General features: G+C 38.2%; 8 protein-coding genes and 1 non-coding gene across 13 annotated transcripts in view; 4 read left to right on the top strand and 5 right to left on the bottom strand.

Annotated features, from left to right (window-relative positions):
* Positions 1-371, top strand: part of LOC109190729 (probable plastid-lipid-associated protein 10, chloroplastic) — a 4,892-nt gene extending 4,521 nt beyond the window's left edge. The window contains exon 7 of the mRNA XM_019341302.1: positions 1-371. This exon is cut by the window's left edge and continues 34 nt beyond it. Within this exon, the coding sequence (XP_019196847.1) occupies positions 1-84 (84 nt within the window). The 3' untranslated portion in view covers positions 85-371.
* A 3,712-nt stretch (positions 372-4,083) lies between these two features.
* On the bottom strand, positions 4,084-7,864 carry LOC109190728 (cyclin-A1-1-like). Of its 2 annotated transcripts, XM_019341301.1 has the most exons (12): positions 7,451-7,864; positions 6,470-6,848; positions 6,335-6,358; positions 6,222-6,286; positions 5,996-6,088; positions 5,730-5,863; positions 5,485-5,560; positions 5,326-5,402; positions 5,194-5,227; positions 4,876-5,025; positions 4,632-4,766; positions 4,084-4,550 (listed from the first exon to the last, which is right to left on the bottom strand). In XM_019341301.1, the coding sequence occupies exons 1-12, from the start codon at positions 7,664-7,666 to the stop codon at positions 4,479-4,481; spliced, it is 1,455 nt and encodes a 484-aa protein (XP_019196846.1). In that variant the 5' UTR covers positions 7,667-7,864; the 3' UTR covers positions 4,084-4,478. The 2 variants fall into 2 exon arrangements, with proteins under 2 accessions (XP_019196846.1, XP_019196844.1); XM_019341299.1 differs by having other exon boundaries at positions 6,222-6,358.
* A 2,226-nt stretch (positions 7,865-10,090) lies between these two features.
* Positions 10,091-11,132, bottom strand: LOC109190730 (beta-D-glucosyl crocetin beta-1,6-glucosyltransferase-like). Its single transcript, XM_019341303.1, has one exon. The coding sequence runs from the start codon at positions 11,081-11,083 to the stop codon at positions 10,643-10,645; it is 441 nt and encodes a 146-aa protein (XP_019196848.1). The 5' UTR covers positions 11,084-11,132; the 3' UTR covers positions 10,091-10,642.
* Positions 11,133-15,097: 3,965 nt separating this feature from the next.
* TRNAG-UCC lies at positions 15,098-15,169 on the top strand. Its single transcript has one exon. It is a non-coding gene; the product is annotated as a tRNA-Gly (tRNA).
* A 2,480-nt stretch (positions 15,170-17,649) lies between these two features.
* Positions 17,650-27,048, bottom strand: LOC109190727 (beta-galactosidase 16-like). Its single transcript, XM_019341298.1, has 19 exons — positions 26,842-27,048; positions 24,861-24,956; positions 24,646-24,758; positions 24,442-24,508; positions 24,188-24,280; positions 23,926-24,069; positions 23,622-23,716; positions 23,300-23,408; positions 22,636-22,720; positions 22,431-22,549; positions 22,118-22,282; positions 21,626-21,807; positions 21,355-21,446; positions 20,695-20,804; positions 20,434-20,538; positions 19,695-19,799; positions 19,366-19,511; positions 18,565-18,889; positions 17,650-17,859 (listed from the first exon to the last, which is right to left on the bottom strand). The coding sequence occupies exons 1-19, from the start codon at positions 26,992-26,994 to the stop codon at positions 17,749-17,751; spliced, it is 2,415 nt and encodes an 804-aa protein (XP_019196843.1). The 5' UTR covers positions 26,995-27,048; the 3' UTR covers positions 17,650-17,748.
* Positions 27,049-35,135: 8,087 nt separating this feature from the next.
* Positions 35,136-36,594, bottom strand: LOC109190588 (40S ribosomal protein S2-3-like). Its single transcript, XM_019341103.1, has 2 exons — positions 35,835-36,594; positions 35,136-35,558 (listed from the first exon to the last, which is right to left on the bottom strand). The coding sequence occupies exons 1-2, from the start codon at positions 36,483-36,485 to the stop codon at positions 35,391-35,393; spliced, it is 819 nt and encodes a 272-aa protein (XP_019196648.1). The 5' UTR covers positions 36,486-36,594; the 3' UTR covers positions 35,136-35,390.
* Positions 36,595-38,358: 1,764 nt separating this feature from the next.
* On the top strand, positions 38,359-42,502 carry LOC109190586 (putative RNA polymerase II subunit B1 CTD phosphatase RPAP2 homolog). Of its 3 annotated transcripts, XM_019341101.1 has the most exons (7): positions 38,360-38,629; positions 38,905-39,520; positions 39,704-40,375; positions 40,506-40,699; positions 40,833-41,096; positions 41,304-41,462; positions 42,118-42,502. In XM_019341101.1, the coding sequence occupies exons 2-7, from the start codon at positions 38,932-38,934 to the stop codon at positions 42,220-42,222; spliced, it is 1,983 nt and encodes a 660-aa protein (XP_019196646.1). In that variant the 5' UTR covers positions 38,360-38,629; positions 38,905-38,931; the 3' UTR covers positions 42,223-42,502. The 3 variants fall into 3 exon arrangements, with proteins under 3 accessions (XP_019196645.1, XP_019196644.1, XP_019196646.1); XM_019341100.1 differs by lacking the exon at positions 42,118-42,502 and having other exon boundaries at positions 38,359-38,629; positions 38,905-39,500; positions 39,702-40,375; positions 41,304-41,654; XM_019341099.1 differs by lacking the exon at positions 42,118-42,502 and having other exon boundaries at positions 38,359-38,629; positions 41,304-41,654.
* A 2,069-nt stretch (positions 42,503-44,571) lies between these two features.
* On the top strand, positions 44,572-49,808 carry LOC109190587 (guanine nucleotide-binding protein-like NSN1). The gene is made up of 10 exons (XM_019341102.1): positions 44,572-44,784; positions 45,444-45,601; positions 45,714-45,964; positions 46,519-46,651; positions 46,763-46,936; positions 47,383-47,597; positions 47,881-48,145; positions 48,237-48,416; positions 48,892-49,103; positions 49,287-49,808. Exons 2-10 carry the CDS (start codon positions 45,583-45,585, stop codon positions 49,671-49,673), a joined length of 1,836 nt encoding a protein of 611 aa, XP_019196647.1. The 5' UTR covers positions 44,572-44,784; positions 45,444-45,582; the 3' UTR covers positions 49,674-49,808.
* Positions 49,809-50,027: 219 nt separating this feature from the next.
* Positions 50,028-52,546, bottom strand: LOC109190589. 2 transcript variants are annotated; one of them, XM_019341104.1, is made up of 3 exons: positions 52,344-52,516; positions 52,129-52,260; positions 50,028-50,337 (listed from the first exon to the last, which is right to left on the bottom strand). In XM_019341104.1, exons 1-3 carry the CDS (start codon positions 52,380-52,382, stop codon positions 50,158-50,160), a joined length of 351 nt encoding a protein of 116 aa, XP_019196649.1. In that variant the 5' UTR covers positions 52,383-52,516; the 3' UTR covers positions 50,028-50,157. The 2 variants fall into 2 exon arrangements, with proteins under 2 accessions (XP_019196649.1, XP_019196650.1); XM_019341105.1 differs by lacking the exon at positions 50,028-50,337 and adding an exon at positions 50,344-50,497 and having other exon boundaries at positions 52,344-52,546.
* Between the last annotated feature and the right edge of the window lie 17,118 nt (positions 52,547-69,664).

Below are 69,664 nucleotides of genomic sequence, written 5' to 3'. Positions count from 1 at the left end.
CTGGATAACAACATGCTTCTAGGCCGTGCTGTTGGAGGGGGCGGTGTGTTCATATTCACCAGAACTCAACCTATCCTCCTCTGAAGAATGGTCTGAACACAAAACCCTTGAGAATGTGTAGATACCCATTGAATGGAAGGATATGAAGATCAATATAATCTCGGATTCGGCACCGGGTTGAGGCAGAATCCATACAAGATGGTAAATATAGTAGTATTACTTGTTGAAAATTTTGTTACCCTTTTTTCATCTTTTAGTTGATGTTACTCCTTGATGTCATACTTACTTTAATCCCAGCAAGATAGTAAGATGGTTTTTACTCTCTCATGTCGACTCATTGTCAAAGAGTTACAGAACATATCATTAATTTTGCTATTAAAAAAAAAAAAAAAAAAAAAATTCATATTTAGTCATTTTACTCGAAACCAAACATCAAAGCATTAAAATGTCCATGAAAACGTATGAACTTTAGCAATAACACCAAAGCAATAAATCGCAAATAACTTAAGGGTCAACCAGAATTTTTTTCCCTTTAATGAAAGTTGAAAAAACATGGCTTGGCTATCAAATTTCTTAGGACAATTTGAGTTTCATTTTCAGAATTCAAGAAGATCAATATATACAAGTATACAACTAATATATATATATATATATATATATATATATATATATATATATATATATATATATATATATATATATATATATATAGAGGGAAGGGTTCAGGTGCGGGTATAACTTCTAGTGCAGTTGACGCTAGGGATGGCAACGGGGCGGGGGCGGGGAGTATACTCCCCATCCCCGGCGGGGAATTGAAAATATTCCCCATTCCCGTTCCCGTGGGGAATTAGGCGGGGACGGGGATTCCCCATTCCCCGTTAATTTTTTGTTAAAATGTTAAATAATTTTAAATTTTAATAATAAAAATTTTAAATGTACTGTTAGCATTGCACTTATACTAACAGTGTACTAATCCTAAAAAAAAGCAGTGTACTATATTTATATATGTAATTATTTCTCTCTCTCTCTCTCTCTCTCTCTATATATATATATATATATATATATATATATATATAATTATTCGGGGACGGGGCGGGGAGGGTTGTCCCCGTCCCCGAAAATTTTCCCCATCCCCATCGCTTTCGGGGTGGGGATCGGGGATCCCCATCGGGGACGGGGCACATTGCCATCCCTAGTTGACGCACCTTAAACATTAAAATGGCACACTTTAAGTACACAAACCACGCACCTTAAGTACACAAATTACGCACCTTAAACACACAGACAAAGCACCTTAAGAACACAAACTGCGCGCACCTAAAGCTTTAGGCCAACGAACCTTAATACGCAAACCACGCACCTAAGGTTTTAAAATGGCGCACCTTAAGTTTCAACAACTCACGTACCTTAAGCATACAAATCACACATCTTAAGAACGAAAACCACACACCTTAAGCTTCAGGTTGACGCACCTTAAGTTTCAACAACTACTCACCTTAATCACGCAAACCACGCACCTTAAACACAAAAATCATGCACTTTAAATTTGACCTAGATGTAAAAATTACCAAATTGTATGCTTTTTTTCTTTTTTAAAAAAATTTTGTTAATCTTGAACGTTGATTTAAGCAATATCAATGGCTCAGATTTAACCGCACGGGAACTGAATTTTATATATATATATATATATATATATATATATATATATCCAAAGTTGGGTTACAACAAATATTATATAAAATGCGAGTACAAAATCTCTTCCCTAGATGTCACTCAAGTGACTTATCCTCAAAGAAGTGCTTGTAAGCTTGTTCTTCATTGGAGAGCCTCTAGACTCAAACGGATTGAACTTAACACATATGAAAAGATACTGGAAATCGGCTGAAAACACACTTGGCTACTTTGAAAAGATTTTTATAAGCAGCATGATATACGATGTTATGTATGCGTCGTTGTTTACATACGATCATAATACTACTAGCACCATTCAAGCTTTCTACATGGCGTGGTGTCCATTGACTAACACCCTAACTACTCATCTAGCCAGAATCGGTATTCCCGTGCGAACGTACAAACTACTTTGTACAGCTCGTAATGTTTAATTGTGCAATTACAATGGTACCTGATTTTGAAATTTGTAATGACTGATTGTACACCTGAAAAATTACTATCAAAATACACTGTAAAATATTTAAAAAAAAAAAAAAAAAAAAACTGTGATATTTTTTAAATTAATTTAAAACTGTGATTATCTAAATTGTAATGCGTGATTGTGCATGGAAGGAAAGCATTATATTTACATACAAAACGAAGTGAGAGTGGCAATGCATTATGGCATTATTATAAAAGCAGATACTGTACAGCGCTCTTTAGTTTATGGCATTATTATAAAAGCAGCAGTGGTGCCGTATTGATGACGCCTAGTAGAGTCTACTACAACACTTCAAATTTCAAAATAACTTTCCATGTGAAGTCTATTGGAATATGGACACATTTCTCACTTTTGTCCATTTTAACTGTTGTGGTCTCCAATAAGGACACACATATTTGAAAATTGGGTACAAAAACCTGACCAAAGTCTATTTCTCCAATTTTGAACTTCAAAATACTACTACACTCACTAATAAGAGATTGATAAAGTCACAGATTCAAATGACAGTTCAAAACACACAGGACACTTGGAATTTGGACACTACTTCCCATTCCCCCTCTCATATTTCTTTGAGGGTTTAACTAAAAAAAAAAAATTAATATTATCCTGGGTAATATGATTACTTTCAAAAAAAAAAAAAAAAATTAAAAAAGTAATGTGAAAGTACGGGGTATAAAAAATTAGCTTGTGTTTAGTTAGAGTATCTCCATGAGTGGAGTTTGCTTAGTTTTTGAGGAGATCTGAGCTTATGTGGAGAAGGAAGAGTAAAGAGAGAAGGAAATGAGTCTTTGCAGAAGTGTGGTTTTTGCTCTTTTGGACTGAATATGTGGGGCCTGCATGGAGAAATGGTTGCACCTTGTTCCCGCATTCAGCGCAACTTGTGCGCCCGTGTCCCTGGGCGCGTAAAAGAGTTTTTTTTTTTTTTCCTCCGATGGTTGGTTTTTTTTTTTCTTTTATTATTATTATTATTTTATTTTTTTTTACTTTTGTTATTTCTCTCTTCTCTTCCCTTCATATTCTCTTTTATAGTCACACCTGCAAAAACTCCTCAAAAACTACAATTATTGGAGATGTTCTTAGAATTTTATTGTAGGTTATATTGTTTAATTTATTTCTTTAAAATGACCACAAGCACTATGCCAACGGCACCCACTTCAAATCTTTCCCCACATGATGTACTCTCAATATAATGATCTTTGTCTTAACAGGATAACCTCTTTCTTAAATAGTGCTGATAGAGAATATACTCCGATCTATTCTCTTTCTTGTTTTCAGGACTTGGTTGGGTACGAATCACCCCGAGATCCGGATCATCTCCCGACCTGAATCAACCAAAGTGCAACGCCTGGCCAACCCGATCTGAAGGATAATTGACTCGTTGGCTTGATGAGTCGACACCCTAACCTTTTTGTGCTTGGTCCCCGACCTAAGTGATTGTCCAGGACCCCAAGCACGTACACTTTGTGTCCGAACTGTTACCAATAAGTAATTAGCTATTTAGATATATCATTACACGTGTACGTCTCTCCTGAATTGACCCGATTACCGAGTGCATGGAAGGTACGTGTCACTTTTACCGGCCTATCAGCATGTGCCCCCTCAAATCCCCTATAAATATCAACAACACTTATAGTGAGAACTTGAGAACCTCAGGTCTCACGCCTCCTACCAAGCTTAGTATCTTAAACCTATAAGCATGAGCAGACCACATAAGGGCCGAATCCCAGTCCAGTCTAACACTTCATACATATTTGTAGTAAGCCCCGTACTTACTACATCAAGTACTATAAAAGCGGGACGACATGACAATACAAGCCTAAAAGAATGCTATTATTTCTGCAAGTTCTCTTTCAAGATTTATTCACTCAACACATCAATGTATCTTCATATAGCTGCATCAAACGTTAGAAGATGATGAGAGTAGAAGATGATGAGAGCTGCAAATGAAGCATTATGTCTGGAAAATGAAGTTGTTGCTCATTTCAGGGTTGCCACTGGCTATACATATACCCCCATCTCTAGTACAGAAAGAAAACACTAAACTAGTTTCTCAAATCAGGTTGTTCAGCCCATACAAGCTTTAGAGCTCATCTGTACACAAGTTGCAAGTACAGACAATCTGAACTAGCGAAAAACAGTAACGTTATACAATTGCAAAGTGCAAGTCAGCGAAGCACAACAGACAGCTCCCATGGGTTCAGCCATCCAGTAATTTTAGCGCATTTTACAAATAGAAAAATTGATTAACTTTGCTCTTCCAATGATGTGGGCACCTGCCGGGGTGTGCTTAAGGAGAGTGCACTTCCAGTACGGCGTTCAACAGTCATCAGCTACTTACGTCTTGGAAGAACTCAGAAGGTATTGATGTTGGGCAAATCTTCTTCGCGACAAATTTATACTGTTCACAGACACAAATTTAGTACATGTGATAACAGATGCCAATAAGATATATGCAAATGTTATCAGAAGTTATTCATACCTTATGCTGGCTGTATTTTTCTCTGATTGCCGGTAAACTAGAATGGTGGCTGTTGCAGCAAAGATTGTGGAGTGCCATAACACAGTCACGCAAATCAGATGGCTGGTAGAGAGTGTAATGCCGCAACGTAGAGTTCTGAATTTTAAATTTTAAAATAAGTCCCAGCTATATACCAAATTGCAGTAAAAAAAAAAACGATTTTTTTATAAAAAATCAAAATATGATTCATACTTAATACACATACCCAAGGTTTCTTAGAAGGAGTAAGTGTGTATCTCGCCAGAAAAATTGCTGAAGCAGCAACAAGTGAAGGAGAATAACAAAGCATGTCATATGCTAGAAGAGATAGCTCTGCAAGGTAGCTGGCCAAATGCTCCAATTGCAGTGATGAAGCCTGAAGAAGAAATAGAGGGTTACTCACTCATTCTCACACTGCAATAGCATTCTTAAAATATACGTGTAATGATGGGATTCATCAACTCTATTTTCGTGACTGAAGTACTTTTAATCCTGTTGAAAATTTCAAAAATCAAGTATCATAGGTAAGAATTTGGAGAATTACCTCATTGAATCCTTGAGTAGCACGGACAAACCTCCTGTAATTTGTTGTAGTTGAATTATAAAAAGGTTAGTACCCAGTTCAATCTCAGTTAGAAGTTTATCTTCAGAAATGGAGAAATATTAGACATTTTACCTCAAAAAGCATTTAGCTGTCGGGGCTGTCATTTCAAACTTCAAGTAATTTAAAACAGCAGACTCCATTTGCAATACCTATAGAGAATGAAGTTCTTAGTACCATTGCAAGAAACAGTCCCAAGTTTAGGAGAATGACAAATTGACAATGAATACAAACCTCCTCCTTGAAATATGTGTTGTCAGTGATGTAGCAGAACTCCTCTACCTGAGGTGCACAAATCTCTTCATATTTGCTGGCAAAATCAATTTTGCATATCATTAAATTTATTCAAAGAAAGTTGTGACAGTGTGCTGCATTAAGCAACACAGGTAACATATGAAGATAAATAAAGCAAAACTATAGTTGATTATTGATTATGATGACAAAAGCTAGACAAGTTAGAGAATAGTGCAAAATCTTACGATGCAATCATCATGCAAGCCACGCCCAACAGTTGTAACCGTTGCCTATCCATTAAATTGCCAGAAAGATAGCGATCAATGTAATTAACAGTCAGATATAAAGTATCTGGGACAAGTCGGTACTCCTCAGCAACCTGTAGTTAAAAAGTTTATGGTTTAATTTCTCTGATGAAACTGGGAGAAATTGTTGACAAGTTGCAATGCCTATAATAAGAACTTGATGGAGGAAATATTTTGGACAATGGAATTCAATTTGGGCAGTTTACCTCAACCAGCCAATCAATCAGAATTGCACGCATGCTGGCATTTATGTCTTTCTGAACCTTTTCCATGAAATCAGTGGATGGCCTTTTCTTCACCTGATTAAATGAACAAAGAAAATAGAATGAGCACTTGTATGGCCAAAACTTGATAAATCAAGGAAGCAATCACATAATACCAAGTGACAAATATATGTTAGAACGTTTATCTTAAAGAGGGTTGGTTTTAAACCTCAGATGCTCGCAAGTGCTTGTAGATATCACAGGCCATGGTTGCACAGAATTGAGGGTCCTCAAGATTATCATCAATGTTAGGAATGCGATCCCTTGACTCTATGTCCACAATTATGTCTCTCTTGCATATATTTCCTGTAGGAATCCATCAAATTTTAAGAGATCCATATTTCACACTCCAAAAGAAAAATGTAATGAATATCAAATACAAAGCAAGCATAGACAGCAAGGTCAGAGGTACAACACCTGTTGTTTCTTGGTGTTCCGAAATATAGAGCGCACTAGATGCCTTCTTCTCAATGGAATGAACTCCAGCAGTTTCATTGTTGTCAATATATTCAACTTCTGGACTTCTTAGTGAATCACAAGGAGACATGGATTCATCCATAGAAGCCGTCATCCCATCCGACTTAGCTGGAGAATTATCCATGCTGCATGTGACAGGAGGGAGGGTGGCCTTCTGGAGAATAGCATCACTTCCAATAGCAGATGGTCCCTTACTGGGTACTGTGATAGGTTTCACAAGGGTGGATGTTGGCACGATCGAAGTCCCTAAGAATCCAGCATTACCCGTAGAACTAGAAGAACTCTTCTTGATACCAACATTCTTCGATGTGCAGGGCGCCTTTGAATTTCAAAAATGAAATGAAGTTAATAACTTTTAGAGAAAAAGAAACAGCCATTCTTTGTTCTTTTGTACTAGTGTTTAGTGCCTGCAGCATTTAGCAAACAGAATATCTCCAAGATTCCAAGTTCACCCAAGAAGAAATCATGAAGCTAAAATTCCAAAGTAAAAAAAGAAAGATAAAGAGAGAGAGACAACTGTTTGTTCATAATACTTTATGGGTATTTTCTGATTTTCTTCACCGCCTAAGAAAAAACACCTTAATTTTGTGTTCTTCTTAGAATTGTAAATTCCTAACCCCATAATTATCAGTACAATTTCAAGAACTCCATTTTCTTTAAAATCGGTTTGACATACATTTCACAGTGAGTACGGAATTCGTCAAGATAATCACCCAAGAACAGCATTACAACAAACACATCAAATACACAAAGAAGAAAGAAGAAAGTAAAAAAAAAAAAATAATAAATAAATAAAAACACACACACACACTCAAACGCATTCAAAATCAGATTTTACATTCCCCGATGCATCAAAAAGCGAAACCTACAAGGAAACGAAAATGCGATAACTAGAAAGAAAGAGGGAAACGGGGAACATACAATGCTCGAGGATTCGGAGAAGGTGCTTCGCGAGGAAAGCAGAGAGCCGGTCCTCTGGTTGGTGATGTTGGTGAGCGCGGGGCGTTTATGGGCCAGGCGTTGGTCGGCGGCCGCCGCGACCTTTCCGTGGCGATTTTCCGCCGCCGCCGCCGCCTGCCTCTTGGCCGCTGCATTGGAAGCCGAGGAAGAGCGCCGAGTTTGTGCTGTGGTCGCCATTAATCCCGTGTGTCTGAGAAACCTTGAATTCCTCTGAACACAAAGCACTAGGGCTCTGCTCTGAACTGCACTCTATTATTCTGTTGGGTTTAATTGAAAGAGAAGACGAAAAGAATGAGGAACGCGTAGGCGAGAGAAGACATATAAATCTCTACGAATTTATATTTGGAATGCGATATCTCGCATCTTTATATCTATATTTATTCCACTATCATGCATTTCAAATGGGAAGGACCGCAGCATTTAATAAGCATACAAATTATTAATTTAAATTTTAAAATGTGATGATTTTTTATTGTGCGTGTTACCTGTTTTTTTTTTGGTAGGCTTAAACTATGCTTTCACCACATAGTTTTTTGACTATTTGATTGTCATATCATACTTAAAATTAATTAGTGAAAATTAGGTAGACATTAATCATTTTATCACACTCCTTCATGGTAAATCACAGCGTCACGTCTCGAATCGAACAGAGTTGAATTTGACCAACCCGGTTGACGCCCACGTCTCAAATCGAACAGGGTTGAACTCGATTAATCCGACTAACGCCCGCCCACGTCTCAAATCGAGCAGGGTTGAACTCGGTTAATCCGACTGATGCACGCGTCTCAAATCGAGCAACCCAGCTGATACCCGACACCCATCATCTCAAACAATTAATCCCCACACAACCACCACACTGCCTTTGCCAATTGTCGATATGCACAAAGGGATCTGCATACTTTGGACATAATCCTCACACTGCAACTGGCAAGTTTCAAACATTGATCTCTTCTCAAAATATGGTATACTTAACCAGTGAACAAAACCCGTGAATGCCTGTATTTTTTTTTCCTGATGGACGACAATGTAAGATTTTTTTTTCTAATTTTTCAAGTATATAAAAATACTGTGAAATTTTTTATAATTTAGACTTTCTTTACCTACAAAAAGCAAAATTCTTTTGTCAATACCTTCACATCTTAATTTTAGTGACTCAATAATCCGTTAATTTAGTATTGTGTGACATATACGTTATTCATTTAAAGATCAAAATTAACATTTTAATAATAATGTTAATATAAGAAGCAAAGTAAATGTATGGGTGATTGGTGAATTTATGAATTGAATGACTATATCGAAAATTTAAGAAATTGTTATGGAATATTATCCTAATTTTGTGTGAAATGAATATATATAATAATTTAAGTTATATATATATTTGATGAGGCTTTTGAGGCGCGCAAAAGAGGGTGGATTGGGAGATTTGAATGGAGAGACGATCCGGAGCGTCGATGGGCCTGGGTATACGTTAGGAGCGGACGAGGGGTGGGCCCCAACACGTATTTGAATTGAGGAAGATGTGCGGTGACGCAGGAATGGTGAAAGACGAATGAGGAGAGTCACCGCTATGTGACGTTATGATACGATTTTGAATTCGAAATTTGAAGGCCCAGGGATCTGTCTTGACTTTAGTGCAGAAAAAGCACACATTGTCCAACGAACACATTGGAGCCTATAGGGTAGAGGGCAAATGCAATTTAAATTTAAGGCTGCAACACATGTCAACTGAATAAACTTCCCTATATGTCTATAATCATTGGTGCTTCATTACCTTGCACAATATTTTTTTTTTAAAATTCCCTAATATAAAACCAATTTACCATTCTTGTACTTTTGAACTTTAAATATATTACTCTCCTGTCTCATTTTATGTGTCGGTTCAGTTAACGAAACTTTAAAACATCTTCAATAGTTTTAATTTTGAGTTAATTCCGGCAATGGTCCCCCGATTATTGTGATTTTCCAAAATTGATCCTCGACTTTTAATTTGGACGAAAAAGACACTTGACTTTGTAATTTATTCCATCAATGGTCCTTCTGTTATTTATCCATCTCTTAGCTGTTAGTTGGGGGGCAAAATGGTATTTTCATTAGCTTCTTTCTTCAACCTGCATTTTCATCATTTCTTCTAACTTGTGTTTGTTGCCGCTTACCACATTGGTTTCCCAGTGAGCATCTCAACGAAGATGCAGCCCAGCGCGATATCCTTTGCCGCCATGTACGATTTCCAGGTTAAGGACTCTCGCGATGCGTACGACAACGTCGTAAACATTCTCCTCCGGAAAACATGGCGAGCCCGAGGTCGCAGAGCTTGAGGCAGTGCCTTTCGTTGTACTTTTCGAGGAAGACGAGAACGTTGCGGGGCTTCAAGTCGCAGTGGAAGATTCCGACAGTGCGCATGCAATAGATACCATTTTCTTTTTAATCACGAAAGGATTTGTTTATTTGCATACTTGAATTTCAAAAGAGAAGATATACAGGGCATCCATCCCGGTTGGAAAAATAAAATAGAAAAACTAGAGAATCTTAGAATCAAGAAATGTTAGAGATGATTAGAGATCCTGAATGATTTATCTCCAGGGCAAACCAAAAAACAAGTTTTCCAAGTAACTGATGAAATGAAACGGCACACATATAATCCTCTTTTATTTCTAAACCAAGGATGAACTCAAAATGGTTCACCAACAAGTGTAGCTAGACTTCTTGGTGACGATGACTTGACTAGTAACCCCAGTAATCATTTCGAATTTCATCATCAAACTTCTTCTTTAGTTTGGGGTGCTTTGAAATGTATTCCTTTGTTGTCACCGTGCTGAGTTTTTTCTTTAGCTCTTGGACATCTACAATTTCTTTTTCCAATCTTTCAGACTCCTTCAATGATTGCTTCTCAGCTTCTTTCAGCTCAACCAACAAGGCATCAAACTTGGGTTTATATTGGGGTGTGACTTTGTCCACATATTTAGGTTCCTGACTGAACTTGGTTTGGAGCTAGGAGTTGACATCATCGAATGCACGGCGAAGCATAGTGAACTCCTTGCGAGCCTCATCGGACACGAGAAGCTTCGCCATTCCTTCCTAGTCGATTGTCCTGCCAGCCTTGAACGCGATGTCGACAATCTTTTTCCCTGCTCCGCTCATTCTCTCTTTCTGCCTCTACGCCGGAATCTGTATTGAAATGTAAAAGGGCTCGCCAATATTGCAATAGATACCGTTGAGAAGCTGAAAAGTGTAACCTGCCGCCATTAACTCCGACATCCCACCGGAAGCCTCGATCATGTCATGGAGGGTCCCCTGATTCATGATCTCGCGAGTTCTCGTTTGTTCGTATCGCCGGAGACGGAGAGTCGAGAAGAGATACTCGGCGCTGGGATTAGTCAACATGTGCGTTAAAGTACGAGCACATGCGACGCTGGCGGTGAAGAACCAGACAGAAGGGATATCAAGCGACAAGGCAACCTTTTCCGCCCATAATTGCACGACATCATAGATTAGCAAATCCAGGTTCAAGGTTTTCAAGAGATTGGTGAAATTAGGTTCTGTCATTTTCAGGACCTTTTTGAGGGCGTCGTGGAGGTGGAGTGGCCGGGAGGCCATTGGTGATATGGTACTGAGGAGGAAGATCCGGGGATTCTGGAAGATGGAGTTCCAGGAATCGAATGCAGGTTAGAGGAAACGATGAAGATGGAGTTCTAGGAAGATCCAGCGATTCTTCGTCGAGATGTCACCGAGAAACTCATGTGGCAAGGCGGCAACAAACACCAGTTAGAGGAAACGATGAAAATGCAGGTTGAAGAAAGCAAGCCAATGAAAATACTATTTTACCCCCTAAACTAACAGCTAAGGGATGGATAGATAACGGAAGGACCATTGGTGGAACAAATTAGAAAGTCAAGTGTCTTTTTCGTCCAAATTAAAAGTTGAGGACTAATTTCGGAAAATTACAATAGTCGGGGGACCATTGGTTGCACCGCACGCGACCAAATGCAAGCCATATTTACACATTCTGGGACCACTTGATTGAGTAAAAACCAGGTTCTTATGGAAGATTTTTTTTTCTTCTGTCATTTTCCTCTCTCCTCCACATAAGCTTGTCATCGTAAAAACCATAGATGGGGATGCTCTTATTATAGTCATTTTTAATCCAATTTTCATAATATTAAATTAGTATATATTAGTATACAAAATTTATATATTTAGAAACTACACTAAAAAGTACTATTAAACACAAATACAGAACTCTATGTTCATAATTTTTTAACTCCATATTAACAATTATTGAACTCTATATTCGCAATTACAGAACTCTATGTTCATAATTTCTGAAATTCATATTCACAATTACATAACTCTATGTTCATAATTACAGAACTATATGTTCATAATTATAGAACTCTATGTTCATAATTTGTGAACTCTATATTCATAAGTTTTGAACTCTATATTCACAACCGCAGAATTCTATATTCACAGTTACGTAACAGTATATTCACAATTTGGGAAGAATTTTTTTAAAACTAGGGAAAATCAACGATTTGGTCCCTCAGTTGTTGGTGAAATATCAATGTAGCCCCTTAATTCCATATTCATCGATTTAGTCCCCGAAAATAATTGTTTTTAGTCAATTTACCCCCTCCGGCGGTCTTCCGTCAACCAGCCGGTGAAAACTCCGATTAACCATGGACAATTTGGTCATTTTCAATCTTCATCCATCTTCTTGACCGGAGGAATCCAGGGTTTTGTTTCTTGACCGGAAAATCACAACTCCGATGGAGAAAACGATCAGAAAACAAATGGAAAATCACAACATTCTTGTTCTCTCTCACTCCTCATAAAGCAAATGGAAAACAGTTGGGGAGGCTAGCGGTCCAGCAAGGGCGGAGGACCAATAAGCGGGAGCAGGAAGAGCCCGAGACCCGGAAAGAGAAATTGATCTCGCCGAAATCGACACAGAGTAGTTCCGGCGAGACTGATACATAGAATAAGCAGGAGAGAGGAGCAGGGAGGTGGAGCCGGGGTCGTAGTGGTGAAGAGAAATGGAAATATTGTTAATGGAGATGAGAGCAAGGAGAGGAGAGGAGAGGAGCAGTGGATTTGGAAAGAAGGAAAAACGTGAATCCAATTTGGGTTTTGGAAGCAGTATGAGCAGAACAATTTTGAACAAAGTGGAGAGGGAAGAAACAAAATCAATTTTTTTTTTCTAATCGTTTTGGGTTTTGGAATCCAATTTGAGTTCCATTAGCAATGCCAGAAAATATTTCATCTACCATTTTCAATTGCAATTCAATTCAACCAGAACCTCTCCAAATTCTACCACTGCAAATAAAGTATAACTTTTCTCAGTTGAAACACACAAAATGAAAAACTTTGCTTCCATTACCCCCATCAATTCAAGCAAAAATTCCAGTCCCATTGGCAATTACCCTTGTCAATTAAGAAGCAAAATCGTTGCTTCCAATACCCCCATCAATTCGAGGGTGTGGACAGGAAAATTGCACAGAAGCCATGAACAACTACATATATTTCCCAGGACCAAATAAATTAAACTAAAACTCAGAGAAGAAAATTCTTGGCTGGCAAACATTCAAAAGCATTTTCTCGGAATATGCAGAGCCCTATACTGTACGAAGAATGAGAACTTGGTGCTTGACATCTTAGACCGACGAAGACAATGGAGGGGGAAGACAAGGCGAGCGGCGAGAGAAGATTGGATGCAGGCTGGGGTGGTTTTGTTCCAAATAGAAGTGAAAAGACCAAATTGTCCATGGTTAATCGGAGTTTTCACCAGCTGGTTGACGGAAGACGGCCGGAGGGGGTAAATCGACTAAAAACAATTATTTTCGGGGACTAAATCGATGAATATTGAATTGAGGGGCTACATTGATATTTCGCCTACAACTGAGGGACCAAATCGTTGATTTCCCCTTTAAAAGTATGATTGGTGGAGGGAAAACGGTGCCACTAACGGCACCATTACTCCCGAATTGGAGAACAACTTCGTATTGGACCATCCATGGCATAACAATCCGTGGGTATTAATAGTTGGCACCCGCATCAAGGGTGGTGGGTGGAGAGAATATAAGGTGGTCGGGTGATGGATATAGATTTTTCCAATCCACCATCGACTCATTCTCATCCCTAATATTTATAAGAGACTTTTAATATGACGCTAAAAACGATAAATACATAATTTGGTGGATTTCCAATCTAATTAAATTCTCATTAACCAGAACTTTCCTAAGTAAAAGATTGCAACAAATATTTTTTTAGTGAGAAAGCTAAGATTGCAATAAATGTGAGAATACTTTTTTTCACAGGGCGTTTGGTTCACTGTAATTTATCTGTAGTTGAATTGCAATTCAGTGAATGCCTCAATTACATTGTTTGGTTGGAGGGGATTGCAATTCCCTCTTTTTGTTGAATTGCAATTCAATGAATTTAAGAAAGGAAAAACATAGAGAAATGATATTACTACCCCTGGTTGTTATTACTATTATTATTACACAATGGTATTTTAGTCTTTATACCACTTATTTCCTTCTCAATTCCAATAATTCTATTTCTACCTACCAGACAACGTAATTTGAATTCCTACTTTATTCCATCTTATTCTTTTCCCACAAAATTACAATTCATTTCCCGCCTAATTCCTTCCTTCCAACCAAACGCCCCGTCACTTTCTAATTCTAATCTTATGAAATTTTAAACTTTCCACCATATTAAACTCCCTCTCACAAACCATTTGGTTGGAATGAAGGAATTAAGGGAGAAATGAATTGTAATTTTGTGAGAAATGAATAAAGTGAGAATTAGGGAGGAATTCAAATTTTATTGTTTGGTAAATATGAATAAAAGCATTTAGTAAATAACTATATACCCGAATTAAAAGGGAAGAATTGATATAATAGAAGCTACACATACTATAAGACAGCACTTTTTAATCTAATTTTCTTTTCTTTCCGATCTCCATCAAGCTAGAACTGCAACAACAGGAATACCCTACAGGATATGGGGAATGTCCCAAATGAGATGATCAACAACTGATGGAAAATACATTTCCCAGAAATGCAGTCTGCTATTATTATTGGCCAAAATAAAAAGGGAAATACCCATTCTATTCAATTATTTCCCGTTTAGAAGAATTGAAACGACATTTAATTACCTGAAAAAACAGCACATAATAAGAATACAATATAAGTTTAAACCACAGCAGCGTCCCACACCGGAAACCTCTGAAGCTGTATACATGAATATAAGCAGCTAAAGGAGACAAAAAATCATGACCTTACTTGAACAGGATCTGTTCTATAGGTTCGTACTTCTGTATCCTTGAGTTCTAAGGAGACAGGAAATTAAGTCTGGTTGATGAACAGTGGTCAAGGGGCTAGAGCCTTGGCTGTCTGACAGGTTTCCCCCATCATTTTTGCAGTTTTGGCCACACCAGAAAATGGAGATTCTGAAATAAAAAGATCAAATCAGATTCTCATCAACACAACATTGGGGAAGCACCGAACCAGTCAGTATGGGATTGATTCTTGAAACGTGGATGCAGAAGCCAGGAGGCGGCTATGAAAGTTCAACATATAATGTTTGCAATTAAGCTAACAAGAAGCGTTTGTAGTCCAACGGTTAGGATAATTGTTTTCCAAGCAATAGACCCGGGTTCGACTCCCGGCAAATGCACTTATTTTCTGTTCTTTATTGTGCTTGACTCCAGCTCATTTAATATTAAGAGATATTCTACCCTTGATTCAAGTCATATTTATATGTGAATGTTATTCATCGTTTTATTTTGTATATGTATTATCTATATTATATTAAAAAAATTACTATATATAATTTGGGCACTTAATTCAGAATAAAGATTTTTTGAAAGAAAATGTAGAGTTTGCTTACATGATCCCGTAAATTTAATTTAATTTTTTTTTTTTAAAAAATATTGTAATCTCTCTCTATGTTGTAGGAGCTTTTAGGCTCTTCCAAGGTCAAGTGACCTAAATTATAAGCCAAAGCCCCAAGCACAGAGCTTTGATACTCTTTAGTCAATCGTTATACCGTGACTGTAGACCCTGATCAGTCCAATACACAGAATTTGACTTCGTAAGGTCACACACATACACATAAATACGATATAATGAACATGAATTTTGTGTATTATATTAAGTGTTTATGTATCATCAGCTATATAATTCTGTATATTATGAACATGAATTTTGTATTTTATGAAGTCAAATTTTGTATATTGGACCAAAGTCCACAATGCACTGTGAACCAGGTATAAATTGCCATCTTTTGCACTTTCCTATGAGCATATATGTGAGAATTATTATTACTCTAACTCTTTTTCTTAACTTTTTAATTTTGTAGATTTCATTATTTTGCTCCAAAACTTCAATGTATGAACTGTAGAATGATTGTATCTTTCCTTTTGTTTTTCTAAACTTGTTTGCTTTATTTTATTCAATTTATTTGTATGCTTTATTTTTTTTTTCAACTGAATTTCCTATCTTGTTCAGTTGTTCTGGCAAGAAATGTGTTATTATTGAGAGTGGTTGAATAGTCTTATTGTACTCTATCTTCCAGTTGTTAAATCTAATCATTATTTGTTCTTTTGCTTATTTAATTTGGCTAACGAATTCGCTTAGGTTTTTACACTGTGGAAGTGAGTAGGAATTTATGAATTAGTCTTTGGATTCCCTTTGTGTAACCTCTTACAACTTATAAGATTAACTTAATTAAGTATGGGAATAAGATGACTTGCTTAGGTTTTTCATGACTAACTTTGCTTGTAAATTACAAGAGTAACAAATCTTGTGGGTTAGTACATTCGAGTAGATAAGGTGATTGACATTGTGAAAATGTTTCAGTAGTTCTTCGACCATGTATGTGATGAAGAATGCCAAGGTAATCAATGATCTGATGCTGCTGAGCTAAAATTTTGACGATTTATGCTAGCTACCATTTAGGTTAACATTATTCCTGCAAATCTCTCCCACTCTAAAAAAATGGGTCTCACTTTCACATCATCTCATTTACAAGTCATCTACTATTTACACTACATCCCTACAAATCTAATCAACGTAACTTTTCAAAAGTGGACCCAATATATTAAAATAACATTATTGATTATATTAAAATATTAAAAAATAAAAAATACACGGCAACTTTTGTCAGCGGTTTGCAAATTTGCAAACCCATTTCATAATTAAAAAAAAATAATAATAATAATGTGGCATTAGCCACATCATCTTTCAAACTTATCCATTTGCAGGGGTAAGTTCAACCTTATATATACATAAAACCAAACCCATAACTGAGCATATTTGCATGAAGTTGAAGCGTTCTCTAATAAGTGGAAGTAATGATGGCATTCATAGCTAATCTAGGCAACCGTCGAGCTCTCGGAATTCTCTGATGAATGGAATTAATGATTTTATTAAAATGACCATGAAACGTCCTAAAAGAAGTACGATGGTTCTTTTTTAAACTATGGAGGACCATTGGAGGTCATTTAAAATTCGGATAAGCACAACTGGTAAATCACTAATACTCGGAGGATCATTGAGAGTATTAACTCTTTGTAATACTTACGAAACTAACTCATTTTTCTCCATTTTCTTCCTTATTTTTAACCGTTGATCAACAAAGATAAATAAATAATAGTAATCTAAACGTTGTTATCATTTATGATTCTAACTGTATTATTTTTTTTTTGAAAGGAATTATTATTATTATTATTATTATTATTATTATTATTATTATTATTATTCACTAAATGGCTTAGTGTTTGCTTCTCTACTTTTGGTCTCCAAAGAAATACAATGAAACAAAATACTTCACTATCAGGAACCAAAAAAAAAACCACTTCAATGTTAATCTAAAGAACTAAAGAAGCTTAACTTGTCACCACTAATATAGTAATGACAAGAATTAAATTCGTAATTTTCAAGTAAAGGAATTATATTTATCCACTTAACCCTTTGAAGGTGTGAGTTATTTTTTTTTTTTTTGGTTATCACATTTGAGTGTATTTGTATTGATTTTTTTTGCATTCAAAAAAAAAAAAGTATTGATTTTTTCCAATCTCCACAAGTAATAGTTAATAATATATAATATAAAAATGTATGCATATCAAATTAAATATTATGTATGCATTCCTCACAAGATAAAAACGTAAAATTTATTTTCATATAAAAACGTATGTATATCAAATTAAATATTATGAAATTCTGCAATTAATTAAATTATGAAATGTGTGTTTGTTAGGTGCATTGAACATCAACCAACAGAGATTTAATAATCCTTGGACAGGGGTCTCCCCCAAAGGCTCGACTTGAAACTGAGATTGAGCATTTCCTCTTCCCTAAACACCTCTGCAACCAAGAATACAACACTATAAGTTATATATTAATTAAATCATTATTGTCTACCAAGAATACAAATGGAAAATAGTTATACATCTATAAGGTGGGGGGTGAGAGAAATGACACTTTTCTTGAAAATTTTGACAATTTTTATCACTTAATTATGTACTATAATAGGTTTAGTTCCTTTTTGGGTGACAAAGAAAACCTGCAACCATTACTTTAATGTGTGCAATGGGTAAACCCAGCCTTGTGAGGATCACAAAGCAGTCAGGCTAACTCAGTGGTTCAATAGGCAGTATTTGGAGCAAGAAATTAAATTTCTAAACTCGACAGTTGACAATGTAAGGATTATTCCCAAAGTGGGCAGGCACTAGAATTTGAACTACTGAACTACTGAGTTATCATGATATATATCCTTCCAAATACTCTGTCGGGCCGGGGTGTGGGGTGCCCTTGAGGTTGAAGATTCAACCTTTTGGGAACAAACTTAAATTGCCCATAGCTAACAAGCTCAAACCAAAAAGTCAATCAGTCGCTCCCACTAAAAATCCAACTTAAAACATTATAATAGTTACTATAAGTTAACCGTTCGACCAACTTGATTAGAATTGTCCCAAATCCGAACACCTTTTGTTAAGCAATGATGTGAACTCATTTAGAGGACATAAAACACTACTTAAAACAGCCAAACACTTAAAAGAAAAAAAGTACCTTTTCCACGATGGATTGAGAATTGGGGGAGTGACAAGTCCCAAGAGCATAAGCGGCGGCACAGTCGCCGGTGGGGCTTCCGAAGCTTGCGAACAAAACTCTTGAAATGTGTCGTTTCTGGGGACAGTGAAGATGCAGTTTGGCGCCACCCATGCCGCGCCTCATCCATGAACGCACAGGCGCCGGATTCAACTCCCCCACATGCCCACACACTTTGCTGATTGAGACTGAATCTATTGTGATGCCCAAAGGATTTCCCCCTTCTTCCTCAAACAAAACTACACTGTTTTTACTTGCTCTCACAAATGATCTTGGAATGTTGTACCTTCAAAATTAGAAAATGGTGAGTGATAAAAGAGTGATAAGATAGGCAGGGGCGGAGCTTGGAATTCCGTTGAGGGGGGCGAAGAAGTAGGGATTCAGAAATTTTGTCTAGTGAATCGAAATGTTAAAACAAAAGAGATAATTTGAAAAAATATATATATCTAAGAAATATAGATATAAATATTGTTGGATATGAACAAAAAATAAAATTCATCGATCATTATTGTGTGGACCTGGTCCAGACAAGTTGTATGAACCATATTTTGTATACTGTAAAATAATGTGCATTCAATACAAAAATAATGTACATTATATTTAGGGATGTACATTATTTTTTGTACTGAGTATATGTTATATTGTATAATGTACATACAATATAAAAATAATGTACATTTAATATATTAAAAATGTACTTTTTGTTATAATCCACACAATAATTTGCATATCAGGAGGCTTTGGGGTGTATTAATTACTTACCAGGCCTGAGAAGGTGTGCCTGACGGTGTACGGAAAGAGACCCAATAACGACCAATGCTCTGGCCGTTAACCCAAACGTGACCTTTTCCCATGGACCCAAGGTTTAATGCTATAGGTCCATTACCTCTGGGTGCATCAAATGTGGTCTGGCCCGACAATCAAACAAATTAAAATTACATTACATAAAATATAGCTTTCATTTTCTCAAAACAATTAATATTTTTTTTATTATATATTTTTCTTGCATGTATGTGTTTATGTAAGCCATGAGACATCATATTCTGTCATTTTATTTATCATACTTAACGTAATAATGTAAATATGCTTACCTTGTACCATATAAGTGGTTGATTAGAATAGCTAAACTTGCTCCATTGAACCTTATTTGATGCATCTTCTTCAAAAATTTGCAACTTTTCTCCCAACAATCCAACCTTTACAATATACAGTTAAAAATACACACGTTATATTTAAGTATTATATCGTTGTCTCAATAGTTGTACTACTAATACAATAAAACAAACTTATAGCTGATTTTATTTATTTGGTAGTAAACTGAAGTAACAATCATTACTGAAATTGTTAGATTCGTTGACATTTTCCGTCAAATTCTTCAGAATTCAAAGTCATGATTATATTGAAATTTACAATAGCAAAGTGGGTAAAACATGATTATCTACTACAATGTTAGTGTAGATTCTCATATAATGATTGCGGGTTATCCTCGTCATCCAAACAATGGCCCTGTTTGGTAAAAAATTGGCCTATAAGCCAATTTTAGCTTATTTGACTACTATTAATTGTTTGATTTAGTTAAAATATTAATATAAATGTTTGGTTAATTAGCTTTTTGCAACTCCAAAAGGCTAATATTAAAAAAGCTACTCTTAGCAACTTTTTCAATTAACTTTTTGAGAAAAAAATTTATACCAAACAGCTATGAGACCAAACACTTTTTTACAATCAGCTAATATTATCAACTATTTATACCCTCTAATTAACACAATCAGCTAACAGTCATTTTACCAAACAGGGCCAATATAATTTTTTTTTTTACAAAAAGAGTACCTGATAACCCCATTCAGAATGCCGAAGATCTTGCTTTCCTTGACTTGTTTTAATCGTAACTTTACGGAGTCCCAAAGCCTTGCGCTCAAGAAATGGTCCTGAATTCTGTAATTCATAAGTTAAAAGCGTTATTTACCCTATTTGTTACAAATTAAATGTTTGTCCCTTTATTATTACTAATAGTAATACATAAATATGCTACATATAACCAATTTTGTAGAAGTTATGAAACAGGAAATTAAAATAAGAAGAAGAAATTACTGGTAATCCAACTGAGGCACTTAATAGGGAAATGCTGTTTATCCCTTCCTTTAGACTAACTCTTCTCTTCATTTTAAAACTTGAGTTCCTAAACCTTCCGTGCGCATAACCTAAAAATTGGAAACTGTAAAAATTAACATAAAATAATAAACCCACAACCACTATTTGAGGTTATTATACAATGATCGAGTACAGTAAACCTTGTAAACTAAGTAGAAGAAGTAAACCGCACTAGGAAAGACTTAGGCTCAACCAAGAAAGTGTCGGCAATAATCAAACGTACTAATTAATGACATTTAAATACAAGAATCATGTCTCACCCACATAACCACCCCTTTTCCGGGTCATATTTTCATTTTTCTTGCACTAACATATAGGATGAATCCACAATAAGTTAAAAAGCTTATCATTTAATTTCATTCTTCCAAAAGGTTGAACCCCAACCTTAAGGGCCCCCCACACCCCGATCCGACAGAGCATCTGGGATGATGTAAATCATGGTAACTCAACTGAACATTTAATTTCATTGAGAAACAGTGTAATGATATGGTTTTAATTTAAAAAAAAAAAATCTTACTGATACCAAAATATATTATAAAGTACTTTTTTGAAAGCATATTATAAAGTACTTATTATAATTAGTTTGATTAAAAAAATTACCTTCTAATGCATCATTAACGAACATATGTAATACATGTCCCAATGTCCTCACCCTAATTGTAGATGAGGTGTCTGGTACGTTGTGCTGTAAACTGTAATATATATTTCAAAGTTAGTATATATATTAAACAAGAACATTATAACCCAAAAAAAAAAAAAAAAAAAAAAAAAAAAAAAAAAAAAACTGAACAAAACAAAAACAAAAGTATATATTACTTCCATGCAATTAATATCATGAGACATAGTATGTATAGTTTAGCACTTTAATTACCTGGTTGTGTACCAAAGATAATCTGATGTATCTTTTGTAGTATTCATATGTTCAAGTAAATCATTTGCTCGTGTTGAAGTGTTAGAGAACATGGGAACTTCCTCTTTGAATTCTTCCCATTTTTGAGGTGAGTTAAATTGGAGGACTGGCGCCATTGATCTTGTAGTGTATTTTGCATTAACCTATATATTCACAATCAAAAATACAACCCAAATGTAGTTAGTAATATACGTGGGTGATTGGTAAATAGCTATTAGCTAATTGCGTTAAAGAGTTGACTAATTGATTGTAGAAATGTAGAAAAATGTTTGATAAATTAACTAATAGCTGATTATATGCAAAATGACTTTTCAAAAAACTGATAGAAAAAGCTGCTTTGAGCAGATTTTTGAATTTTCATGTTTTGAAGCAATAAGTTGTTATAAAAAAATTAATTAATCAAACATTCAAATTGACTGATAAGCTAAATATGTTACCAAACAGAGATTATACCTTAGCCGTGTTAAAGACTTCTGTCTTGCAATCGGGCAAGATGCTTATGGATTTTGGAGGCAATTGATACGAAGAATTTTGAAACCGCACCATTGCATTTCGGTTGCGGTTGCTATTCACTAGAAAAGCTACGCATTCTCCTGAATTTCTCCGAAACACGTACGCCTGATTTTAACAATATAATCACTTTAATTTGTTTATAACTTAATTAGGTATCAAATTTGTTTATTGACTTTTTATACTTAAGATTATATTATGTGAACTTGAAAGCTAAAAATTATATGAGAGAAATAAAATAAATTTGATTGTTTACTTCTTGGAATGGGCCCAATGAAAAGTTAGAAGGTGTGCCATGCATAATGGTAGCTGAATTTAGTTTAACAGCAATATGTAAGTCCTTTAGATGCCCCCTTTTGGGTTCTCTAAATAAACCTGCAAATTAAAGTACATAAATGTTCATACTCACAATAAATAAATAATAAGAAAATTAAATAAAAATAAAACATAGAATGTGGTACCATATTCATCTATGGGAGCTTGATCATAATAGCCCGTTATCACAAATGCGGATGCCGATCTACCAAAATTGGTTCCACCATGGTACTATAATAAACCCAAGAAGCATCGTTAAATTTGGTAAGTTAAAAACAAGTCAAAGTATGATAATATATTAATATAGAGTATATCTATTATATTATTATATGTATGCATGTATAATATGGTATTGCAATCTAATAAATGGAGCATAACGAAGCTAGTAATGTATAAGTGACTTTTCCAAATGGGAAGTCCTGGGTTTGCTCCAGTGGAGACGGTATCAACTCTTTGTGTTCAGTAGGTTGAAAAAGTAACTATAAACATCGGTAGCACTCAAAAATATAACGCCATAAACAAAATTTAACTGATATGTGATATATTTAAAATAAAAAATAATAAATACTAAATTAGCTAAATTTAATATAATACTCCGTACATTATTATGAATTTAAAATTTGATCAAATTGACTTAATAAATAGTAAAAGAGATCATGGAAATGGGATAAGATACTATATTTAATATTTTAATATATCATTTAACAAGTAAAATTAAAGCAAAAAAAATCTTTTTATTTATTTATTTTGTTTGGTTAATTATTAAAAATAAACAAATATAATGCAAATTAAATAAAATAATATATGTACCATGTAATAGTTGATAAAGCAGCCTTTTTTGCGAGCAATGAATAGAGCAACATGATATGCTATATCCTCCGCTGATCTTATGCGTGGCTCATCTCCATATACTTGATAGCTTCACCCATAAACAAACAATATATATAATTACAATTACAATTAGTTCTCTAAATACTTGTTAATAAATACAACAATTTTTTTCTATTTTTATTCATAATTTCAAAATCGATTAAATTTGCTATTTGACTTTAAAAACTTATCATTTTTAAGTTCTCTGAAAATAATTTTTTATACCAAATTTCATATAAAAAATAGATTTCAAATTGCTTACAAGCTTGTCCAGTTCTCAGTCCAAATTGCAGGCTTGTTTGGTGAGTTAGGAGTGAAATCCAGCTCCCCACATTTCATATTATTGCATGTATTAATCTGCAACAAATTAAATGTGTATATAATTAGAATGTGTGTGTGGGGGGGGGGGGGGGAAGAAGAGGGAATTGGATATTTGAATGATGTTTTTCGTGACTCTAATATCAAATTAAATATCTTTATTTCGAATTAATTAAAAATTTAAATTAATAATAATTGCATTAAATATTTATTATTGTTATATATTATATGCTCAAAACGGAACTTACAACAGGATCAGGAGCATCAATTTGCTTGCACATGACCCATGGCACACCAGTTTGTAGTCCCACAGCCATCTGCGCTGCCCAACGAACATATGGGGGCCCTTTCTCCTTGAATCCTTTCTGTACATTAGTATACTCGTTCTCTATCTGTCAAATTTATTATCATTTTCTTTAATTATTATAAGTTATAACTATTTAGAAAAATTATAAATTATAAATAACTCAAACTAATTTAAGTGTTGGAAAGAAATGAGAAATTAATTACCTGCGACAATATAATGGGACCTCCTTGAGAAGCAAATAGTTTTTCTGACTTGAGCATGTTCACCATCCTTGTTGTGAAGTTTTGCATGTGAAACTAATATATGCTCAAAAATGTGAATTAGTTGTTAGCAAAAAGATATTTAGCTGATAACTGTTAGCAGGTTAATGAATTTGATTAGTTGATAGCATTAGCTGATTGTTGAAAAAAACTTAGTAATTAACTATTAGTTGATAGCTGATTACATACAAAATTACCTTGAATGGTTCATTATCAGACCGGAAAATGATGCCAGGGACATCATGTAACCAAAACGGGAAACCTCTGTAACATCAAAACAGGCTCCATTATAATCAAAATGCATTTTAAAAATTATAATGTTTGCCTTATAAAATATTGTAACAAATTATATTCATCGTTTGATTGTTTTAAAAAATGAGAGAGTGAATATAATATTATACCCATAACTAACTTCAGCTTGAATGTAGGGTCCAAAACGAACGAATGCGTAGAGACCTTGTGCCTGAATTTCCTTTATGAAATTTATTATATCCTTTCTCCCGCTAAAATCAAACTACAATTACAAAATAATAACAAATTATTATTATTATTATTATTATTTTTTGAAGTATTATTATTATTATTATAAAAAATTAATTTTAAAAAAAAAATGTACCTGACCAGGCTGAGGCTCATGTTCATTCCAAAAAACATAAGTTTCTATTACATCCAACCCACCATTTTTAGCTCTTTTTATGAGTGACGGCCACATCTGTTCACGCAAGAAAACAACAATATAATATAATAATTTAAAGAAAAAATATCAAACAAGTTCCTAAACTTTATCTAAGAAGTTAATTAGACTCTTAAATTTTTAAAAGTTGCAATTAAACTCACAAACATGTTATTTTTGCACAATGAAACCCACAAACATATTGGTGACCTATAATTGCAGGTCAACTAGTATTCCGGCAACCTTTGACAAATGTTCAACCAAATTTCAACAAGCCATATCAAATACAAGTTGGTTGCCTTCTCCAAACGCGATCAACGACTGTTTGACGGTCGCCGGTTGCTAGTATTTGACAAGGCTTGCCAGAATTTGGTCAGACATTCGTCAACGTTGGCTGGAATCCTAGTTGACCTGTAATTACATGTCACCAACAAGTTTGTAGGTTTTATTACTCCAAAATAACATTTTCGTGAGTTTAATACTTTAATTGCAACTTTTAAAAATTTAAGCGGACTTCTTGAGTAAAGTTTAAGGGTTTATTTGACCATTTTCTCTAATTTAAATGTCCGATACCTTAAGAGTGGGTGTGAAATTTCAACAAATTATAACAATTTCTAAACAAATTAAAGAAGACTCTATAACCAACAAATTGAGCTAAAATACCATATATGTGTCACGCAACCATGAAGTGTTCCTTAAAATTATTATTTTTGACAGTGTACGGAAGAAATTGAATGTTGGTAAGAATGGTGAACTACTATAGACTAGTGTGTTTTATATATCACAAAGTATAAATATTTTGATTCACTTACGGTGTATACACGCACGTACATAAGTATATACATGCATAATCATATACATATTTGTGTATATAGATAGGGACGGATCTAGAAATATTGTTAAGTAGGGTCGGTCAAAAATTTCAAAATTTTCAAAACGCTATAAAGAATATTTATGATTATGATAAAATATGAAATGGTTGGAGTAAATTACATATAATATCTATTAATATGAGTTTTATTTTAATTAGGTAAACTCTATGTATTTCTAAATGGATTTGAATACGATAACACACAATAATTCAAACTTTTAGACTCATTGACTATATAGTTCATAAAAAAAAGTTCTTTTAAAATATTTTTACAATTGAATTACAAAACTTTTTTCTTAAATGCTACTATTTCTATTGGATAACACCTCCACAGAGGCTTGATCTCATGACCTCCGCATAAGGTGTTTGACAATTACAAAACATATTTTTGTGTCAATTAATTCATCAATTTAAATAATTATTACCATATTTAACACATTATAAATCTCATAATTAATATAAAAATTACAATTAAGTGTAGTCAACAATATGTGATCCCTAAATCTCTTAAGAGTAATAAGATACATATAACCAAGTCACTTCAAGCCAAGTAGTTTAAAAAAAAAAAAATCACCTCAATCTTTTATCATCTTCCTATATAATAGTGTATTTTTTTTTTTTTTTGAAAGCTACTGGTTCTATTACATTGTAGTATATAATAGTGTATGATCTACTTCTAATTAAAACATATATTACTATATATACACATATATAATGGGGTGGGGTGGGGAGGAGGCTGTTGCCCATTGCCCCTCTCTAGACCTGCCCCTGTATATAGGCATCATGCCAGAAAAAATAAATCAAATAAAAATTTTAAAATAAAATGCTTTTTTTTTTTAATTACTTGATATATCTAAAATACCTTAATCATTTATGGTTTATAAATTTTTTTTTTAAAAAATAGTATAACTCAGCGATAAAGTATTATCCTTCCACGTGTTCTGTTGGGTCGGAGTGTGGGGCCCTTTGGATGCGAGAAGAGATACAATACAGTATATAGACACACATTTGTATATACGTAGATATTGATGTGCAAATAAAAAGAGAGCATACATCGGGGGTGCTTCTCGGATAATGAATGGAACCGGAGAACAGTAACTTCCTCTGGCCGTTGATGATGAGTGACCTGCCGTCATACGTGACGTCTCCGCCGTAGACGGCGGCGGCAAAAGCCGCCGCCAAACAAAGCCGCCATAGCCACCACATGATATGATCTGTCTGCCAATAGAGTTGAAGAAGTGTGTATGTAATGTAGTGAGTAGAAAAAATTTCACCAAAAAAAAAAAAGAATGTAGTGAGTAGAAAATATTAGGCGAGATTGAAGTAATTTAAGGAGGAAAAATATATAAAACGGAAACTGGGCGACAGTACAAAGATGGCTGGAAATTCAATTCTCAGGAAGGAAATTTTAGGCCCATATTAAATGATTAATTAAAACTCCTTAAATATTCTATTTTAAATATCATATAACGTAAGATATTTGTTGGATGATTATGTATAGGATCCAGCTCAAATATGCATACCACATCGTGTACCATATTTACTAGTATTTTATACGTGCGATGTGCAAAAATAGATGTCTAATTAAAATTTTAGTTTTATTTAAATTTTAAATTTTTATATTATTGTAATAATAATAATGTAAAATATTTTTATAAATTTGATATTTATATTTTAAGAAATAACTAACATATAACTTCAATATATAATATGTATATATTGTTATTATTATTGAAAAAGATAAGAAAATATATGGTGAATGGATATTATGGTAGGGGTCCAAAATATTGTATAGTACAATTCTTATAACATAATGTATAAAAAAACGTAACGAAAAAATGAACATAACTGAAAGATATAACCTTCAGTCACACTTATTAGATTAGATTAGAAAATTAAAAAAATTAATTAAAAAATTAACTACAGATGAATACTTTTCATTTTTCATTTTACAAATTCTCAGGATAAAGTATCTAGTTTTTTTGGTATACATTTTTTACATTTAATTCCCAACTATCAATTTTTGTATTTGGTCAATTTTACATTGTCATTCAATTTTTGTATTTGGTCAATTTTACATTGTCATCAAACGTGATAGGAATTTAATAGTTATTATACATTATATGTGAAAAAATTGATAATTATGGAATACTTTTGCAAACCATTCATTCTACTTTCTGTTTTGTGCCTTTGGAATTTTTCTTTAAACTTTGCTATCTTCACTATTTATTTGCCATTGCTATAATTCTCTCACTTTTTACTGCATGTTGAGATGCCATGCCTGATTGATCTAAAAAAAAAATATTATTTTATTTATTAACTTTGTGACAAAAGTTGTACTCCATGAATATCATATGAAAAGTTTTATTGGGCTGCACAAACAATTATAGTAAAATAAAAAAAATCAACATAAAACGTTATAAACATCCACTATAATAAAGTGTATTGAATTAGTTTTAGAGTAAATATGCTATGATAATGAGTATTAAATTTTAAAAGTTCCCACTTTTTTTTTTTTTTTTTTGAAACCAACCAAATACTTAATTAATTCAGATCAAAGTACAAATCGTTGAGAATAGCAGACGGAGGGAAAGAAATCCACTCCTGACGTACAGATATAGAACAGGCCGCCCTAGCTAGACTATGGGCTACTCTATTCGCAGTACGGCTAACATGAGAGATAGCTACATGCATAAGTGAGCATAGCAAATCTTTAATATCATGGAGCACTAAGTCAAAAGAAGAAGCATCCCCAAGGTGATTAAGGCTTTGGATAATCTGGAGAGCATCAGACTCAACTTGGACATAAGTATAATTGTGCCTCTTCAACCAACTCAACGCTTCTCTTATCGCCATGGCTTCGGCTTCCTTCGGAGTGAAGACCCCCTTGCCTGGAATGCTGGATGCTGCAACAAACTGACCTTCATCATCTCTTAAAACCCAGCCAAAGCCCATGCATTTGTTGTTAGAGTCCACTGCCGCATCAGTATTTAGCTTGTAATATCCTTGACAAGGCTTCTCCCATTTTCTGGCTGTTGCATTTCTCGGACAGATGGAGCTCGGGTCATTCCCCAGGATATTTGTCCAATCAGCAAGATAAAATTTGGCCTCTTCAACCAAGCTTCTGAAGGATGTGTTTGTGCCATTCCAAATTTTGTCATTCCGGGCTGACCATAATTTCCAGCAAATCGTGAATAATAAGCAGCTTTGATCATTGACCAATGTTGATAAATGGTGATCTGCCCAATCTGCAAATGAGTTGCATGCAGTGTCAATCACGTCCAGACCACTCAGACTCCAACACTCTTTTGCAAATTGGCACTCAGTGAAGATATGCAGAATGGTCTCCTCATTCGCATGGCACAACTGACACATCTCTTGGCATTGAACTTGCTTTTTCCTTAGGTTATCTGCAGTAGGAAGGCATCCCGTACAAGCTTGCCACACGAACACTTTGATTTTCTTGGGTAGATTGAGGTTCCACACAGTAGACCATATTTTCCTCTGTGATTGCTCGTACTGTGAAGAAATAGCCTTATAACAGCCCTTGACGGTGAATAACCCTTTATGATCATCATTCCAAATGAGCTTGTCACTTCTCTTTGCTAAAGGAAGGGGAATACTCAATATGAGAGAAGCATCCCTTTCCTCAAAAATATCTTTGATAGCAGTCTCGTCCCAAGCTGTTCCATCCTCCAGAAATAAAGAGGACACTGGTGCATTTTCAAGAAAAGGGAACGAAGGAGATTGTACCTTTGGGTTAATCTTGTTAGGTAGCCAACTGTCTCCCCAAATCCTCACGAAACTGCCGTCCCCTATTCTCCACCTACTGTGCTTCCGAATGATGTCTTGAGTCTCCATAATGCTACTCCAAATGAATGATGGGTTGCCACCTTTCTTGGCTGCCAGGAAGGTACAATGTGGAAAATACTTGGCCTTGTACACCCTAGCTACAAGAGATGAAGGGTTTTGTAATATTCTCCAGGACTGTTTAGAAATCATAGCAAGGTTAAAATCTCTCATACTTCTGAAATTGAGCCCTCCCCAACTCTTTGGTACAGTAAGGTGACTCCATTTCTTCCAGTTGATGCCACGCCTCCCATTGCATTCCCCTCTCCACCAAAATGAATTCATAGCTCTTTCCAACTCCGTGATAAGCTCCTTAGGCAATAGAAACAGGCTCATAGTGTGCAAGGGAATGGCTTGGATTACATTCTTGAGAAGAACCTCCCTCCCTGCTCTTGAAAGGAACCTGTTCGTCCAGCTTTGCATCCTCTTAAGAATACGGTCCTTAATGAAACCCAGAATGCTCCGTTTGTTTCTACCAATTATCGCAGGCAGTCCCAGATAGTTGCCATTCACGCCTTCACTGCTTAGTTGGAGATTGCTCTTGACCTGTTCTCTCACCACGCTGCTGGTATTAGCACTAAAAGAAATGGCTGATTTTTCATAATTTATAATCTGTCCAGAAGCCTTTCCATACTTATCCAGAGTATCCTTAATAATAGAACTTTCCATCTGGTTTGCTTTAATGAAAATAAAACTGTCGTCCGCAAAGAATAAATGAGAAATCTTCGGGGCTCCTCTCGCAATAGCAATGCCGTGTAGCTCACCACGCTCTTCCAATTTTCTGATCATAGCACTCAATCCCTCGGCTAACAAAATGAATAAGTAGGGTGAAAGAGGATCTCCTTGTTGTAATCCTCTATTTGGAATAATTGGACCAATTTCCTCGCCTTCTTGCAATACGCAATAGGAGACCGACGAGATGCACTGATAAACCAGATTGACCCATCTAGAATTGAAACCCATTTTGGACAGCAGAGCAATAAGAAGAGGCCATTCAACTCTGTCATAAGCTTTACTAATATCAAGCTTGATTGCAGCAAAACCTTCTTTCCCCTGTGTTTTCCTCTTCAGAAAATGTTGAGTTTCGAAAGCAAGCATGATGTTATCCGTGATCAACCTGTGAGGGACGAATGCACACTGGTTTTCGGAGACCAAATTGTTTAGAAGAGGCTTTAAACGATTTGCAAGAACCTTGGAAATGATCTTGTATGTTACATTGCACAGAGCGATCGGTCTTAAATCTCCCATACCCTTCGGTTCACTTTTCTTGGGGATAAGCACAATGTGAGTATGATTTATGCCATTAGGTAAGCTTCCTGACCTGATAACAGTGTTACAGAGGTGAACCAATTCACTCCCCAGGATGTCCCAGTACGCTTGATAGAACCCTGGGTTAAGACCATCTGGACCTGGTGACTTGTCTTGATGCATGCTAAACACTGCACTCTTGACTTCATCATAAGAAACCAAATGTAGCAGAGATTCATTTTGGGTATGGGATACTTTTGAGTTGACACATCTTAAGACATCCTCCATCTCACCTAGGCTACTAGTAAATAATTGCTGGAAGTATGAATGAATAAGTTCATTCAATTCTGGCCTCTTATGCCTCCAGTCACCTCTATCGTTCCTCAGTTTCTCAATTCTATTTGTCCTCCTTCTCCCCTTTACAGTATTGTGGAAGAACTTTGAATTAGTGTCCCCTTCCCTATACCAAGATACTTTAGCCCTTTGTCTCCAAAAGTCACTCTGCTGTTTCAAAACATTAAGATACTTGCATTGAGCTTTCCGGAAGGCCATAATACTCTGTTGATCATGTCTGCCCCTTAGAATCTCCATTTGTCTCCTATTCCTCTCAAGCTGCTTGTTGAAATCCTTGTTAAAATTTCTACCCCACTTCCAGATTGCATTGCTGCACTTCTCTAGTCGGTGAAGGGTATCCTCCCCTCTGGAAAGATCCCATGACGTCCACACAAGCTCGCGGCACTTGTCTTCCTTAATCCAAATGTTTTCGAAATGAAACCGTTTAACTCTGCTATATTTCGCAGTGGGTGTTGGTGTCAAAAGCAAGGGTAAGTGGTCACTTGTGGGCACATCCACGGAAGTAGCCCTTGCCCTCTCAAAGTTCTCAAACCATGTGTCAGAGGCTAGAATCCTGTCACGCTTTTCTTCTACCCAATTTGTTGTGCCCCTTCCTTTTTCCCAAGTGAACTGGTAGCCTTGAAAGGCCAACTCCCGTAACCCACTACTATGGACAGCATTATTGAATCCTCTAATAAGCCATTCTGGATGAGGACGCTTACCTCTTTTGTCCTCCTGGTTAAGAAGGTCATTGAAATCGCCCATAAGAAGCCATGGCAGGTCACTTCTCGTTGCCAAACTGATAAGAAGATCCCAGGAATCCCTCCTCCTCGTACTCTCTGGCATACCATAGAAGCCCGTAAATCTCCAGTTGATACTGCTTCCCTCGATCTGGACTTCCGAGTCCACATGATTTTGGGAAGAGTCAGTGATAGAAACCTTTATGCCATCGTTCCAAAGTAAAGCAAGACCGCCTCCCCGGTCCAAAGGCTCAACCGTGAAGCACCCTTTCCAGCCTAGTTTTCTACGAATTGCTTGAAGTTTATTATCATTAGCCAAAGTCTCCATAAGAAAGATTAAAACCGGCTTTTTTTGGTGGACTAGGTCCGTTAATACCTGAACTGTCGCATGGTTGCCCAATCCCCGACAGTTCCAAGATAAGAAACTCATTGTTTTAGACGGGCCATTTGGTCCTCAAAGGATGTTTCCTCCTGGGTTCGGCCCACCTTTCTTTTCCTTTGATCTAAACGTTCGGCCCATAAGTATGATGGACAAGAGACGAGTTGGTCTCGGTCAATGTGAGCATTAAATGACCACCCAGCTGAAGCTGCTTTTCATTAATGCCTCCTGGCTCCTGGACACGTTCAGATTGAACGTTAATACCCCCTGGATAAAGTCCACACTCTGATTTACCCGAAATGCCTGGGTTCTCGCTCTGTTTCTGATCACGGCTGTCTTGCGAAAAAAGGTTGGTCAGTGGTTTCCTCTATTGTCGACCGGCGAGGGGACTCTTGCAAAAGCCATTTCTGTCCACGGTTTGGTTGAGCACGACGTCCGGTCGCCCTTAACTCCGAGCTGTATGGTTAACGTAGGTAGCCATGCATTGAATGAGGAGTACACCAGTGACCACGAGACAGAGCAGAGTAGCCATAAATGAAGGTTGGATGACTATAATGCTGGGATTGGTGAGAGAAACCTTAAAAACACATTTAATGAGAAGGATCTTAGGTAGCGGTACATTGAGTGAGAAGAGCATTGAATGAAAAAGGGAGTTAGATCATGCACACAACTTAAACTTATCAAGCAGTGACAAGAGGGAGAAAGCTCATCAACTTGGGTGAGAGAAAGCTCATCAACTTGGATGACAAGGGACAAAGAATAAACTTGTTAACAAGAACAAGAGAGATAAGGAGCTTGTCAACAAGGACAAGAGGGTTAAGGAGCTGTGATTGGGATGCGACTGTCTATACTTCCACTTATAAGCCAAGGAAACATGCTTACACAAGTTAATCAATGAAATCCTCTCAAAACGTACGTTATTAAACCATATTAATAATATCTAATGGACTACAAGTTTACCAAATACTAAAACGGTGTGCAACTATTAAGTAATAATTTAAAATCGACCAGTCACATCAACAACAATATTTATAAGCATGTGCTCAAGCTGCCATGGAATAAGGTACAGAATGACCAAGCACCTTATGCTAGGATAGCATGTAGTGACTCTCCCATATTAGAAGTCATGAGATTAAGTCTCAGTGGAGGCGATGTTGACTCTTTGTGTTTTTCCTTATTGGAGGTCATGAGATCGAACTTCAGTGGAGGCAACGATGTTAACTCTTTGTGCTGTCCCATATTGGAGGTCATGAGTCGATGTTAACTCTTTATGCTTCAATAAGGTTGAGAAAGTATAAATCAGGATGTAAATATGAATGCTGAGAATCAAATGCTATATAATGTTTTCAATGCAACATTTTTTTACCAAAATTCTTCTTTTGCAATATATGATTCGTATTTTTTTTTTTTTTGAATAAGTATTCTTTACAAAGTAATATATGTTCTATACTTTCACAAACATTTTTTGCCCAAAAAATCTAAGTCACCACTACCGGGATTTGAATCTATGACCATCCAATGAGAATGGTAACCGGGCTGGAAATGGAAAGGTTTCTTCAATCAATATAATTATACATAATACAATATAATTAATCAATCAATCATTACTAATCATTGATAAATTATACAACTAATCATTAATATAGGTAGTGTCTTCGAAAATGGACTTCCAAAATGGAATGATTATTACACATTTTCTGAAGCCGTTTTATGCCTAGGGTAAGAACGGCTGCAAAGAAGCCGCTATTCCCTCTTTTGCCTGTATTTGAGTTCAAAAGAGTCTCCGGCAGGGTTATGATTCCAGAGACAAAGTGCTCCTATTTCAGATAGGCAGCCCAATAGACAATAGTGAAGCTATTAACATATTCAAAAGAATATGCTATGAAGATATCAAAGGTTAACAGGCAGAGCAACTATCACCAGTCAACACACACACACACACACACACACACACACACATATATATATATATATATACACACACACACACACAGCTTCTCCAATCAAATAGAAATGCAAGGTAAAGATACCAATGCTGCTGAGTTCACCATATATCAATCAATCAATTTCTTTAATAAATATGAATGAATCAAGTTTATAAGGCACGTATTTTTGTTTCTGAATGCAAATATATGAAGAAGGAAGGATTGTTCAGGGACAACCCAGCCAAATTGGTCAGGCTATTGACTTAGTAACCACAAAGTTATAAGTTCAACTCCCAGTCGGAGTGGCCTATTGGCTTTCTTGGTCTGAACCAATCAACTATGGGCAACCTGAACTGGTCACCTTCTTGTGGTCCTTTGCCAGTTAAGGTCACAAGGTGCGAAGGTGGGTACAGAGTACAGACACTATAAAACCAAAACACCTCTAGATTTTAACATGCTACCATGTAAAGATAAACAATTTTGTCATGGACAAGGACCCATTTGGCCACTGGAAGTTAAAGGACGCAAAGAACTATATCCCCATCATAATTAGGGGTTGGAAATTGCAATTTTCTCCTGTATTAAGAGCTTAAATAAGACAACACTTCTCTATAGGCTCAAAATAGCTTAACTCAATTCATAATATAAGAAAATGCAACTTTAAAAATAGCTATAAAATTATTTCATAAATAAGCTCAAAACAGCTATTTAAAGTTCTCTTTTTTCTCAGCTTATCAAAACCCTATAACAATATAAACAAGCTGAAAATAAACTCATTTAAACTGAGCTGAAGAAATGGCATTTCCACATACCCACAAAACAAAGCTGCTAAAAGAGACTCGCAAACTATAAGCTTGTTGCAAGACACGTATATGACAAAATGAAATAGCATATATACACCTGCTAGAAAACAATGACACCATGAAACACTAAAGCAAGACCCAAAATTTGCACAGTGAACTATGATCAAACAGACATCTATATATCATGATAGATTAAACAATGATTCTCTGGATACTGTAAATCAAAACATCCCTGAAAACAAAAGACAACCTCAACTGCCATATCTCTGATATCTCAAACGTTTAAAGTTCTAGCAAAAAAACATCAGCACAAAACCATTACCACTCAAGCCTCCACCCGCTCCGTGGGCTCTTCAGTGTACACAATAGCCTTTGTTGCAGGCTTTGACAATATATCAACGTACTCTTCAAAAGGAGATTTCGTAAAACGAGTCTCCTTCCAAAAGTCGGGTGTTAGGAAGCCATAGGTTTTCATAAGACAGTCGAAAGTTGCCTGCAAGAAAAGGAGTATTAAATTTATTAATCATCATATACAGAAGTTCGTTTGCACATTAAACAAGCAGAAAGAACCTACTAGACAGATTGAATATAAAATTCAAAATGTTTCCATACACAACCCAATACTTACAAGGAAACTAAATGTTCTTAATTCAAAGATTCTTACAAATCAGCATTATAATACTACTCAAGCTAAAAGATTAAAACCATTCAGAATTCGAACAAATAGGAAATCTCATTCAGAAGATTAAATCAGGTAAATGAATCGGACCTTGACAAAGTTGCCGAGGGTTTTGGTTGAGCCGCGAGACGAAGTAAAGACATCTTCAATACCAGCAAACTGAAGCACCTTCTTAGGAACCCTAGCGGCGACGATTCCCGCGCCACGAGGAGCTGGAACCATGCGCACGGTGACAGAGCCACATTTTCCGGTGACCTTGCAGGGCACAGTGTGGGGCTTCCCAATCTTGTTCCCCCAGTAGCCTCTCCTCACCGGAATCACAGACAGCTTGGCCAGGATAATTGAGCCGCGAATCGCGGTCGCGACTTCCTTGGAACACTTCACTCCTAGGCCAACGTGTCCGTTTCCGTCGCCGACGACCACGAAGGCCTTGAACCGGGTTCTCTGGCCGGCCCGGGTCTGTTTCTGGACCGGCATGATCTTCATCACCTCATCCTTGAGAGACGGGCCGACAAGAGTGTCGATGATCTGGTACTCCTTGATGGGAAGTGAGTGAAGGTAGATCTGTTCGAGGGAGCGAATCTTTCCTTCCTTCACAAGACGGCCGAGCTTGGTCACCGGGACCCATTTCTCCTCTTCGGTATCACGGCGGCCGCGGCGGCCACCCCGTCCGCGACCTCCGCGGTCCCCACCACGCCCGCGTCCTCCAAAACCACGGCCAAAGCCCCCTCTCTCAGCCATGATTGGTTCTGATAGACTTGATAGTTTATGTTAAGATGAAAGTAGCAGAACCACAGCCGAAAAAAGGTTTGTAAAGAGTATCACCGGCTAGGGTTTTGGACTTGCAATGTTTGGTTGATCATAATATATAGACATTTTTGGTCCTAGACTTATAGTGGCTTTGACAATTTTAGTCTTTTATAAAAAAAATTGTCATTTTATGGACAGAGTTATTGTGGCGAGGACATTTTTGGTCCTCTGTCTATATTTCTGTTAGATAACCGTATGAGAGAGGGGCAATTACGTCAATTTAGGCTATCTCATTCTATCTATTATATCTATGTGTGTTTGACGGCTTCGATTCTTCTTCTATATATTTGATTAGTAACCTGTTTGACGGCTTCCATTCTCCAGCAATTTCTTCGTACAACTGCAACTTGGACTCTCCGACTCCTTCGAATTATGACCGAGAAGAAAACAAAACACACATAGATATAATATATAGAAGGAGATAGCCTAAATTGGCGTAATTACCCCTCTCTCAGACGGTTATCTAACATAAATATAGACGGAGGACCAAAAATGTCATTGCCACAATAACTTTGTCCATAAAATGGCAAATTTTTTTATAAATGACTAAAATTGTCCAAGCCACTATAAATTTAGGACTAAAAATGTCTTTTACTCTAATATATACTCTCACTAGTCACTACAATAATATTATTTCATGTAGCTGAAAATTTTATGTGATATTTTTGACATTTAATATTTTAACTAAAGTTAATTTGAATATATTCCATTTAGATTATCAATAACTTTGTGGTTTAGTAGCAAATTACTTTTTCAAATGAAGGTCCTTTCATGAACTCGATCCTCTATGAAACGATATTGACTCTTTATACTTCAGCAGATTAAAAAAGTAGTTTGGATATACTAAAAATAATATCAATTTTAACATTTAAAACAAAATATATTAGTTATATTATTATATTTATACTAAAATTTATCGAGAATTTCAAGTCAGGTATACATAAGTTTTCATATATGATATTCGAATCAAATTTATATCAAACATACCATAATTTAAAAATATTTAAATCAATAACTATTCGGTTTCACATAAAATTTAAAATTTGGTTCAGGTTTTAACTTTTGTTCGAATAACCTGAAAACAAAAATAGTTCAAACAAGTTAACTAAATTATTATGAGGATAACACCGAATCACACTAAGTGGACCAACAAATATCTTGTGTATATGAATAGTCACTCTCACAAGAGAATTACACATTCACATTGTAGTTATTCAAACTTGATCATGCGTTTTTATCTATAATCTATCATCTAAGAACCAATTGAATTATGATACCATGAATTACATCTATACAATGTTGTCGAGTCGATGTGGGTAAGATATATATTCTTACGTGACATTTTGTACATAAATAAGTAATTAAAACTAACAAACACATTTTTTACATAATTAATCAGTCTCAATATAGCAACGAATATTAAGACAGAATAGCTTCTGTTGCAAATTCACAACAGAAATGGCGACGAAATTAATTCCGTCGAGATTTTTAAAGCAAAAAGAAAATAAAATTCGCAAAATCATGGCGACAAAATATTAACGGCAGAATGTGTAATAAAGTTAAGTTACGTCATTCAAATAGCGATGAATTTACTTTCCGTCGCTAAATTATCACGTAAATTACAAGATTTTATTGCGCCGTGAAAAGAAACATATTTTTTTTTTTTTTTTACATTTGAGTTATTATTGCGACGGAATTAATTCCGTCACAATGTTTTTTTTTTGTTTTATTTTATTTCCTGGCATCGTTTTTTTTTTGTTTTTTTAATTCACTTATTAAAAACTTTCCCTCCTCACTAATTCATTCGGATTCCGCCCCCAACCCCCAGCCCTAATTCCCTTTTCCGTAATCTGCCACCGCCTGCCCACAAACGCCACCGCCGAGCCCCACCACCGTCCCTTTTCCCTGATCAGCACTGGCGCCGCCGCGATCGCCGACCACGACCAGCCCCTTCACAGCCGGCAGCCCACTCACCGTCAGCACCTGTCACAGCCGGCAGCGTCAACAGCGTCCGGTTCTCCCTGCGAGCTCCAGCGTCAACAGGTCCATCGACGTGAACCAACAGCAGCCACCAGGTAATTTAATTTTTTCCCCTCAGAATTTAATTAATTTTATTTAATGGTTGATTTTGTTATTCGGCTAGTGAGTAGTGTATATATGCTTTACATATTTTATATGTTACAGATTATATATTAGAGTGTATATGCTTTAGATTTATTAGTTAAGTGATAGTTAAGTTATAATATAACTGTAGTGATAGACTAACCTTGGAAATAATTTATGGTTTTATGTGCTTTAAGTTCGTTGGTTTAAACCTGCACTATTGATCGAAGAACCATATACGTTTTAGATTTTAAACTTCAGGAAGCCTTCCAGAATGACTAAGACAGAAGCAACCACTGTGAAAGATGCTGTCCACAAGCTGCAACTTTGTCTTCTGGATGGCATTCAAGATGAGAATAAACTCCTTGCTGCTGGGTCTTTGATGTGTCGTAGTGATTATCAAGATGTTGTCACAGAAAGAACAATAGTAAACATGTGCGGTTATCCACTTTGCAGCAACTTTTTGCCATCTGATAGGCCTCACAAAGGTCGGTATCGCATTGCCTTGAGGGAGCATAAAATATATGATCTTCGTGAAACCTACATGTACTGCTCAACAAATTGTTGTGTGAATAGTCGAGCATTTGCTGGTAGCTGTCCAGAAGAGAGAAGCTCCACTCTTAACCCTTCTAAACTTAATGAAGTCTTGCGGCTTTTTGAGGTTCCAAGATTGGACTCTGAAGTAGATCTGGGAAGAAAGGGAGGATTAGGATCGTTTGAATTAAAGATTCAGGAGAAAGTGGAAGTGAAGAGTGGAGAAGCTTCTCCTGGAGAGTGGATTGGTCCATCAAATGCTATTGAAGGCTATGTTCCACAGATGGAGAAAACTATCAAGCCACCACAATCGAAAAACCTTAAAAAAGGTACATGTCATGATACTAAAACTGATAACATATTATCTGATTGGAATCTGCCTTTGCCCTTGAAGGCAAAACGTTTTTCTTCAATAGTTGAAGCATAATATTATTGGACAATGGAACTTTAATTGTAGCTTATCAAAGTTGATGTCTTGGTTGATTAAGATTAGCTTTAATTGGATTTGGCAGGATCTACGCCTAAGCATAGCCAGCTCAATAAGAACAAAAATGTGATTTTTGACGAGACAGACTTCACTAGTGCCATAATTTTTGGAGATGAGTATAGCATTTCAAAGTTGTCTGGTACTTCAACAGCTTTTTTGGACGAGAACATTAAAGAATCAACAGAAAAAGCAAGTAATAGCTACAAAGATGATCAAGTTACTACATTAGGAAATCAGGTTGGTTCTTTGCAAATCCATGACAATGATGAATCCAAGCAGTCAGACAAAAAGATTAGTAGGATTTCTGAGAGTGTCAAGAATCACATTACAGAGGCATCTACAGATCCTTACTACAACAATCTCAATACAGATGGCATCAGAGCAGGAAAAATGTTAGATGATGGAAAAGATGCTGCACCTAAGACTACTGCACTGAAATCTTCTCTGAAGCCATCAGGTGCAAAGAAAGCAATTCGTTCAGTTACTTGGGCTGACAAGAAAACTGATCCTAACAGCAGAAACAGTCTCACTGAGTTTAGGGAATCAGGAGATCCAGAAAATGTTTCCGGAAAAATTGGCTCAAAAGATATAGAAGATGATGATGATTCTTATCGATTTGCATCTGCAGAAGCTTGTGCAACAGCATTGAACCAAGCAGCACAGGCTGTTGCATCGGGATCTGATATCTCTTGTGCAGGTAAGTTTTGATTGGCTCTTTAGGAAGGTTGTTGGAATTTATATCTGTAAGTTTTTGTGAAAAGAAATTATAATAGTAGGTTATTGTGTGTTAAGGTCTAATTCCTTTTTTGTTAAATTACATTGTCTAGTGTCTGAAGCTGGGATTATTATATTGCCACCTCCACAAAAAATGGATGAAGTGGATTGCCAAGAGAATGGTCAGGTGCTTGGTGCAGAACCACATTCTCAAAATTGGCCAACAAAGCCAGGGCCGCCAAATTATAATCTGTTTGATTCTGAGGATACTTGGTATGACAGTCCACCAGAGGAGTTTAATTTATCTGTAAGTTGTCTTTCAAACCATTATTTATACCTATGTTGTATACTTCCATTTTCCCCTTTATAGCTGCTCCTCTACCCTGGGAATGATTCTCTAGATATTTTATATCTTATGCATGATATTTCATTTATTTCAGTTGTCACCCTTCTCAACAATGTTTATGGCACTATTTGCATGGATCTCATCATCATCCTTGGCCTTTATATATGGGCGTGATGAAAGTGCCCATGAAGAATATTCATTTATAAATGGGAGGGAATATCCAAGACAGATTGTACTAACAGATGGTCTCTCGGCTGAGATTAAACAAACTCTTGCTGGTTGTCTATCTCGGGCCTTGCCGGTATTGGTTGCTGATCTTAGGCTGCCAGTACCAATATCAACTTTGGAAAAGGGAATGGTATTGATCTTCAACTCTACAAATTCATTTTCCCCCATCTTGCCCCTTTTTGAGAAGGTGGCTTTATGGAAAGAATCAAACAATGTTGAAACCTTTATTCTTTGTTGATTGGCATTTGTTTTTGTTTTCTTATAATTAATGCCAAGTCTGACATACAAGGACCCTATACTGGTTATGCTATTAACTTGGAGTTGTCCTGATGTGCAGGCTAGTTTGATTGACACAATGTCTTTTGTGGACCCGCTCCCCTCATTCAGAATGAAGCAGTGGCAGTTGATTGTTCTTCTTTTTCTTGATGCGCTCTCTATATGTAGGATTCCTTTGCTGACCCCATATATGACAGGAAGGAGAATTCTGCTTCCAAAGGTAGTAACTGGCTTGTTTTCTTATTTTGGTTTTTCTAGGCTTACAACTGCATGTTATGTGCTTTTAGATATCCAAGGGCATCTCAAAGTTCCATTTTACTTCTTCATTCATGATATTCATTCTCGTGTTGACGAGATTAGATATGTTCATTGGGCTTCTTTATTTTCCCAACCCTGAAAAGCAAAGGACAACAGTTGTGGATTCATGCTTCCAATCAATTGTTATACCATGGACCAGTGAACCCTGATACAAAAATTCTGTACCTTCAGTTAACAGTTTTTGTACATGTAAACAAATATTCCGTAACTTGATAATTGCTTGCACATAATATGATAGCTACAGGTACAGAAACTATCAAGTATCAACTACAGGTACAAAATGTGTCAACTATAAATACAGAATCTGACTTGATAATTGGTGACACATAATATGATAGCTACAAATATAAAAACTATCAACTGCAGGTATAGAATGTGTCAACTATAGATATAGAATTTGAAGGTTATTTTTGGATGAGGCTCTACAATGCAAAGTAGACCCTGGTCCATGGTATAATTTGTATGTTTCCAATGTGCATTGATTTTCTCTTAAACTTGAACAGCAAACACTACTTTCGTTGGTTTCTTAAATCATGTTTTCCCTTTGGCACAAACAGGTTCTAGATGGCGCACAAATAAGTGCTGAAGAGTACGAGATTATGAAGGATCTCATAATTCCGTTAGGCCGAGTACCTGAGTTCACAATGCAAAGTGGAGCATAATGCACGGGGGAGTACATCACTCCACTAGGCTGAGTCGCTATCTTGATGTGGTTTAGTGATTATTTTTGCCACGAAATTCCAAGAGAATAATGTTGAACATGTCTGTTGGAGTTTGATTCAAAGCTGCTCTTCTGCTATGTAGCATATTTTTTTGTCTGTGAATCTGCTGTTGGGATGATGGAGAATTGTGTAATGGCATGATGTTTAGTGAGATGATGTGTAAAATCATTCTGTGCTTTGAAAATGAACAAAGGTTTGTCTGGTTTGGCATTATTTGTTAGGTTGTTATGTTTGAGAGCAGAGCTACATTAAGAGCAATTAAGCGAGGATGAACCATCACTGTTCACTTTCTCTATATATATTTGGGAGGGTTCAGATGAGATTGTGAGAACATTTCCCGAAAAGTGTTGACATGTCCATATGACCATACCCTTTATTTTAAAAAGTGATTACTAAAATTTTAAGTTTACAATAATTATGAAATAAATTTTGGATTAAAATGTTATTTCGCACCATGAATTGTATTGAATTGTTCATGTTGCATTTTGATTTTTCATAACATCAATTCATATACTATTATTATTATTTTTTTACCTAACACTTTTTACAGGTTTCTCAGTTATCTATGACATGGTATGGTGTTGACTTGTTTCTTATTAACGTGTTTTTACTTAAAAATAAAACATATGACATGACATCCATTTAGTCATTTTTATTAAAAACAAAAAGAAATAAAACAAAGACATTCCTAATTCCCCCCAAATGAAAATCTAAATACGAAGACGATGCATACGATTTTGACCATTCCTAATTCCCCCTAAATGAAGATGACGAAAACTCCATCTACTGGAAGATGACGCAACTCGGCGAAGAAAAAATCTATTGGAAGCTCGACTGGAAGACAAAGAGAGGAAGAAGCCGACAAAGGTATCTAGAACAAAGTATAATTTTTTGTGGGATTTTATTACACTTAATATTTTTATAGTGTGGGTGTTAATTGAATATATATATTTATGATTTTGATATAATGAGGCCTTGCTATGCTGCTTTCAACATAATTACTAATTACTAATATATACTCTATTTGTTTATGTTATAAATAAATAATAAGTGGACATTATTAGTATAACGGATGTAGCGGTTCATTATTAATCGTGTCATTATTGTATTCATTACACTTTGTATTATGTTTATATATATATATTGACATGTATTGTAATGTTACAATTTGATGGAATGAAATTCACTTTTATCTCTATCATTCTCTCTCTCTCTCTTTCACTCTTTACAATATTTTCTATCCTCCAAAAGTTCATCAGTTAAGAGCTAACGGTCAACGAGCATAACCAAATTACAACAGTTTATACACAAAATATTTAAAGTTTGAAAATGTGAAAAGTAAAATATATACCATATATATTTTACATTTTTATAATGAACTAAATTATGTAATTTTTATAAACAGATACTGCATTGTAATGGAGTTAATATTAAAAAAAAAAAAAAGAGAAAATGATACTTTTTCCTCCTGAGTTATATACTTATAGCATTTTCTCCCCCTGAATTATTTAATTGGCTATTTTTTCCCTTGAAATGTTAAATGGACATATTTACCCTTAAAATAAATATTTCATTTATTTTTATTCTCCAACAAATTATGACCACAATTTGGTTCAAACCAAACATAAACTGTAACAACCAAATCGAATTATTTTAATTACAATTTAGGTCGAAACCCAATATTTAGAGTTTATTAAAATCGCGAACTGGGACTGTCGGTTCATGTTTCGAACTGAAAAAAATAAAATACATTTATTGTTAAATTTAGATTATTTTTAAAAAATAAAAAATAAAAACGGTTCAAAATTGCAAACCGGATCCGGAACCGCCAGTTCACGGTTCAGGATCTATTTTTTTGATTCATAATTTTAATAAACTGAAATCCAAATATTGAGTTCTAGATCTAAATCATAGCCCGAAACTTTTAATTCGATTGCTATAGTGTGATTAGTGTCCGATTCAATTCGAATCAAACCGTGATCATCCCTACGTATACGCAATAATTTGTTGGAGAAGAAAAATAAATAAAATATTTATTTTAAGAGTAGAAATGTCAATTTAATATATCAAGGAGAGAAATTGTCACTTTTAAAATAATTGAGGGGCTAATGTGCTTACATGAATAATTCAGGAGAAAAAAATGCTATAAGCATGTAACTCAGGGAAAAAAAATGTCATTTTCTCCAAAATAAATTATGTAACTTTTATTTATTGTCCTTAATTATTTTTAAAGTCCACAAATATTTTAAAAACTTCACAATATTGTCCAAATACAGACAAATAGACAATTGTAGCTGTCGTCGCCGTGTCAGTGTTTCACGGAGTCCTAAACCCTAAACCCTAAAAATAAAATCTACAGCAAAGTTAACCCTAGTGCAGGACTGCTCGTCGCTTGCCTCAAACACAGACCATATCTACGCTGCTCGTCTGCTCCAGCCTATCTAGCAATAATTTGACGACGCTAGCCACTAGCGACGACTGCCAATTTGCGAATTGTCCTGGGTATATTGTTATTTTGCTCAGAAACCTAGTTTTATCTTCCTTATTTGAATGGGTAAATTTTATCAAAATAGTTGATTGGAAACGGAAGGATAAGAAAGATAGTTTATAAAATCCCACTAATAATCATCGTCGTTGTTCAATTTTTTTTTTGTTAATTTTTAGTCCCAGAATATCCCACTGGTAGTTAGTGTTGTTTGTAGAATCAAGTTAGTTAATTTGTAGTCTCGCAATATGCCAATATCCCACTGTCCATTGTTCTGTGTGTATTTGTGTTGATTTTATTGTGTAACGGTTGAGTAATGGAAAATGATCTCAATTTTGGGTATAAAGGTGGTTGAGTTAACAGTTCTGTACAATAATGTGCTTGCCTTCTGGATTTTCTTGTTGTTTCTTTTGGATTTAGATATTGATTTGAATTTCAAAAAAAGTCACAAATGGATTATCTTGTTACTGGAACAAGATGGAATTGGCTTGTTTCTAAATGGCTTGTAAATTCTCTTTTGGGGCTTTAAGTTATTTTTTTCCTGGTGAAGTACCTAACATAGAATAATAGTTTATGTTTTTAGTTTGCAGCAAACTATAGCTATTAATTGTCTAAATGTATTTCTGGTGATGGTGATGCGATATCTGATATTGATCATACTTTGCAAACTGGGCAGATCTTTCTATGAATTGAACGTAATACCTTGGGAGAAAATCTTTAAAAGCTCAAGGATCACTATTGTTATTGTTGATTTGGACTTACTCTTAGTGCTTTGAACTTTCAATACTTAATCGGCTCTCCCTCAACAAACAAAGATGGTTAAGAAGAGCAAGAGTAAGCTATCTAAATTCTGTTTATTATTCTAATTTGGATTCAATTATCTATTGGCTTTATAGAAATAGACTTTGTTTTAAGAATTTTTTTGGGATTCTTGCCTTTGATACAGAGAGCAAGAGCAAGAGAGTATCTTTGAAGAACAAGTACAAGGTCATAAGGAAGGTGAAGGAACACCACAAGAAGAAAGCTAAGGAGGCCAAGAAGGCACAGAAGTCGGGTCCCCACTGCAAGAAGGTTGAGAAGGACCCTGGTATCCCCAATGAATGGCCCTTCAAGGAACAGGAACTCAAGGCTCTCGAAGATCGACGTAATCGAGCCCTTGAGGAACTGGAGCAGAAGAAAGCTGCCCGCAAAGAGAGGGTACTAATTATACTATCACACGTCTCTTGGACATGCTTGCTCTTATGTTCGATTTATATTACACATGCTTCCAAAAGAATTGAAGCTTAAATGCAATATAGGGGTTAATAAAATGATAAATTTTGCCATATTTTTATTGTTTGTAACTTTGTATAATAGATGATTCTTGTAGCCATTGGACCTGTAAAGTGGACTTTATAGGGTTTTGAACCAATAACAGAAAAATCCATAGAGGTCACACACCACCTTAATATCTACTATTCTACTAGCTGGTTTCTGATAGTCTTGCAACAGTTGTAGAACTGGATTTGATGCATTTTCTTTAGGCTTGGCTAAGTACTGGACTATAAATGATGCCAGAGAAAATAGGAACAACTTTGGACACGGGGCTTTTTCCCTAGTTTCTTTCTTGTTTGAGATTAGCATTTTGAATTCTTCTCCTGACTAGAGTGCTTGTTATTTTATTTTCTTAGTTTCCCTTTCTCATCTATAGTATATTTTTGTTCTCTTATTCTGCTGTCAGCTAATAGATATATCCTTAATTACTTTTCCAGGCTAAGAAGAGAAAGTTGGGGCTCCTTGAAGATGATGATTTGTCAAAACTAGCAGACATGGCTTCTGTGAAAGAGCAAAAGTTTGTTGGGGAAACTATTGATGACGGTTTTGCAGCAATTGGTAAAAAGCACGGTATGTTAGAAAGTTTTATACACTTTGTCTCTTTTGTGGTTGCTTGTGTGTTTGTCTTGCCACCTTTCATTTGGTTGGTTCTGCTTTTGCCTATTCATTGGAATACTGCAGATAACTCGGATCGGGCTTTCTACAAGGAATTAGTCAAAGTTATTGAAGCTTCTGATGTCATTTTGGAAGTCCTTGATGCCAGAGATCCACTTGGTACTCGTTGCATTGACATGGAAAAGATGGTTATGAGATCAGGACATGAGAAACATCTTGTCTTGCTCCTTAATAAAATTGGTATGCTTTTTCTTCCGTATATTTTCTTCAGACTCATAATTTGTTCATTTGAGGTTGTGATCTCAGACAGGTGGTTCAAGTTATATTTATATTGTTAATTGTTAATGATGCCATCTTTAGCTGACCAATAATCTCAAGCCATTAATAACATTTGAAATAAGGGTATAATAGTTTAAATTTCTTTTATTTCTATATAATATTATATAGTCTACTACATATTTAGAGTTGACATATATCTGGCTGGGAAGCACCATTCTATTTGAAGGCTCTCAGATTTATGGTAGGATTTGAATAGATTGGTGTTCCCGTTTCCATGCTTGACTATGTAAATATTGGAACGAAACATCAATTGAATGTATAGTATATAGAGACTTAGTGTTGTATTTTGTTGGAGGATTGTATTTTCCTTACTTTTTATGGCTAAAGTTATCTTATTTCTATTTCAGATCTAGTCCCAAGGGAAGCTGTTGAAAAGTGGCTCAAGTATCTTCGGGAGGAATTACCAACAGTTGCTTTTAAATGCAACACCCAAGAGCAGAAGTCAAACTTGAGTTGGAAATCTTCAAAGGCTGGAAAGACCACCAATCTTTTGCAGACAAGTGATTGTCTTGGTGCTGAAACTCTTATAAAACTGCTTAAAAACTACTCCAGAAGCCATGAGGTATTTAAATATTTTTATTTTTGATTGTGTTCTCCACATTTTCCAGTTGAGTTGTAAAACTCTTCCAATGGAATTCCAATCTCTATCTAAGATTTGAATGGTTAATGTACTGAGAATCTTGGTTTTCTTTGCTAGGATGGTTGAAAGGTTTTGCATGAACTTATATTAGTCTGTTTTATAGAACCGTGTGATTTTCTTTTCAATTCCAGTCCATATTGTTGCCTGATTGCCTCAGTTGTGTGAGTGAACTGCCCTAGTTAATTATGATATGCTCTGGTTGCAGATAAAGAAATCAATCACTGTGGGGGTTATTGGTCTACCCAATGTTGGCAAAAGCAGTTTGATTAATAGCTTGAAGAGATCACATGTTGTTAATGTTGGCTCTACACCAGGATTAACCAGATCTATGCAAGAAGTTCAATTAGACAAGAATGTTAAGCTTTTGGACTGCCCTGGTGTCGTGATGCTTAGATCAGCTGAGAATGATGCATCTATTGCTCTTCGTAATTGCAAGCGAATAGAGAAGTTAGATGACCCAATTGGTCCAGGTAATTTGATTGTGTTTTCCATCTCTGCAAGGAAAATTATCATTATATTTCCACGAAAAATTCATGTACATCCCTTTAATGAATTGTGCAGTGAAGGAGATTCTCAAACTCTGTCCTGCTGCAACACTGGTGACTCTGTACAAGGTTCCTAACTTCGAAACGGCAGATGATTTTCTTCAGAAGGTTGCCACTATAAGGGGCAGGCTTAAAAAGGGTGGCATTGTTGACATTGATGCAGCAGCCAGAATAGTTCTACATGACTGGAATGAGGGTAAGTGTTGTTAGGGTGAGTTTTTTTTCCTCAGGAAACAGTAGATGGAAAAGTAAAGGTTCATAGAGTGCATATATATATATATATATATATATATATATATATAGGCTCTCGTTCATATGAGAACCATGCCTTAGGTGAGAACATGCTATCTATTGTATGAGTGCAGACAATCTACTACTTGATGCCCACAATCTACTCCCAGACATGCTTGGATGACGGTGGAGACCCTTGAGTATGTGTGTGCATTCGTGTAGTAGATTGTGTGCACTCATGTAGTTCTCATATGATCCTTAATCTATCTAGGCCACTGTTCAAGTGTGTAGTTGCACAGTTGATAATGGACCAGATCTGACCATTGATCTCTAGCTTTTAATGGACCAGATCTGTCCACACGGACTCATGGGAAGGGGTGGACTCACTTGAACAGTGACCTATATTGGTATGTGTTAAATAATAATTTGGTGTATTCCAGGTAAAATTCCTTACTATACAATGCCTCCAAAACGGGATGAGGTAGAGCATTCAGAAGCGACGGTTGTTTCAGAATTGGGGAAAGAATTCAATGTGGATGAAGTTTATGGCAGTGAATGTTCATTCATTGGCAGCCTCAAGTCTGTTAATGAATTAAACCCAGTTGAGGTCCCATCTAACTGTCCAGTTAGTTTTGACGAGAACATGGTTGAGGTATGTATACAAAGCTTTCTAAATTCCAATACCATTTACTCCCGAGAGCATATTCAATTTGTTTGGCTTCCTCAATTGTTTAAATTTATACTCCGTAATATAAATGCTGTCAAAGGAATAATAGATAGAATTTCCTTTCCTCTTAAAAAATTCACGTTAATTCTCATTATTGATTCCTAACAGAACAATCCTCAACCACCACCGACTAACAGTGAAGAAGATCATCAACTCGCTGATAATGGAGATGAACCCATGGGTTTGGGAGAAGAGGATTTAGGCGCAACGAGAACCAAAACTGGCAGTAGCAAACAAAATGAGAGGTTATACAGTGAGGAGGGTATGCTTAATACCAAATTGAGAAAAGCCGAGAAAAGGAGAAGGAAGAAAGAGAAGGAGCCGTCGTCAATGATGGAAGATGATGGTGATTATGATTTCAAGGTAGATTATGTGAAAAGCAGCAGCAGCAACTCAGCAATGGATGTAAGTGAGAACAACATTGTCATTGCTGATGATGATAGTAATAGAAACAGATTTGAGCTACCTTCTGGGGTTACATTGGAGAACGAATAATTGAAATTTTGATTGGAGAATTTTTGTAGGAAAATTTTGAATTTTAACTTGATTAGATTTAATATAATTAGGGATTTGGAGAGTTTATTTATTCAAATTGGTGAACCATTTTTCTGCAAATTAGAGTTGTGTCAATCTGTCAATTTGCAGAGCAGTATTACTTACACCACAATAAAACATCTAAATGTGCAATTCAACTATCAGCAAAAAGATCGGATATGTTGCTTCTATCAACTTAGATCTTTAGTTAAGATGGAGCACATAAGTAAGATTTATTTTTTTTCCTTTTAAAAATAAGAATTTGTTTTTCCCTTTTAGACGTAAGACAATATTGACGGGGGTTAATCTGGCTCGGTTCAAAAGAAAAAGTGTGAATAAACATTGATCCAACACTAATACAATAGTGTTTGCCAATTGGAGAGTAGTATTACTTACACCACAATGAAACATCTATCTATGATCTATCCATATCTTCTAATAACACTCAAGATTGCTGTAGCAAATTTTCCAAATACAAATTTAAGATGTATCTTCCAGTTGATAATACATCAAGCCTCTTCTCACTAGGTTCATACTTCCCTTTCCGGAGCTGGTAGCGATGAGTTACAGAGGATATCGTGTAAGCTCGCCCTTCAATCGTTACGCTTTCTCCACACTGCAAGTTCTGCCACACACCAAACCAAATCACAACACCATTATTAGATCACACCAATCTTTGCTTCTCCTTCATTTTTCAGAAAACTCCTTTCTTTCTTTGTATGCCCCGCAAATATCTCAATTCGAATATTCAATGCAGCAATGTTTGTATTGCAAGTTTTTTGAACCTTATCATCTCGCAGAAACATACATTAGCAAAGAGTCAAGTGAATTCCATAATGACAAAGCACCTAACATGTCTAAGAGCAACTTTAATAGATGGAGATTTTAGTTGGTTTTTGCATAGGTGATTATGAGAGAGAACATGGGAGAGAGAAAGGAAAGGAGGAAAAAGAAGAAGAAAAAGTAACAGAACTAACGCGCCCAGCAGGCGTGTGCATTCTGGGCGCCGCAACTGATGAGAAAGTCATTGTTTTTTGTGTGAGAGTGGGTCCCACAAAAAATCAAGTCTTGCAGAGGAACTCAATATTCTCTCTCTAAGCTTCTCTCTCTTCCACATGGATGTAAAAGCTGCAAAAACCATCCAAAATCCCCCTATTGGGGATGCTCTAAGGGACCAAAGAAGGCCATTTATTCAGATCCTTCGAAGCGACTAGTGAAAGATGGAGGAAAGTTCACACTTATTATATTACCGAGCACTTTCTAAAATGAAATAAATAGCTGAAACAATATGAAAACTACTATGAAGGAGGATTATCGATTTACAAAACCTTTTCGGTGATTGATAGGAGCAAGCACAATAAACAACTAACAAAAGCATGTTTTTCTACTCACCATTAAATTAACAAACATCACAAAGCCTTAACAGTGAAATTCTGATCTTAAAATGACACATCTATCAAAAACACACATATATATAGTCCCCAATGTTTAAAGTGGAGATTCACTAGCCAAGCCTCAGTCCCTAAACACAAAATGAACATATTTCCAACAACAATGTAAAGATTACACCACACAACATACCAATTCACAAAGTGTGATAAGATTGATAACATTGCCACAAAAAAATTCTGAGAGTAAATTAAATGGGAACTTCTACGATTTTCAAATAGACAACTTCATAGCTTTCGATTGTTGCATCTTTGATTTGGCCATCCAAATACCTAAGCATGGACTTACCTTTTTGTGAACACATCTTAGGCAAATTCTCCTCTGAGACAACGGGTCTCAATCCATGAGACAAGTCGAGTCATGAGAATTTCAATCTTATGGTGTATTAGCGTAGTAATATTATTTCCTACAAACTGTCTATTACAGTTTTGCTATAAAGTATTATACTTATAAAGTATTATATATAACACTTGCAATTCTGCTATATAATACTCTTTATTCCCAGCAAATTGCATATTATAGTTTTCCTATAAAGTACTACATCTATGCTACAAAGTACTATATATAAGGCTCAAAGTATTGATTATATCTGCAACTCGTCTCACGGATTTATGGTCTCATAGCCCCACAGCTTAACGTGGTAAGGCACTATAGAATTCTCCTAAATTAAACGCAACTCTAACACAAGTCAGACATTATTTTCACCAATACACACACATACACATGTATGTATGTATGTATATACTGCAGACTGCAGACTGCAGTCATATTTCAAATTCCTATGAGAAGTAGAAGAAATTATACTCCTAATGTAAGTTGTCCTTCACTCATTCTTCAAATAAGACCACTATCAGTAGTGGTTCCTAAATTAACTTGGCTTGAAGGCAGGCAAGCAAGCAAGCAAGCAAGCAGAAACTAATTATAATTTCCCCTCACGAATTGAAGAGCATTGATGGTAGGTGCTTACAGAGGGGAAGCAGCGAATGCCAAGATTCTTGGGCGGAGGAGTGATTTCGATGACTTTATAGGGCTGGTGGTTTTGGCCCCCTTTGTCCTTCTCTTTCTTCCGGCATAGTATTTGGGATTGGGGCATCTGAGTCTGCAACATCCACCAAACCATGAATTTGCAGGTTGAGATTGAATTGTAAGAAGGGAATGGAATGGAATTAAAGATTAATAAACCTTTGGAAATGAGGAAGAAGAGTTAGACACCATCGCCATTCTCCTTTTCGCCTTCCCTTTCTACCAGATTTTTAATCATTTTATTGTGTCCCCCTCTCCCTCTCCCTCTCCCTCTCCCTCTCCCTCTCCCTCTCAACCACAAGCGTTTCGCACCGTTAATGTCATTCTGTCCCTTTCTACCTTCTCTCTCTCTCACATGCGTACTGTGCCAATTTTTCATTCCGCAGCAAAATAGCCTTTGGTTTGAGGGAGAGAATTAAGTGAGAAAAAATTACACATTACAATTATATGAGAAAATAAAGTGTTAATTTAAATTTTACGGTTTGGTTTCAATAGTATACCTGAGAATTGAAAGAAAATAAGTATTCTGTAATATAAAATCTAAAATGCTCATACTTATTATTATGTGATGGAAAATGAATATTGTGAAAATAAAGTGGTAATTTAAATTTAAGTGTTTGATTTGTAGAAATAAAATTACTGAAAATTTCAATTCTAATATTCAGTATACATGAGAATTAAAAAAGAATAAGTAGTATAAAGTTCAAAATGCACATATTAATTCGAGTTCGATTCCCACAAGTGACGATCCCCTTTGGGCCAGCTTCTGTGCCTCTCGGAGCGAACCGGGTGGACCTGGACCGTTAAACGAACAGAGAAAGACCCGGACCACACTGGTTGCCACCAAAAAAAAAAAAATGCACATATTACTTCTTATTCTTCTTCTTAAGTTCAAAATGCACATACTTATTATTATTATTATTATTATTATTATTATTATTATTATTATTATTATTATTATTATTATTAATTCTAAATGACCAAAATTTAATTTTTGTTTTTAAAAATTTATGTAACATGCAATAAATAAATTTTAGAATTGCATAACGAAAAAAAATAAAATAGATAAGTGAATTTTGAGAAAATATATTTGATTAAGGTTGTCATACTGATTGACATTTTGGGTTGAGAGTAGAAGAAGAAGACACGCTATAATCGAACGAGAGCGATCAAACATCAATTTTAGGTTAAAAAAGATGGGTAAATTTGTTTCAATTTTTTTTTAAAAAAATTTCTAAAATTCATGGAATTGAAATATGAAATATCAAGGGAGCATGAGATTTTAATTCCATGGAAACGAGAATTGCAATTCTGCGTATTTACAATTTCTTCCAACCAAACAAAATTGCTTGGGTATGAAATTATGTGAAAATTAGGTAGAATAGAATTGTAATTCTCTCCAACCAAACACCTCATTTGGGAGATTGCAATCTTGACTTTCATTTGTTTTGATGCAACTAGTTATTCATTTAAAATAATGATATTTTACTATTTAATAAATATGATTAACATATAATTTCATCATTCAATTAAAAGGTTTTACAAGAGAGGGAGATAAATTATATGTTGGAGCAAGATGTTTGAATAATAAAATTACATTATAGCCATTTTATTAAATGGTGAAATAACAAAAATTTAAACGACGGATGACTAATTATGACAATCAAATAAAAGTTAATAATGTAATATGACAAAATTAAAAGAATAAGACTAGATGCGACAATATCACAATAGTAAAAAACTAAAAGTGAAATTTACTCTTCGATAAAAGTCTTAAGGGGACGTTTGGTCGGGTCATCTTAGATTACCTAGGTAGTCTGAGTCTGGTAATGTTATATTACCTTGTTTGGTTCAAATTATGAGATTACCTGAAAGCTAATGTGGCGGTAATGTTTTGAGATAATGTGATTACCCAAATTTTCTTAGGTAATTTTAGATTACCTTGAATTTTTCCAACTTTGCCCTTGTAAACTAATCCTTATATAATAATAAGGAATAAGGGTCAAATAGACCATCGAACTGCACACGATAAAACAATTAGGTCACTGAACCTAAAAAACCAACAATTAGGTCCCTAAACTAATCAATTTCAAACAATTCTTCCAATTTGAAGGTTTCCAACAGGTCAACAGGTCATCTCCCAAATTAATTATTTTTTTAAAAATAAATTTTAAAAATTAATTAGTTTTAAATTAAACTAAAAAAAAAAAAAAACTGGAATCCAGCCGGAGACGGTACGTCTCCATGGCCGGACACGAAGAAACTCTTCGTCTCCGGCAGTGGAGACGAAGAAAGCGGCCGGAACCAGTTTTTTTTTTTTTTTTTTTTTTTAGTTTAATTTAAAACTAATTAATTTTTAAAATTTAAATTTTAAAAAATAAGTAATTTGGAAGGATGACCTGTTGACCTGTTGAAAACCTTCAAATTAAAAAAATTGTTTGAAATTGATTAGTTTAGGGACCTAATTGTTGGTTTTTTAAGTAAAGTGGCCTAATTATTTTATCGGGTGCAGTTCGATGGCCTATTTGACCCTTATTCCTAATAATAATAATAATAATAATAATAATAATAATAATAATAATAATAATGAAATATATATATATATATATATATATATATATATATATATATATATATATAAAATCAAATATACATGTGTGTATATTTATATATTTAATTTTTTTATATATTAATATTTAAGCATTGATATACATTCACACATATCTACTATCTACTATACTAATAAGAGCCCAAGAGAGTTAGGCCTATAATGGGTAGAAAAAATGGCGGTCAGATTTTTTAATCAAATGAATGGCTCAGATTGATCAGATTTTAATTTTTCCATAAGATTTCCTAATTTATCCTTAATGAATATGATTATCCGTTAACTTTTCCTTTAAATATTATCTTTTCCGTTAATTTCTGTTAGTTCACCGTTAACTTACTCATTGATTTCAATAAGAAAGGTCTTAGGTTCGAACCCCATCCCAATCAAAGTTGGCATAATTAGTACTCTGTTTTACTCTTATTAAATTAAATAATAATTTAGTAGCTACAACAAAAAATAATACATATGCATTTCTTTAATTTAGAATTATGTGTCTACAATGTTTTTATTCAAAAAAAAAAATATTCACTATCAATAAATTAAATAAGAGAAATAATTTCATTAGTTATATTGTATTTATTTTCTCCAATATAAAAATTCTTTACATTCAAATTCATCAATTGATTATATTCGCTACATTGTCCCTACAATGTCTTTATTAAAAAACATGATTGCAAAACACGCTAGGCGCCAAGGGGCGCCTAGGTGCCGATTATTTTATTTTATTTTTTATTTTTTTAATTAAAAAAATTTTAAAAATTAAAAATTATTATAATTCACTAATAAAACATAAGGTTCCCATAGTTATTTCTTAGAAACTATTTACGAAAGTGGTTGTAAAATTGTTCAAAAGATTGTTTAAACCATCTAAATACATAAAAAAAAAACTAAAATTAAGAGCTAAAGAAGCATTTTTTTCAGAAATTAGTGGACCAAACCGCCTTTGAAAAAAATACGCGATTAGAAAAAAAAAATTGTTCATATCGGACAACCGAATCAAAAGTTATGCCTTCCGGAACTTTTCCCACGTTTTCAACAAAATAAAAATAAAAATAAAAATTCCCCGAATCGGCCGGTTAGGTGGTCTAGGCGGCCGGCCGCGGAGGAGGCCGCCGAGGCCATTCCTCGCGGCGGCCTCCCACCGCCTAGCGCCTAGGCGCGATTTTTGCAACACTGTTAAAAAATATTATTCGTTATCAATAAATTAATTAAGAGAAATAATTTTATTAGTCTCCAATGTAAAAATTCTTTACATTCAAATTCATCAATTGATTATATTCACTACATTGTCTATTTTTTTTGTGCACTATTTTTTAATTAAATATCAAAGTTATAATACAAAATAATGCTATATATTTATTGACCAAGTATTATATTAATACCATGAAAAAATTAAAAAAATATAATTAATAAAGTCAATCATATTAAGTTATTAACTACTTGAGGGATTTGTTGACAAAAAGAGTATTCAAATCACACAACAAATTGAAGTGCGAACTAACTCGCAATGTCATTGTTTGACAATCAGCAGTTAGTGGTTAGCGTTAGCGGATTATATTAGCGAATTTGACGAGCGAATTATATCAACGGTTGATAAAAAGATATTTGAAAAAATTAGCTATTTAGATTAACATGTAAAATGACCTAAGGGTATACATATATTTAATATTTAATAATAATAGTAATAATAATAATAATAATAATAATAATAATTGTTTTAAAAAAATAAAAAAAATATAATTAAGCCAATAATATTAACTACTTGGGAGATTTATTGATAAAAAGAGTATTCAAATCACACAACAAATTGAAGTAGAAAATTATCTCGCAATGTCCTTGTTTGGCAATCAGCAATTAGCTATTCAGTATTAGTATATATTTAATATTTTATGCCCTAATTTTTATTTGCTCTCCCTTATGTCCGTATTTGGTTTCAACCATACCTATATAATTATTTTATTGACAATTGGTAGGGAATATCCCGACCGACATAGCTTCACCACGACCGAGGAGTCTTTGTCTCTTTCTCCTTGTCTTTGCAGGTAACAGGTCGGGCTCCCTGAGAAGAACCCGAGCGGGAACCGACCGGGAGTTGCCCGAGCGGGGGTGACAACCCCGAGCGGTAGTCCTTCGGCAAGAGAGCTGACTAAAGACACGTGGCGGCTCTTTACATCGACAGGCAGGGCACCCAGGAGGAGGGCACGTGGTGGCTACGTGGAAGACATGCCGAGCAGCTGGGATCTTGTCTCCGGCACAGCGGCTATAAATGCCCACAGTAGCTACAGTGTAGGGGACTTTTTGGACGATCGAGAGGTTGTAACTAGAGACTCCCGACCACAGTCAGTCGGTACTCAGTGCAACCAAGTAGATTGTACTTAGGAACTCTACCTTGATCAATAAAGAATTACTTGCTTTACTTGGTCTTGTGTTATTTATATTGCGTACCACGACATAGCTTCACCACGACCGAGGAGTCTTTGTCTCTTTCTCCTTGTCTTTGCAGGTAACAGGTCGGGCTCCCTGAGAAGAACCCGAGCGGGAACCGACCGGGAGTTGCCCGAGCGGGGGTGACAACCCCGAGCGGTAGTCCTTCGGCAAGAGAGCTGACTAAAGACACGTGGCGGCTCTTTACATCGACAGGCAGGGCACCCAGGAGGAGGGCACGTGGTGGCTACGTGGAAGACATGCCGAGCAGCTGGGATCTTGTCTCCGGCACAGCGGCTATAAATGCCCACAGTAGCTACAGTGTAGTGGACTTTTTGGACGATCGAGAGGTTGTAACTAGAGACTCCCGACCGCAGTCAGTCGGTACTCAGTGCAACCAAGTAGATTGTACTTAGGAACTCTACCTTGATCAATAAAGAATTACTTGCTTTACTTGGTCTTGTGTTATTTATATTGCGTACGTAAAATTAGCAGTATCATTTTGGCGCCGTCTGTGGGGATCCTTGCAACAAGCCAACGTCTTGACGAGCCCCCGATCACCGTACCAGCATGTATCCGTGGGCACATAACAACTTCGCCGACGACCAGGCGGATGCAGCGAGCTCCTCTGACCACTACGCTACCCAACAGCAGGGTCAGACGATGGACCTCAACCTCAACCTTTCACCGCCACATCCGTCAAATACGTACCCGGCCGCCCAGCAGCCGGTGAATTACATCCAGCCGGGATACCCGCCGCCCGGTCTGCCATACCAGCAGCAGCCGATGATGTATCCCGCCCAGTACCCGTATCCGGTTCCACCTCCACCATACGGGTTTTGGCCAGGCCAACCGATGTGCTACACTCCCCCGGTTGGTTATCCACCATATACGCCTGCCTATACAGCTCCAGCCGCCGCCCCTCCAGTACAGCCGACCGCACAAGTAGAGCCGCAGCGTCAGTCCACTTCCCGGGCTCGACGCTCGGCTCATTCGCGGTTGGGGTCGAGGGTGCTGACGCGATGGAGGCACCAGTTCAGGCCGTTCAAGCGGAGGACCCAGAAGAGGTTGCCCGAGCGGTAGCTTTCGACCGCCTCCGACCAGAGATGCGCCAGCGTCTGGGACCCCAGGACCCGAACCCCAGGCAAGAGGACGAACAAATGCGGGAAGCTAGCCACGAGGCTTCATCCGGGTACAGCGGGTCGAGATCACATCGACGTCGACGCGCTCGGGATACAGCCCAAGCCGCCCAGAACGCCGAGCTCAACGAGACCCGAGGATTGCTCTACAATCTCCAGGCCGAAGTTGCGCAGCTCAGGAGTGCATATCCTACAGCACCCTCGGCCGACCGATCGACCCTCCACCAGACGCCTTTCACAGCAGCGGTAATGGCTCAGCCTTACCCGCTCGACTTAAAGGTCTCAGGAGAGAAGAGCTACGACGGTCGGACAGATCCTGAGGCTCACGTGAACGATTTTTTCAGCAACATGATGCTGAAGGGCGTTTCAGACGCCGTGATGTGCAGGGCCTTCTACTCAACCCTCACCGGTCGGGCAGCAGAGTGGTTCCGCACCTTGCCCCCGGGGTCGATCGACAAATTTGAGACCCTGGCGATCAAGTTTGTACGGAAGTTCATTACTTCCAAAGTGGTGAGGAAGTCTTACATGTACCTCGAGAAGGCCAAGCAGCTCGAAGGGGAAAGCTTGGCCGACTTCCTCATCAAGTGGAAAGCAGCGGTCGGGGAGGTCGAACCCATGGATGATGCGACCGCCACCCACATGCTCCATATTTCCCTTCGGGCGGGGTACCTGTACCAGGATTTTATCCTCCACCCCCCGACCACGTATGAGGAGGCCCTCCGAAGGGTCACGGATTACGCCAATGCTGGTGAGGCGAATGCCGTGAAACGTTCACAAGAGGTCGGTTCTTCGTCCCGTAAACCGGCCGGCCGGGCGGAACATCAATCGGGACACGATCGTCCCCGATCCCGCACCAGGCCTGGGGAGTTTACGGCCTTAAACCGATCTGCAGCGGAGGCCATGCAGTATGCTCAATCTTGCAACCTCATCAAACTCCCCCATCCCGATCGAGACGGCCCTGATAAGAGTAAGCACTGTGCTTACCACCGATGCGCCGGGCATGATACCGAGGAGTGCACCCACCTGCGCCAATTGTTAGAAGATTTGCTCAATTTGGGAAGATTGGACAAGTGCGTAGGGAAGAGAGAAGAAAGCAAGAGGAATACCGATCGGAGGGATCACAGGCGATCTCATCACCGCTCCGATCGGTCGGGTCAGGACCGAAGAGACGATCGAAGGGACGATCGTCATGAAGACCGACGGGACCCTGATCCCCCGACCAGCAGTCGCCCGGTCGGCAAGCCCACCATCCATGTCATATTTGGTGGCTTAGAAGACGCTTCCCAGCCGAGGACGAATTGCCCGGTTGCGATCGTGGATTCCCGAGAGACCGGGAAAAGACAAAAAATGGAGCCCATAACCTTCACCTTAGAGGACCAACCTAGCAGCAGTGACCACGGCATGGAGGCGCTCGTGGTCACAATCGACGTCAAGGGAACGGACGTCCAGAGGGTTATGGTGGACACGGGTAGCAGTGTGAACGTCCTATACTTGGACGTATTCGAAAAGCTTGGCCTTGACAGGAAGGAGCTGACTCCGGTCGGTGTACCACTGTCGGGATTTACCGGGGCCCTCATTTACCCCGAAGGCAAAATCACTCTCCCGGTCGAGATCGGCACCCCCCCGAAGTCGATCAAGACAGAGCTTGAGTTCGTTGTGGTCAACCTCCATTGTGTCCACAACATCATCCTAGGCCGACCCGCCATCATGAAGATCGGTGGGATAATTTCCATGCCCCATCTCTGCATGAAATTCCCCACCCCAAATGGGGTCGGTGTGGTCCGTGGCGATGTCCAGTCCGCCCGGAAGTGCTACACCCGAGCGGTCAACAGACGCGATTCCGGTCCCTCTTCCCGGGTGAACACTATAGCCAAAGAGGAGGCCAAAGAACGGAAGGAGCAACCCGAACCTTCCGAAGAGATAGAAGAAGTTCCCCTATCCGAGGACCGCCCGGATAGGAAGATTAAAATTGGCCGGGCCCTCACCCCCGAGCTCCGAGCGGAGGTTCTGGGCATACTCAGGGAGTATGCTGATATTTTTGCGTGGGGACCTGAAGACATGCCCGGGATCGATCGATCGGTCATTTGCCATAAGCTAGCCGTCGATCCCGCAGCGAGGCCGGTCGTGCAGAAGACACGACACCTATCTTCCGATCGCCGCGAGTTTGTCAGAGAGGAGGTCAAGAAAATGGCGGCGATCGAGCACATCCGCCCGGTTATCTATCCCGAGTGGGTGGCAAACATTGTTCTAGTTCCAAAGCCCCCAGCTTGGAGGATGTGCATAGACTTCACGGACCTCAACAAGGCCTGTCCGCTCGACCCTTATCCTCTACCGAGCATTCATCAAATGGTCGACGAGACGGCCGGGGCCGAGTTGATGAGCTTCATGGATGCCTTTAAGGGGTATCACCAGATTATGATGCACCATGAAGACGAAAGCAAGACAGCCTTCGTGACCCCGGACGGGCTGTATTGTTACCGAGTGATGCCGTTCGGCCTCCGGAATGCTGGAGCGACCTATCAGAGAATGGTCAATATGCTCTTCGCCGATCTATTAGGCCGAACGATGGAGGCTTATATTGATGATATGCTGGTCAAGAGTCGGGACCGGTCCGACCACACTCGGGACCTCCGGGAGTGCTTCCAGATCATGAGGAAGTACCAGTTGCGGCTGAACCCGACCAAGTGCACATTCGCGGTTCAGACCGGCAAGTTCCTTGGCTACATGATGACCAAGAGAGGAATCGAGCCCAACCCGGCCAAAGTAAAAGCGATTCTGGACATGCAGCCACCTTCTACCGTTCGGGAGGTCCAGCAATTGACCGGTCGGTTGGCAGCCCTCAGCCGGTTCCTCTCCAAGTTAGCCGAGCGCGCTTTACCTTTCTTCAAGGTATTGCGAAAAGTTAATGGGTTCGTCTGGGACGAAGAGTGCCGAGCAGCTTTCGATGAGCTGAAGGAGTACCTCATGTCACCTATTGTGCTCTCAAAGCCCGAGCTCGGAGAGGAGCTAGACGTATACCTCGCCGTCTCCGATCGTGCAGTAAGCGCAGTATTGTGCCGAACCGATCCGGAAGGGGTCCAGCGACCGGTGTACTATGTAAGCCACGCGCTACATGGTCCCGAGCTCCGGTACTCCCGGTTAGAGAAGGTCGTCTATGCCTTGTATATAGCCGCGAAGAAGTTGGCCCCCTACTTCCAGGGTCGAGCGATTCGCATGTTGACCGATCAGCCGATCGGACCGGTCCTTCGCACCGCCTCTTCATCCGGTCGCCTAGTCAAATGGGCGTTAATGCTGACCCAGTACGCGATCGAATACCGACCGAGACCAGCAATCAAAGGTCAGGCTCTGGCAGATTTCTTGGTCGAGTGCACCGCCCGGGATACCCGACCCCCCGAGGTTGAGGATCCCGAGGCCGAGTGGTGGTCGCTAGCTACTGACGGGTCAAGTAGCAAAAAAGGAGCGGGCGGAGGAGTAGTGGTCACGAGCCCAGAAGGTTTCAAGGTGTATTTCGCTCTGATGTATCAGTTCCACCCGACCAACAATGAAGCCGAGTATGAGGCCTTCGTAAATGGCATGCAATGCGCTCGGGACTTGGGGGCTGAATACATCCGAGCCCAAACAGATTCTGCGCTCGTGGTCGGGCAAGTTATCGGAGATTATGAGGTCAACGGAGAACGCCTACAATTATACCGAGACCTCGCCATGGAGAAGCTTGCACAGTTCCGGGGGTACACCGTCCGACACATACCCCGATTGGATAACGCCGATGCGGACATCTTGTCCAAATTGGCCCAAGATGCCCCGGAACACATGTCGAAGATAGCTCGGATCTTGGTGATCCCCAAGCACAGTATCCATCGCTTGCCGGTCAATCCAATCCAACCGGCAGAAGATAGCTGGATCACCGATCTGAAGGAATATCTCGAGCACGGTCGACTCCCAGATGACCCGCAACGTGCTCGAAAAGCTAAGCTGAGAGCCCCGAGGTTCCAAGTCGTAAACGATCGCCTATATCGACGATCATATGGAGGCCCTCTCATGCGATGCTTGACCGCGTTCGAGGCGGATTTAGTAATGAAGGAGCTTCACTCGGGAATCTGCTCCTCACATCAGGGAGGTCGATCCCTGGCCCGTCGTATCATGCTGATCGGGTACTACTGGCCGTCCCTCCAGCTAGATTGTGAGAAGCTAGCTCGGGAATGTGAGACGTGCCAACTGTACGCCCGGATGCCTGGACGACCGGCAACCTTCTACCAGCCAGTCACGACCGCCGTTCCTTTCGCTAGGTGGGGGGTAGACATCTTGGGCCCCTTTCCTCAGCTGTCCGGTAGGAGAAGGTTCGTGATCGTCGCCGTGGATTACTTCTCTAAATGGATAGAAGCCGAGCCTTTAGCCACGATCACATCTCAGCAGTGTGCTCGGTTCCTTTGGCGCAATGTCGTTTCCCGTTTTGGCGTGCCCGTACATCTCATCAGCGATAACGGTCGCCAATTTGTGAGCCAATATTTTCAGAATTTCCTGGCCACGATCGGGACGACTCATGTCCGGTCGTCTGTCGCTTACCCGCGGGGAAATGGACAGGTGGAAAATGCTAACCGGACGATACTGGAAGGTCTGAAGAAGAAGTTACACTCGGCCGGTCGTAGTTGGGCCGATGAGTTGCCATATGTCTTATGGACTTATCGGACGACCCCGAGAGAAGCTACTTTGGAGACCCCTTTCGCCCTGGTTTACGGTGCCGAAGCCCGACTACCGATCGAGGCTTGGATCCCGACCGATCGAGAGAGAACCTACAACGCGGAGGACAATGAACACGCCATGGCTGTGGACCTCGATGCGGTCGAAGAAAAAAGGGAGCTAGCCGCTCGGCGTATGGCCGAATACCAGAAGCGCGTCAAGAGCTCGAAGGACGTTCGGGTCAACCCTCGTTATTTTCAAGTGGGAGATTACGTTTTACGACGAAGGGAGGCCAGTCAACCTTTAGAAGGGGGAAAGCTAGCTCAGAACTGGGAAGGGCCGTACATCATCAACGCTGTCATCCGGCCGGGAACATACCGACTAGAGACAACGACGGGTCGGTTAATAGAGGGGACTTGGAATTCCGAGCACCTCGTTCTTTTTAGGCATTAGCCTATTTTTTGTATTTTTAGACGAAGTGGGGGCTGGACCTGCGAGTTAGTCCCGGTCGTCGTTTCTATGTAAATTTTATGATTGTAAAATTAGTTCAACCGCCTGCGAGCGGGAAAGTTTAATGTATATACGATCAATGATTGCTCGACCGTTTGTATGCGGCGACACGATCGGTTATTTCCTTTCACCCTCGTCATGAGCAGATCATTTCAACATTCAATCGATCGGGCGAAGTCTGTCGACCGGTCAAAACGCATTCCACGTAGGCGGACACTCAAGTCACGCCACCGATCGGGGAAGCCAGGAGCTCTCAGCATTGTTCCCCGATCCGACCAACTTCTGTCCACTATCGCACCCACTCGTGCCTCGAGCGCACAATAGTGTGGGGGCTGGGATAAGGAAGTATACAAGGCCCGTCGCTCGGTTACATTCCGACCGTAGAGGCTTGCCTGTTCTCGGCCCGTCGCTCGGTTATGCTCCGACCGTAGAGGCTTGAAATTTTTTCGGCAAAGGCCCGGAGGTCGGGTCAACCCGATCGGTTGGCCAGTTTGAAGTCGAAACATCGAACGCACGACCAGGCCATAAGGCCGTAAGGTCGGGCGTTGAGCGGATCGAGTATCGCGAGACCGGGTCTAAAGGCCAGGTGGTCGAGTGATTGTGATCAATGTGTGCAAATGGGGAAGCAAGAAAATAAAAAACGAGCAGCACGAGATGGAGCAAAAATAGAACTTTATTAACAAACAAAAGTTGCCCGGTACAAATCGGGACCGGGCTCCCGACTAAGGTCTCTTACAAAAAAGAAGGAAAGAAGCCTAAATCTACTTCTTCGCCTCCTGAGCGCCGGCGGTCGCCTCTTTCCCGCTCGGGGCAGCCGCCGACGAAGCCCCAGGCTCGGGTACCTTGGCTTTCGGGGTCGGGGTAAAGGGGGAGGGACCGGGATCTGCCACGTCCGGGGGCAAGGCCGACAAGACCAGTTGGAGATCATCGGCGTCGAGGGCCTCCTCCAACCGCTTGCGGGTGCGCTCGAGCATTTTCTGCTTCCCGGCCGTGAAGGCCCATTTCCCGAACGAGACGATCAGCTCGTTCCCGACCTCATCTCCTCGGGCTGCGGTTAGAAAGGCCGTGCCCAGCTCCTTGTTCTTGAAGGCCGCCCGCACCAGATCGCTCGGGTTCTCGAGCTGCGCCTTCAGCTCCCGGGCCTCCCCAATCGCCCGGCTGGCGACCTTCTCGGCCAGCACCCGCTCCTCATCACCCTTCTTCAGGGCCTTCTGTGTCTTTTCTAGCTCGGCCTGGAGCTCCTTGATCTCCTTCAGACGCCGAGCGGCCGTCTTCTTGTGGTGATCAGCCTCCTCGGCCAGCAGAGCTTGACCCTGAAGAAGTTGGGTCGCCCGGGAGATCTGCAACACAAAGAAGATAATCAAAGTCAGCCCGATCAACGATATTTGGGCAAAGAAAGATTAAAAGCTGGGACTCACCTCGGCCAGATCGTGGCCAATCCGTTCAGCCACCTGGGTCGGGGTCATCTTCCCCAAATCCGCTCGGGCTGGCGCGGCGTTACCGATCCGTGCCAGCACGGATGTAGGCTCCCTCTCCCGCCCGGCCGAAGGGGTCGGGCTGTGCTGCTCGCGGCGGCGCTTTAGGCCGCCCGCCTCGGTCGCGCCCTGGTCGGCGACCTTTTCCTTTCCCCGGGCGACCTCCACCCGAGTGATCAGGACGTCCGGCTGCTCCACGATAAAGCCCTCGCCCGTCGTCACGGTCGAGGCGCTCAGAGGTCGGGCAGAGGGGATCTCCTTCTCCCCGGCCGCCTTGGTCTTGGCCTTCTTCTTCCCGCCGAGCGAGATCTTGACGGGTGGGGGAAGGGCGGCGTCTTCGTCACCAAACTCGGCCATAGCTGCAAAACAAGAGCAGAGTTAGTTTATTCAAAAATAAAGCTAGGTCGGGAAGAACAGCTCAAGCTAAACCTTTCTTCTTTCGTTTCAAAGGCTTGGCGACCGTCACGCCCATCGGAACGGGCAGATACTTCTCCGGCAGCTCGTACGTGGGGGGCGGGAGCATGGCAGCTGCGAGACTTTCAGCCGTCCGGTAGATTGTGTATTCGTGCACCTCGCTCGAGATCCGGCTGACCGCGTCCCTCAGCGCCTGCGTCTCGGCCGGCACCACTTGTTTCCGGAAATGTGTGCTCCAGACGCGATCGACCGGGAAGATCCAGGGCTCGTACTTGAGGGAGAAAATCCTGTTTTTCCACCCCTTGTTGTTCCCGGGCAAGCCTCTGATCGAGCACATATCCGTTCGGGACTGCAGCATCAGGAACCCACCCCCGTAGCGGCCCGGGAGAACCTTGATCTGGTAGATGAAGTTAAATAACTCCATCGTGCACTCGGCCTCGTGCCGAGCGCATATCTGTGGGAAGCAGGCCAAGATCCGATGTGCGTTCGGGCAGATCTGGGCCGGGACGACTCGGTAATAGGCCAAGAAGGCATTTAGGAGGGGGGTGAAGGGAATGGCGATCGGGGCTGTCAGGGAGTCATAGTGCATCCCGATCCACTTGCCCCGATGCCTGTCAATTACATTTCCCAGCTGCCGGCTCGTGTCGAATTCTGCCCGACCTCTGAGTATTTCGGCAATCCGAGCCGCCTCGCCTTTGGACAGCAGGCTCATTTCTTGCTCGACGCTCTCGCTGTTCAGGAACTCGAGCTCGACGGCTGGTCCGGCCGGCCCGGCCGGGTCTTCTTCGGTCTGCTCGGGGGTATTTTCTCGATCGCCCCCTCGAGGAGCAGCTTCCGGGTGGTCCCCAACCACCCGGGTAGGCGTTTCCCTAACGCCCTCGGTTGGAGAACCCCGCCCGCTTGACGTGGCTCTCTCTTCTTCTTCCTCGCTGGAGCTCCCCGATCCGCTCGAACTCGAGCTGGACGATCCTGAGGAGCCCGATGCGTTGTCTCGCTCGGCGGCTTGCTCGGGGGCTGGCGTCGCTCGGGGACTAGCGTCCGGGGTGTAGGACATTATGTCCACCTCCTCGTCGCTGATGCGCTCGACCTCCTCGTCGTAATCAGCGATCGAGGCGTTTTGACTGTCAGAATCCGTCATATCGATCTACCTAAAGGTCGGTCGGAGTTAGTAAGGACTTGAGACGTCCGGGACAGTTAGTTGCCCTAGCAGTTCTACCTATGAATAAGAGCCTAAAGTAAAGAGGGGGGTTGAGGGCTTACCGGTTGAAGGAAGATTGAAGTTTGAAGCTTGAAAGTTGAAGTCTGCTTGCTCGACTGCCTCGCTAAGCTGCTCTGCTCGGGACTCTCTGAGGGTACCGACCGATGCGAAAGAGTGAGGAAAGTTCAAATGAGGGCCTCAAGGGCCTATTTATAGGAGGACATTTAGGCGGGAAATGGGCCAACTTGCCTGACACGACCCGCGCTGAATCCAAGGCGACGGATGGGATCGCCGAGGCCGGCAGAGGCCGACACGTGGCGTAGGGGGAATGACAGCTGGCCGGTCGGTCTAATGCCTGACGGTTGGGCTTCTTCATCCCGTCCCGTTTTTTCCCGACTGATCAAAAAGGCCCGGGCTGGGGGGCTCTTGGTAGGGAATATCCCGACCGACATAGCTTCACCACGACCGAGGAGTCTTTGTCTCTTTCTCCTTGTCTTTGCAGGTAACAGGTCGGGCTCCCTGAGAAGAACCCGAGCGGGAACCGACCGGGAGTTGCCCGAGCGGGGGTGACAACCCCGAGCGGTAGTCCTTCGGCAAGAGAGCTGACTAAAGACACGTGGCGGCTCTTTACATCGACAGGCAGGGCACCCAGGAGGAGGGCACGTGGTGGCTACGTGGAAGACATGCCGAGCAGCTGGGATCTTGTCTCCGGCACAGCGGCTATAAATGCCCACAGTAGCTACAGTGTAGTGGACTTTTTGGACGATCGAGAGGTTGTAACTAGAGACTCCCGACCGCAGTCAGTCGGTACTCAGTGCAACCAAGTAGATTGTACTTAGGAACTCTACCTTGATCAATAAAGAATTACTTGCTTTACTTGGTCTTGTGTTATTTATATTGCGTACGTAAAATTAGCAGTATCAACAATCATAATCAATCTTGACTATATTATCTTGCATTTGTAAAATTAGAATTGCCTATTTAAATACGCAAATTAACATTCAATTATCTATGCATGAACAATTCCAATATAATCTTGCCTTGATATACTTTAAAGTACTTATTTATAAAAAAATATTGGGCATTATCTCAATCGCGCAATGCGCGTAAAAAACTAGTAATTAAATAAACACACACACACTATGTTACCGACTATTATGTTTAATACTTTCTTTTTTTTATTTAATTAATCTTATTACCTGGGGTAATCCAAGATTCTGTGAACCAAACGCTTTTTTTTTTTTTTTTTTTTGATTTGATTATAACATTTTTTGGTTGTGTTTGTTTTGACTATGACCTTGCAGTCTAATAGTACGAAGTAATTCTCCCATATAAGAGGTCATGAGTTCAAGCCTCAGTGAGAGTTAATATCACTTCCACAGAGGCTCGAACCCACAACCTGGGGTAATCCAAGATTCTGTGAACCAAACGTTTTTTTTTTTTTTTTTTTTTTTTTTTTTTGATTTGATTATAACATTTTTTGGTTGTGTTTGTTTTGACTATGACCTTGCAGTGTAATAGTACGAAGTAATTCTCCCATATAAGAGGTCATGAGTTCAAGCCTCAGTGAGAGTTAATATCACTTCCACAAAGGCTTGAACCCACAACCTCCCATATGGGAGAACTACTTGGTACCACTAGACCACAGTGTCACTGACACTTATAAATAGTTTTATTATCATGTCAAAATGTAAATTTAGGAGAGAAAAAAAAAACGTTTTAAAATATTTTAAATATTATATTGATGATGTGTTAATAGTTAATTTGTTTCAATCTTTGCTTTTATATATATATATATATATATATATATATATATATATATATATATATATATAAATGATGACTTTTAGGAGCATGATTAAATGAAATAGATTTAAATTTTTTATCCTACTTGTTAACGGATTCACTAAATAAAAAGAAATTAAGTTAAATTATTAAAATCTAATATAAGGTTAAATTGAAATTTTTGCCATTTTCGTTTTAAGCTAAGTTTATTTCTGCATAATTTTCAACCCCCCACCCCCACTTTCCATTATGTGTGGCTATGTTGGATGACTAGAATAAAGATTTTTGTTGGGGCCAATGAGAGGCAAAAAGTATCCATCAAAGCAAGATTGGATTTTTATTTGTGCTCAATGAGGCTAAAATGAAAAATTTTAGAACTATTTGAATGAAGAGGTAAAGTATGCATGGTGCCAAGCCGATATTCCAGCAATTTTAGCAGCTACCAAAGTTAGGGGTGTATATAATCAAGATTTATTTTTTATTTTTTAAATATAAACTTTAAAATTTTAGAGGTATTTAATTTAAATTTTTAAGTAATCTTTTGAAATTTGATTAATAGTTTTAAAAGAATTTAAAAGTTTATTGGTGTTAAAAAAATGTTATAAACTTTTATAACATTTTTCAGAGTTAATATTAGATTTAATTAGTCTACAACTTTAATGAAAATTTTAAATTTAGTCATTAACACGGTGAATTCATTGGCGTTTAATGACTGACTTACCAAGCAATAAAGTTGTTAATGATCAACCGACTAGATGTCTACTGTCTAGGTATGATTAACTTTTAAAGAACGAATTTCTTCTTTCATGACTCGTTGCCATTAATATTTTTTTTTTTTTTTGTGCAGAATAAAATGAAGAGGGTTCAATTTCTTTGGTAATGTTGATAAAGTAAATGTGACTAGGGTGGTATAGTATGATTTAATTTACATGGCGTTTGGTTGGAGGGAATTTAAATTTCATTCCCACTTAATTCCCACCTAATTCTAAAGGTCATTAAATTCCTTAGATTGGTTGGAAGGAATTGCAATTCCACGGAATTGCAATTCCCTCATTTTCATGGAATTAAAATCTCATGCCCCCCTTGAGATTTTAATTCCATGGATTTTAAGAAGAAAAAAAAGTAATGATGAGACAAAATTATCCCCCTCCCTTTTAAACCTAAAATTGATGTTTGACAACAACAATGGACATTTTGGACATTATACTACTTATTCCCTTTAAATTCCCATGTATACCAAACATTGGAAT

The sequence above is a fragment of the Ipomoea nil genome, unplaced genomic scaffold (genome assembly GCF_001879475.1).
Source record: "Ipomoea nil cultivar Tokyo-kokei standard unplaced genomic scaffold, Asagao_1.1 scaffold1576, whole genome shotgun sequence".
NCBI lineage: Eukaryota > Viridiplantae > Streptophyta > Magnoliopsida > Solanales > Convolvulaceae > Ipomoea > Ipomoea nil.
Note: the sequence above shows the minus strand (reverse complement) of the source record. Positions and strands in the feature narration are given on the sequence as shown.

Excerpts from the sequence above, each read along its gene's own strand:
- LOC109190728 (XM_019341299.1), bottom strand. The coding sequence starts at position 7,666 with ATGGCGACCACAGCACAAACTCGGCGCTCTTCCTCGGCTTCCAATGCA. Across the intron at positions 5,864-5,995 it reads TGATTGATTGGCTGGTTGAG|GTTGCTGAGGAGTACCGACT; the intron begins GTAAACTGCCCA and ends TTTTAACTACAG. Across the intron at positions 5,026-5,193 it reads CTACTCAAGGATTCAATGAG|GCTTCATCACTGCAATTGGA; the intron begins GTAATTCTCCAA and ends TTTCTTCTTCAG.
- LOC109190730 (XM_019341303.1), bottom strand. The coding sequence starts at position 11,083 with ATGGCCTCCCGGCCACTCCACCTCCACGACGCCCTCAAAAAGGTCCTG.
- LOC109190727 (XM_019341298.1), bottom strand. The coding sequence starts at position 26,994 with ATGTGGTGGCTATGGCGGCTTTGTTTGGCGGCGGCTTTTGCCGCCGCC. Across the intron at positions 19,800-20,433 it reads ATTCTGAATGGGGTTATCAG|GTTGGATTGTTGGGAGAAAA; the intron begins GTACTCTTTTTG and ends TATATTGTAAAG. Across the intron at positions 18,890-19,365 it reads GGCACACCTTCTCAGGCCTG|GTACAACATTCCAAGATCAT; the intron begins GTAAGTAATTAA and ends CTAATTTTGAAG.
- LOC109190588 (XM_019341103.1), bottom strand. The coding sequence starts at position 36,485 with ATGGCTGAGAGAGGGGGCTTTGGCCGTGGTTTTGGAGGACGCGGGCGT. Across the intron at positions 35,559-35,834 it reads CCCTCGGCAACTTTGTCAAG|GCAACTTTCGACTGTCTTAT; the intron begins GTCCGATTCATT and ends CTTTTCTTGCAG.
- LOC109190586 (XM_019341099.1), top strand. The coding sequence starts at position 38,932 with ATGACTAAGACAGAAGCAACCACTGTGAAAGATGCTGTCCACAAGCTG. Across the intron at positions 40,376-40,505 it reads ATCTGATATCTCTTGTGCAG|TGTCTGAAGCTGGGATTATT; the intron begins GTAAGTTTTGAT and ends TACATTGTCTAG. Across the intron at positions 41,097-41,303 it reads CAACTTTGGAAAAGGGAATG|GCTAGTTTGATTGACACAAT; the intron begins GTATTGATCTTC and ends CCTGATGTGCAG.
- LOC109190587 (XM_019341102.1), top strand. Across the intron at positions 46,937-47,382 it reads CTTGCTCCTTAATAAAATTG|ATCTAGTCCCAAGGGAAGCT; the intron begins GTATGCTTTTTC and ends TTTCTATTTCAG. Across the intron at positions 48,146-48,236 it reads AGATGACCCAATTGGTCCAG|TGAAGGAGATTCTCAAACTC; the intron begins GTAATTTGATTG and ends TGAATTGTGCAG.
- LOC109190589 (XM_019341104.1), bottom strand. The coding sequence starts at position 52,382 with ATGGCGATGGTGTCTAACTCTTCTTCCTCATTTCCAAAG. Across the intron at positions 52,261-52,343 it reads CTTCTTCCTCATTTCCAAAG|ACTCAGATGCCCCAATCCCA; the intron begins GTTTATTAATCT and ends TGGATGTTGCAG. Across the intron at positions 50,338-52,128 it reads GCATTCGCTGCTTCCCCTCT|AACTTGCAGTGTGGAGAAAG; the intron begins GTAAGCACCTAC and ends GGTGTGTGGCAG.